Below are 62,556 nucleotides of genomic sequence, written 5' to 3'. Positions count from 1 at the left end.
GCCCCCTGTCCGCTCCTGTCTTGCAAGAGGAGATTGCTGTCCTCCTGGTGAGGGATGTAATCAAGCCGGTCCCTCCAGCCTTACTTTACATTTTACAGCCCGTACTTTATTGTACCCAAAAGAGCGGTGGGTCACCGCCAATCCTAGATCTGCGCGTTTTGAACCTCTGTTTGCACAAGCTGCCGTTCAGAAGGCTCACGCAGAGGCGCATCCTCCGGTGCGTTCGTCCTCGGGATTGGTTTGCAGCAATAGACATGAAGGACGCGTATTTCCATATCTCCATTCTTCCTCGCCACCGTCAACTTCTGCGGTTTGCGTTCGAAGGTTGAGCGTGGCAATACAAAGTCCTCCCCTTCAGGCTCTCTCAGTCTCTGCGGGTCTTCACCAAGCTCGCGGAGGGTGCCCTAGCGCCCCTTCGGCTCGCAGGCATCCGCATACTTAATTATCTCGATGACTGGCTGATTTTAGCTCACTCTCGGGAGCAATTGATTATGCACAGAGACAAGGTGCTCCGGCACCTCCACCTGTTGGGGCTTCAGGTCAACCGGGAAAAAGAGCAAACTCACCCCCGTGCAGAGGATCTCTTTTCTCGGGTTGGAGCTGGACTCAGTCACCATGACAGCATGCCTCTCTGAGTGTGCTGAGTGTAATTGCACTGAGTGTGCTCCGCTGATGCTGAACTGTCTGAGAGAACCCGACAGCAAAAAACCTTTACGTCCTTAAGAATGGAGACTCCACGCAGAGTCTGTTCAGCTGATACGGGCGCGATTCGGGGAAGCCCAGATCGATCTGTTTGCTTCTCCCGAGAACGCTCATTGCTAGTTGTTTTTTTTCCCTGACCGAGGGCTCTCTCGGCACGGACGCACTGGCCCACAGCTGTCCTAGGGGCATGCGCAAATATGCGTTTCCCCTAGTGAGCCTGCTCACGCAGTTACTGTGCAAGGTCAGGGAGGACGAGGAACAGGTTTTGCTGGTTGTGCCCCTCTGGCCCAACCGGACCTGGATGTCAGAGCTCTCCCTCCTCGCGATGGCCCTCCCCTGGCAGATCCCTTTGAGAGAGGACCTACTCTCTCAGGAACAGGGCACCATCTGGCACCCTCGCCCCGATCTTTGCAACCTCCACGTGTGGTCCTTGGATGCGAGGAAGACTTAGCTAACCTACCGATCGCGGTGGTTATTATCATCACTCAGGCTAGAGCCCCCTTCATGAGGCACGCCTACGCCCTGAAGTGGAGTCTATTCACTGAATGGTGCGTCTCTCACAGAGAAGACCCCCGAAATTGCCAGATCAGCGTTGTGCTTTATTTCCTTCAGGAGAAGCTGGAGAGCAGGCTGTCGCCCACCACACTCAAGGTTTACGTGGCTGCCATCTCCATCATGAAGCGGTGGCTGGCAGCATCGTGGGAAGGCATAACCTCATCATCCGGTTCCTCAGAGGCACTAGGCAAATTAATTCAACCCGCCCCCCTCTCATACCCTCTTGGGATCTCGCCCTCATTCTCACAAGCCTGCGTACAGATCTCTTTGAGCCACTTGACTCAGTAACTTCAAGATTTCTCTCCCTGAAGACAGCTCTGCTGGTCACGTTGGCATCTATTAAGAGGGTCAGGGACCTGGAGGCATTTTCGGTCAGTGACTCGTGCCTGGAATTCGGGCCGGATTACTCTCACGTTATCCTGAGACCCAGCCTTAGAGTTATCCTGAGACCCACCTTATTTTATAGACCAGGTAGTGAGCCTGCAAGCGGTGCCCCCAGAGGAGGCAGACCCAGCCCTTTTGTTACTTTGTCCAGTTCGCGCTTTGTGTATTTATCTGGACCGCACTCAGAGCTTTAGATCATCTGAGCAGCTCTTCAACTGTTATGGTGGTCGGCAGCAGGGAAGTGCCGTATCAAAACAGAGGTTGGCCCACTGGATAGTGGATGCCATCTCTCTCGCTTATCAGAGCCAGGGAGAGCCGTGTCCCCCGAGAGTGCGTGCGTACTCCACTCGGAGCATCGCATCCTCTTTGGCGCGTGCACGTGGGGCCTAACAGACATCTGTAGAGCTGCGGGCTTGGCGACACCTAATACATTTGCACGGTTTTACAATTTGCTTTGAGTGTTTTTAAAATTGCATTTTAAAATATTCTACATCATTTAAGGCCTCTGGGATTTAAATGGCACCAATTAATACGAATAATCTAGCTAGTGTTTTTCCGCTACCAATAAACTTCTGGCAAATGGTTAATGTGACTTTTTTTCCTCTGTTAAACCGTTCCTTTTACAGCATTGATGCTTTAATGAAATTAAAATACAATTAGTTCAATAGACTTCAGCATTAGTTTAATTGTTCAAGTTTAAAATGAGATAAAAAGCCATTTACATGCATCAGGTTCAGCAGGCAATGCAGAAACTCCGTTGAAAAAACTGGGGTAAAATATTTTTTATATTTTAAAGACATGGAGCAGAAAATGGGATATAATGCACTGCTTCTTGCATATTCTGAGACCCACTTTATATCGTATATCAATCAGGCAGTGGAGATCGTTGATTTTTAAAGAAAACAGACTATTTTGGTAATTATATAACTCCATACAGTTCACCAGAAGAGCTTTAACTGGGTTACTTAAAATTAAAAGTCCTGCATATACCCTAAATGTTAACATTTCACAAAGGTACATTTTTTCTTCTTTAGATTATTACCATTTTGGGGAACCAAAAAAGTTTCTTCTAAGGCAGCAGAATGAAAAACACTTTTTTTTGTTCTTCCCTGCAGTTTTATCTTACACTCAGTTGCAACACACTGTTTAAGATAAACGATTTCATAAGTTTATCACACTCACTTTCCTTTAGCTTCATTACAAGGCGTTGCGAAAAGATGTGATGGAATAGATATCAATTTTATTTAAATGCTTTTGCAAACGTTCTTTAGCAATAGCGAATTGAATGTGGACGAGAAAACAGCAATACGGTACGAAATAATGAAAAGGATATTATACAGCTTCATAATAGTCACATACTTATTTTTTTTATCTTTAAATAATATAATACTGTTGTATAGTATATATAAAATAACAGGGCCTGAATTGAGTGTGGGATAGATGGTTCCCAAATTTTTTTATGTTAAACAAACCACTGCAATACCTGCAGTGCAGGTACTAACAAAATATAATGCAACAAGTTTCATCAATTTCCAAAATTGAGTTTTTATTTTCAATATTTTTAAAAACTGCTTTTAATTTACAGTGTGAGAGAGTTACATACAGTAAGTAGCCATTGTTAAATCATTTCCAGTATAATTCTGGCCCTAAATAATTCCTGCACAACTCATAGATCCCTTACAGTATAGTACATAGCCCTTAATGCAGCTAAACAACTAATTTATGAAAAATAGTTATAAAAAAAACAAGGTAGATTTGTTTTCTTGCAGGTAACAAAGGCAACGAGGTAGTCGATGGACACTGTACTTTTCCTTTTGAATAAAAGTAAATAGCTAAATTTGGATTGTGTGATACTATGTTAAGCTGTTTTTGCAAAGAGTTTTAAATAAAATGTAAGAAAAAAAAGATTTGATATGATGATTTGATATCATGACTTTCAACAATGAAAACAGAACATTACAGTATTGACACTAAATAATATACAGTAAGTTCTGTATGAGATGCTAGATAGTGAAAGTCATAGCTGGGATGCTTAATATGCAAAAAATGATAGAATGTTACTTCATTTGCAGACCCTGAATTGTGCTGTCCTCAGTATTTTCTGAGGTCCAATTGATGTTCTTGGGTTTGAGTCCACAGTAAAGAGATGTGAAGAGCTTCCTGTACTCTTGCCTGATCTGGAAAATAATTAAAGATTATTTAAATCTCTAGCTAAACATATACACATATTATTTCCCAACTGATTACTTTCTGAAGATTAATACTGTAGATGAAAATGGCAAAATCCCTGATAGTACGTAGAACACGGAAATGTCTATTTGTTATTATATCTAGAATATTTATTTACCAGAGCATTTGCCTATCTGCAAAATGTCTATTTGATATTTATTTTTGGAAATTAAATAGATGGTTAAAATGTCTTTAAAAATGTTTAATATTCATACAGCAGAGTTTTTACAGAGGATTTTTAGCCCTATGATCCCAGCAAATGTCATTCAGATCAAAGAGCGATGACTTTATGTTAGAGTGTGATATCTGACCCCTTTATTGAGGACGCAGTAGATGAGGAAGATGAAGGTTCCCTGCTGGGAGTTCAAGATCAGGAAGAGGATCTCCAGCACTTTACTGCTATTAGTGAAGAAACCCAGAATCCAGGAGCAACCGAGAACCACAAACTGAGCCAGGGTTTTAAACATTATAATCCTACAGAGGAATCAAGAGTTAATTTTTATCATCCACATCATATTTAGTATAGATTGATCAAATCATAATGTCTGTTACTTGGTTTGATTCAGCTGTGAAACGTCAGAGTTCAGTTTTTTGAAGGCTGACTTCAAACTGACCCCGATGCCAATGAAGAGAATTACGTTTAACTGCAGAGTAAAACAAAACTGTATTAATCACATTGTTTTCCTTATAAATAAAAGCCCTGTTAAAAAGATAAACACGTTTACAGCTAGTATGACGGTAACAGGTCCCAAAAAACTCCAGATGAAGCCTTTATCCATTTTAATCCAGCATCTGTTTGGAGAAGGATGCAGACAAATGAACACTGAACACAAACTGCACAATGAAGGTGGTAAGAACTGAATCATTTGAAGTAAACTCACTTTTCACTTCCATAGCCTTTGGGAACCACTGCCGCAGAAATGCCCACCACAACCAGAGCAACAGCATATCCTATCACACACAGGAATATATTGCGAAGCACATTCCTCTTTTGGGAGCTGATCTGGGAGAGGTTCTTCACACAGATGAAGAGCAGCACAGCTTCAATGAACATCCACACAAACCCGGAGAGAAAGAGGAAGTGCAGAAGGCCTGATATCACCTCACACAACATCTAGGGAGCATGAGAGATGTTTATGATGATTCTCTATAAAGTTAAATCAAACATTACAGCGTTTATTTTGCTAGCTCACACTGTTATACTTAAGGCAAATAATTAATCCTTGCAAGTTAATTCACTTTAAAAAAAACAAACAGTTTGAATTGTTTCCGCATTCAGAGTGTAGGGATGGGCGATACCAATATTTTAATTTCCAATCTGATACCAAGTGCTTTAAGTCAAGTATCATCGATACCAATAAATAACCAATGCTTAAATGAAATATTTTGTTGTTATTTATAATAAAAATGTCCATCACCTTTATTATTTTCATTATTATTAAATAAAACAAGACACATGGTTCCTTTTTACATTTATTAAAACTACATAATTATAATTGGCTAAATAGCACTATAACGAAAAATAACATAATGCAAAAATCATGCTTCATTAAATGAAAAATCGTCCTTTTATTGTTTTATTTAATTAAACAAATGATTGTTGACACTCTCCTTTCGAGTGTGCTTTTTTACTGATCAAAATCTTTTGTTTTTGAAAAGCAAAATATAATAAAACAAATAGTTACCTAACAAAAAATCCTTGACAGTCAATAGACTGGAATGAAAAAAAAATAAACAAATTAAACGAGAGATGTCTTTGGGGCTAGAATTTCTTCACCTTATTTAAAGGTCAAGGCAGCAGAACTTTGGATTGAATCCTAAATTTAAGCTGCAACATTCATTTGTGCTTTCTGATTTTAATCAGTTTCTAGAATTTTGTGAAGGACAACAGAATGTTGACATTTTTCTCCTTTAGACGATTTCTTCTTTGACTGATCAAAAAAAAAAAGGGGGACAAATTATGCATATAATATAATATTACAAAAGAATCATATATGATTCCCCCTTAGCATATAATATTTATACTTTGTGTGTGTGTGTGTGTGTGTGTGTGTGTGTGTGTGTGTGTGTGTATGTGTGTTCATATGGACATTTATCAAATTTAACCTTCATATAAACTGGCTGGCTGTATTAAACTCGACTCTACTTTTTGTATTAAAATAATTCCCATTTGGTACCTGGATAATGACCGGATTTCTTAATAGATTCTGCCAAAGAACTTTGTCTTTAACAGGAAGATTGGGGGCTGTGCTGCTGAAACCTCCTCTGCACGCCTCTTGATGAAATGCAAGAGCTGCATTTCATCATGCTCTTGGGGATGCTTTGCTTTTAGATGCTTTGTTATATTGGTGGTATTGCCACTGTGGGGAACAGTTTTGTGACAAGTATCACACAAAGCCTCTTCATTATTTACTGGAGTAAAATAACTCCTGATTATACTTTGTTTACGTTCATTGATGATAACCACAGCTCTTGAGTTTTACAACCTGCACTGGGTGTGTGTGGTGTCTGTACTACTGTGCAGTGAGCTAACAATGACCTATTAGCAGAGATACAGCAGAAGAATAATATAGTACCCATTTCTGTTCCTATTTAAGGTAATATTTAAATACTATGTGCCACTATAATTATTAATATATTCTAAAATCTCTTATCACTGAGTAAGAAAAACCCCAGAAAAGATTGATACTTTTATATAAGAATCGATCCTTTTGGTACATTCCCAGTATTGTAAATATCGATACTGGGAATGTATCAAAATATTGATAATATATTTCAGGATTGATCCGCCCATCCCTATTGGAGTGTTGGTCCTTCTCTGTTTACATCAACTTGAAGGCTTCCATAATAACTGACAGGTTTTCCTCAGGAATGTGTCCTTTTTATATTATATAGTAATTATAGTAGAAGTATATTCATCTTCTAATATATTATGTAAATGAGAAGATATCTTAGACCTTTGGTGGAGGACTTTGTTTCTTGCTGTGCAAATTCTAAATTTAAATATTGCAAAGACCAAAGACATGTTGATAGATTTTTTTGAAAAGACTGCCATTACTATTTTACCTACTGTCATTAATTATTCAATAATCATTAAATATTTGGGCACAGTAATTTATAGTAAAATAAATTTTGAAGTTATCAATGAGGCTATTTGCAAAAAGGTGAAAAAAACAGCTTGCTTTTCCTTAAGGAACACAAATTCTTTTAAAGTATGCTTAGTGTTCTTTCTTATTCTATTATTGTTTTGTTTGATTATATCAGGTTGTCTAGTGGGAACAGACTAACCAGTCTAATTAAAACTGCATCCAATGCTATTGGAGTTCAACACACATTGCTCCAAAATATTTTTAGAGAAGGGTGGCATGGTGCCTCAATGGTTAGCACTGCCACCTCCCAGCAAAATTGTTGCTGGTTCGAGTCCTGGCTCGGCCAGTCGTCATTTCTGTGTGGAGTTTGCATGTTCTCTCCGCTTTCCTTTCTCGGTCCAAAGACATGAAGTATACAGTAAATGAATGGGATGAACTAACCCGAACTGACTGTAGTGTATGAGTGTGTGTGTGAATGTGAGAGTGTATGGATGTTTGCTAGTACTGGGTTGTAGCTGGAACGGCATCCGCTGGGTAAAACATATGCCGGAATAGTTGACGGTTTATTTTCCTGATAAATATGGGGCTAAGCCAAAGGAAAATTAATCGATGAATGAATTTTAGAGAACAGAAGGCTAAAAAAAGCTTGTACAATAATTACATTTTCCATCTCATCCATTGCACAAGGATTTTGTTGTACTCCCATCAGGCCATAGGTTTAGAGCAATATAGGGAAGGACAAGTAGAGTAGATTTAAGAATCTTTTTATAACAGCTGTTATTTCCACTTAAAATCACGTGTAAAGATGCTGGAATATAAATAAATTTAAAGGATGGATATGGATTTTAATTTACCTTAGACCCTTTTTTCAAGGTTTTTAAATGTTTGCGTAAAATGGTGGAGCAAAAAAAGCAGTTTCCATCGAAGGAGCAGATTTCCTAAGAGAGCAACATTGTCCAAGATGTTTTTCCAACCGTGAGTTGATGTTGTGGTGTCCTTGCCCCAGAGGACAGAAACAAACACTGTATCACATGTCTGTGGGTCCAGCATATTGAGCAGATGCTTGTGAACAGCTCTTGCCCTCACTGCGAGGGCTTGAGTATTGCGCAACTGAGGTCGCAGCGCACTCTAGCATTAGGGTGTGTCACCCCTGCTGCTCCTCGCCAGTCGGTTAGCACATGAGCTGACCTGAGGATCACAGTGGTGGCTTATCCCATGGACTCCTCTTCTGTGCACTCTGTAAAAGCTCTGAGTGAGAGTGCCGGTCTATCCACTGAGATGACCACGTTCTCATTACATGGCACCAGGGACGTGATGTCCTTTGCTGCATCGGAGGGTGGGCTGGCATGCTTCAATGAATATCCAGATCTGCCGCCACCCTCCGGGGTTGTCATTGTGGCCTTGGTTTTAGAACTGGTCATGTTGGGCATGTTATCTTGAGCTGCTTTGGCCATGGCACTGTAGATGGCTTGTTCCCCAGCACTGCGGCCGGACTAAGAAGAAGGCCAAGCCCCCGGTCCCTTTCTTACCGGAAGCACACAGTGAGGAAACGCAAGCATGGAGGACACCTTTTTCTGCCTCATGCACCCCCACTCTCACCACCCTTGATGGTGGAGCAGCCAGGGGTTCTGAGGCAATTCCTTAAGTGGAGCGCACTATTGTGGTCAATCTTTGCCTGCAAGGAGTCTCCAGCTGGAGAGGTCCACCCAAGCTCCCTTCCAAAGGTTGCAGGTTATCTGAATCTCTTACGGCCAGGGTATACACTGCTACAGGCTAGGCTGTGTCTGCTCAGCATGTTATGGCCACCTATCACTACAACCAAGCGGAGAAGATGTCTGAGCTGCAGGATGACGGTTCTTCCCCGGGCTTGATGCATGAGCTCTGCACAGCAACTGATTATGCTCTCATGACCACCAAATCGGCTGCCCGTGCCCTGGAGAAGACAATAGTCACACTAGTGGTCCAGGAAAACCACCTCTGGCTGATCCTGGCAGATATGAGGGACATGGATAAAGCTCACTTTCTAATAAAAGAGCAGTTTCCTTATATGGGTGTGCATACCTGAGCTCAGCCAGTCTAGGATGCTCCGCCTTCCAGCTCAAAGCGATCGTCTATATTGCTACTGGCTCCCAGAGTGCAAGAGAACGGTCTCCTTTCTCTCAGTCCAGGTTTATCGTGGGATCCAGGGAGGAAGGCTTATTTTCAGCTCTTCCTTGGGCGGTTTTGCATCCCGGGATGAGCACTCCTCTCCCGAGCTGCCCCTCCACTGGCATTTCAGTGATTGCTCTGATGGTGCCATTAGCTCAGGCTCTGTCAGCCTGGTTAGCACTGCCCAGCCCAAGAAAGGAAGTGCCGTATCAAAACTGAGATAGTTGATGCCATCACCTTCCCTTATCAAGGCCAGGGTGAGCTGTGTCCGCCCGGGGGTGAGAGCACACTCAACCAGAAGTGTCGCCAGTCTTGGGGGGTTAGCCCGCGGAACCTCTCTCACAGATATCTGTCGAGCTGCGGGCTGGGCGACACCTAATACATCGACTCCCTGGTTTATCGGGAGGAAATTAAGCTTAGTGTAAAAACTGCTTGCTGAGCCATGCTCCTTTACTTAGAGATACGTTCATTTTTTCCGTGGTGCTAGTAAGTTTCCTGTTTGACGAATCCTAAAGAACTCCTCCGATGCCCCAGCACCCGACTCAGTGGAGGAGCCAGGTTCCTTGCCTAATGTGATATGCCCACTTGGTCTACCCACATGCTGGGGTTTGGTGCCAGCTATGCATGGTCCCCATTGGCAATCCCATATGCTTATTTCATCCACGGAGTGTTCCTTCTTTTCAAGTGGACACATGTCTTCCCCTCCCTCTAACCAGCTTATCATATGTAGCACCCCCCCCCCCCCCAACCTCACTCCCCCTCGATAGAGCTAATAGTAGTTGTTACTACCATCAAGTCTCCCCTTTTTGAGCTCCACAGCACCCTCCCTCTTCGGAGACTGCAACACTTTCCCAACGTATTGTTGTAATTTCAATATCCCTAGTCCATATTGCTAAATAAAAGCACATTTACGAATGCCAATCTAAATTCTTTTAAATTATTCCCATGTAATGGTAATTAAGGGCTTAGGGCACTTAAGAAGATTGTGCCTAACATTGTGCACTCATGCTATGCATTGCAAACTTCAAATTAGAGGTGTAACAGGCTTAGCTGCTGGGATGTTTTCCATACACTCTTCCATACACTCTTTCTCAAGACACACGTCAGAGTTCCCATGAAGGGGAACGTCTTGGTTACGAAGGTAACCCTCGTTCCCTGAATAGGGAACAGAGACCGAATAAGGTACAGAGAGATGTACTCTGTTAATGATTAATTGCTGGGACCCGCGAAGCCAAGCTCTGCCAATTCATTTGGCATTCATTGACCCGTTTTCTTACTCCTCAGAGGGACTGGTCATCTAGCGATCTCCCATATTGTCTTTTTCAAGACAGTTGTTGTCGTTCGTAACAGAGACATTTTCTGTTGTCTGTTTTTGAATGATATATGTGTGACTGTGTCAATCAATTGTGTCATCTGTGCAAATAAAAATTTCTAAGGGATTAATAACCTAACCTAACTGTATAAACATCTCCTTTACCATATACCCCTTCCTTTTAGTTTGCTATGAGAGAATGGTGTACAAATTGTTTTCTTCATTCTCACCTGCTGACGGCGAATGAGGCTGAGGAACTGTTGTGTGAGCAGAAACAGAAGGTGAGCCAACAGCAGACTGATGCAGATGTTGATTCGGGCCACATTATTCACTCCAGGACCCCACTGACAAAAAGCAAAGGTCAACAAGGCCAAACTGAAGAACAGCAGCCCCACGATCACACACACCACATTCAGCACATTCAGCAGAGAGTCGTTCTAAGAAAATAAGAGAAACAAGAGGGAACAAACAAGAGTGTCAAATTCAATTAACTTCAGTTTCAAAACCATCTTCCTTTACTTGGCACTTTTAACTAATTTATATATTATATCAGATAAAACTAACTGTAAGGAACAATGTAGCAGAGTCTTCTGCAATAATGGAGGCTTTTTCAACAATATCAATGTCAGAGAGAGAGAGAGAGAGAGAGAGAGAAAGAGAGAGAGAGAGAGAGAGCGTTCCATACTATAAAAAATAGCATCTTTGAGAACAACCAGACTTAAATAATCCGCTTCAAGGCCCAGAGAAGTGTGCTGTTATGTGGAGATCTCAATGCTAGAAAAGGGTTCTTAACTCAATGGGAATAAGTACATATCTCGACAGAGTTATCAACAAAACAGTGTAAATGTCTCTAGGAATAACTCTGATGCCCATAAATAATAACGGAAAGCTCCTTCTTGAGCTCTGTCAAAGTCTCGGCTTGTATCTGGTCAATAACAGGTTGATAAGAGACTCTCTGGAGAGATACACCTGCATTTCATTTTTCAGTAGCTCAATAGTTGACTACACGATCACAAATTTAGATCTGTTCTCTTTCAGTGCATTCACTGTTAAACCATTAACAACTCTATGGCTATGTTCACACTGCAGGCAAATGTGGCACGAATCAGATTTTTTCCCCCTCATGTGACTCAGGTGATGACAGTGTGAACAGCCCAAACCACATGGAATCTGATATTTTCAAGTCAGATCTGTGCCACTTTCATATATAGTCTTCAAACAGACACAGATCTGGGGCCTCATATACGAAGACTTGCGTGGAAATCATACTAAAACATTGCGTACGCAGAAAAAAATTCAGATGTATGAAACACTGTGTACGCCAAATCTCACGCATATTCTTTTGTACATCCGAATGAACGTGAAACTGAGCGCAACATGCACGAGCACAAAACCCCTCCCTGCCTCCTCCCCCGTATGAATATGCTAATGACTCTACTTTGGCAGCTCGTAAGATGCAGGTCAACATGTTTTGACATGTTCGAGCATGAACTCGGTTCGAATCCAGCATCCGATTAACTCTTTCTTCTTTTTTCCCCCGATACATATCAGATTTTGCCAACTATTTATCACGAGAAAGACAAGTAGGAATCATTAATAAGTTTGTGCATCATATTTTATTTGCACATTTATTGAATGGAAATGTTTCTGATTCACGCATGAAAATTCATCTTCAGATAGTGTCTTTATAGCAATGTGCGTGCAGTAGATAGCTAAGATTACACTGGGAAAAAAAGCGACCACTCCAAATTGTGCTTTAATGTTTAGCTTTTCAACTGTATGGTATGGAAACCTTATATACCTGCTAGATGAACCCGTCTCATACAGCTGCCATTGCAAGGCTCAGACACTAGAGAGGAATTTAACACAACTGCCTCTAGGAGTCGCCAATGGACATAAAACAGACTCGCACAAAAAATGTGCGTACGCCAGCCATAAAGCTGGCATGGAGCTGCGCACATTCCCACGTTCAGTTCATCGTTAGTAAATCCAACTGGATAGTTGTGGATAGGGGATCTGTGTGCAAAGGATGAAGAACTTTCTCTCAGAGAGAAAAAAGGGCAGGTGCTTGAGCACACAAACCCCCCTTCTGCACGTGTCTGCTGTTTATAACAAAGTAAAATTAAATAACTCTGCAAACTGAGATAAACCAACTCCACCTTCACAGCTCAGTCTGCAGCTGCTCTTTAACCCTTGATGAGTTCACTACACTGGTGATCACAGCGCCACACACCGCGGTTGTCATGAATCACACACGATCAGTGTTTTTTTTTTAATCATATGAGACTTATTTTAGGTCTCAAATGCCGAAATACACATTTGTAGTAGCAAAACAATCATTTACAGTTTATGAATTACAGCACGGTTGTCTGTGAAAAGGGTAATAAACATATAAGCATTATCTGACAATGTGCTTACCCATGCAGCACACACGTGTGCATAATTAGACATTTTGTGCTCTCTGTAATGCACTTTTGCAAATGCAGGTCAGTTTAGGACCATGATCAGCTATGTGAACAATTATGCAAAAAAATCAGGTCTGAGAAAAAAAAAATCAGATTTGAGCACTAAGCCTTGCGGTGTAAACGTAGACTATCAGATCACAGCCAAATTACACTTTATATAAAAAGGACCAAAAATAGTAATCTATTTTCACAATCTAGGAAATTGTATAACAATAAAAATAATTATAGATGGGTAAAAGACAGCTCTGAAAAATACAGGAACGCAATTGAAGACTGTAGGTTTCTTTTGAATAAATTTATGGAAAATAGTTATCCTGATAATGGAGATGTTGTTAATCTAGCTGTAGAAAACATAAACTACATAATTCATAATTTTAACAATATCTAATATTAACACTATTAAGAAAACTTATAAACAAAACAATAGAATGAAAAAGGATCACTTTGATAGTAAAACACTAAGAAAAATATTAAGACAACTATCAAATCAAAAACACAGACAACCAGAGAATACAGATTTACGTCTTTAGTACTGTGATAAGAAAAGAACACAATAAGAAAAGAAGAGTACACCCACAAACAGCAATAAAAACTATTTCTGAAACCTCCTTAATAAAAAGAAATGTGAACATCTAACAATACCAAATGGAGACACCTGGGAAAACCACTTTGAAAAACTGTTCAGTAAAATAAAATGAATACTGAGCAATCATATATATATATATATATATATATATATATATATATATATATATATATATACACACACACACACACACACACACACACACACACACACATATATATATATATATATATATATATATATGATTGCTCAGTATTTATTTTATTTTACTGAGCAAGTACTTGGCAAATATCAAAATCTGACTACCTAATCACAGAAAAAGCGCTAACAGATAAAATACAAGTCCTATGAACAAAAAAAAGGCAAGAGATCCAGATGGTATCCTTAATTAATTTATAAAAACATATCACAAATTCCAATTGGCTATAATGAAACTGTTCAATTTGGTTCTGAGTGTTGGTCATTTTCCTGGAAAATGGAATGGAAATGGAATAAAGGATTAATAATGCTCATATTCAAAAGTAGAGACAAATCAGATCCTAACAACTACAGATGAATCTGTGTAAGCAGTAATCTGGGTAAGCTGTTCTGCTGCATCATCAACACCAAACTCATAGGCTTCCTTACAGAGTACAATGTCCTCAGCAAAAGTCAGATTGTGTTTCTGCCAAATTACAGAATATCAGACCATGTCTTCACCCTTCAGACTCAGATTCACCCTTTAGATTAACAAATACGTAAATCAAACCAAAAAACTAAATATTAGCTTGCTATGTAGATTTTCAGAAAGTGTTTGATTCAATTTGGCATGAAGATCTGCTGTCTAAACTTCTAGAATCAGGTATTGGTGGTAAAATATACAACATTATAAAAACAATATATTTGAACAATCAGTGCGCAATGAAAATTGAAAATAAGCAAACAGAATTCTTCACTGTCACCAACCTCTTCAATATTTACATCAATCAATTGGCAATGCTCCTGGAGCAAGCAGATATGTCTAGTCCTAACAGTTCCTGCTGTTTGCAGATGATCTGGTGCTGCTGTCACCAACAGAAGAGGGTCTACAGCAGGAGCTAGATATCCTGCACAGCTTCTGTCAGACCTTGGCCCTGATCGTTAACTTAAAGAAAACCAAAACCTTAATATTCCAGAAAAAACCCAGATGTCAGGGAAAGAAACACAGCTTCTCCCTTGGTATGACAAAAGTTAAAACCTGCCAAAAGCTACACATATACCTTGGGTAAAAAATAAGAACTAATGTAAAACTAAATTTAGCTGAATGAAAAAGCAAGAAGGGCCTTTTACGCCATTAAAAAAATTAACACAAATAAAAATTCCAGTTTGAATCTGGCTCAAAAATGTCCAGTAAGTGATTTAACCTATAGTACTAAGGAAGCTATTGAGTGAAGTGTGGGGTCTTCTCCTCAAACATAAGTTTGGTAAGTGAGAAAAATAATCCAATTGAAACCCTTCATGGAGAGTTCTGTAGGGGCATCCTCAGGGTACAGAGGAACAAACCCAGTAATGCATGCATGGCAGAACTAGTGCAGTATCCTCAATTCATGCATATTAAGAAACAAATTATCATATTTTGGAAACAAAAATAAGTGACCCCAAATCTTATCACTTCAGAGCCCTCAAAAACCAAGAAATGGACATAAAAAGAACCTTATTCAGATGGTCCTGAAGCTACAAATCCAAACCACCACAACAAATATGACTAACAGCAGGCTACATCAGAACACATGCTCATGCACAGAATTAAGCCCATTCAAATAATAAATACATGAAAAGAAGAGTGTCTGATTTACTGGAATGAAGCAGCACGAAAACAAAGTAAACTTAAATGTTATTTAGACCTAAACAGAGATTTTACACCAGCAACATATCTGAGTGCAGTAAAGGACAGTAAACTAAGAACAACAATGACCAAATACAGGCTCAGTGCTCACAGTCTGACTATAGAGATAAGCCGATACAGACAAAACTGCCAACCCAGTGAGAGCTGCATTTGCCAACACTGTGCCCAGGCAGAGGTGGAGACAGAGGAACACTTTCTCACCTTCTCAGTTAAATGTGGCTGCAACATTAAAGGTTTTAGTATTTTAATTAGTTTCTTTTCACAACAAGGGGCAGTGTACATTAACATTCCTCAAGAACATAAATGTACCATAAATTCGCTCAAAGGCTGGTTATATGGGTTGTCCCTTTGCCAGATGTTATAAGCCTATAAACCAATAAAAATGGATTTTCATATTATAAACAAAATTCAAAACCTAAATGTTGATGAGTCTTTTTAAAAACTGCTTTTCAGAGCTTATTGGAAATGTTCTCGTACCTCTGATGGATGGCTGCTGGTTTGCATGATGAGAGCGAATGTGGACAGATGAACACAGGAACACACCGTAAAGCTTCTGTTGGTGTTTAACACAGAACAACCATCTACAATCCACTCGCTGATTTTCCAGTAAACACAGTGCATCGAACCACTGGAGTCAAACCCCTGAAACAAGAACCAACAAGAAAATAATATGAGTGAATATTAGATGTTTTCAGATGCTACAAAACACATTTCAGTTTCTCACTCTGATGTGTCTGAAGGTGAAGTTGACTGGTTTGCTGAGTGCAGTGTTGGTCGTTTTGGGAAGAGTCACTGAGATCACAGAGGACATCATGGTGTTAACTGTATCATTTGTTGAATAGAAGAAGTCGGCCTTTAGTAGATTCTCCATTGTGTTGTAGCCCAAAAAAACCACAGCAGCTGATCACATGGGACAGAAACATATGCATAAATGCAAACAACAATAAAAAAAGCTGTAAAGCAGGGGTGTTCAATCCTGTTCATGGAGATCTTTCTTCCTACTTTTTCAATCAGGTCGACATAGATATGGGTATTTTCAATGCAGTTTTGGAGTTTGTCCACACAAAAGCACAAACTTATGAAAACTCTGGCCAGGATGAACATTTTCAGAAACTCCGGGTACAGTGTCTTGTGGTTTCGCCTCATGACTTCATGACCTTTTTCCTTTCTGATTGCCCAACATACTGAGGGTGGTGCGGCACACGATTTTGATGGATGAATATAGATGCGGGCAATAAGGTTCTTGTGTATGTGTGGGTTGTAGAAGAATATAATTACTCGAGGGACTCTCATAGAAATATCTTAAAATAAATTTACTAAATACAATTGACCTGTTTTTTGCCTACTGCATAAAAGCAAGAAGAACGGCTAAAAACAGAAATTACTTACAGATGATTTTAAGGCCTACATTTTTAACTAGTTAATTCAGTTTATATTTATTTTTAAGCTAAATATTAAAAATCGCCTTATTTTCATTTATTGAGAAATAAGGATAATTTATGTTCAATGTTTGGAATGAGTGTCCATTATTTCTAACTGCTCTAGCTGTAGTTCTATGCTGTGAATTGTCATTGTTCGTTAATCCATTTAATTAAACCCAAATAAAACAAAACCTTTTTGTTTATTATTTTGTTTCAATTAATATCCAAAAAGGAAGCATGTGAAACAAATAATTGAGTAGCTGAAAAAAGCTGTAAAAATAAAACTATTATATGGATACCTGCAGGTTTTTGTGTGTGGGAGCAGAATAATATATAATAATTAATAATAATAATATGAAATAATAGTGGATAATATATAATAATAAATAATACAATTAAATATATCATATATTTTTGTGGGAATGAGACTGAATCTTGCAGGAGTGGGATTGAAAAACTATGTCCCGTTCACACCAAATGCAGAAGAATGTTAATGAGCGAAAATTCTGTGCATTTGCTGCAAACACATTGTGCATTCAGCATTGCTTGCACAGTAGGGTGGTAATCATCCTTTTGCACTGATTTGTGTGAAATTCATTCATTAATTTTTTTTTTGGCTTAGCCCCCTTATTAATCTGGGGTCGCCACAGCACCAACTTATCCAGCATATGTGAACATAGGGAGAACATGCACACAGAAATGCCAACTGACCTAGCCGGGGCTTGAACCAGCGACCTTCTTGCTACAAGGCGATTGTGATACCCACTGCACCGCCATGCTGCCCTTGTGTGAATTTTTCTTGCGAAAATACTTAATTGCCTGTTTGATGTAAACCCAGCATAAAAGTGTCACAATCTCCGACTGTTGGTTCGGTGTGCCCTTAACATGCATCACAGTGCATTTTCATGTGGACGGAAAAAAAGGAAAGCAGAGAAAACACTTTTAAAGTTTATAAAATTACCCATGTAAGTGCGGACATGACCTTGGTTGGTTTAGTTGTGTTTAATTAGGGTTGGAGCTGAATTCTACAGGAAGGCAGATCTCCAGGAATCGGATTGGGCATCTGCTGTAAAGTGTATTTGATACATATTTATTTACTTTTTAATACACACAGAACTTCACATACTTGTTTCATTGTTGTTCTTGGCAATTCCAATGAGATCGATGTCAATAGAGCAATTTGTTGTGTGTAGTCGAGGGATTTGCCCTAAAGTGACATGTGGTCCAACCATAAAGACTCGTCCCTCTGATTATAAACAAACAAGAAGTCATGAGCCACTTTACTTTAATTCTAGTATTCATTTAGATATTTATCTTGTCAATCAATCAATAAAATGTCTATTTTCTATAGGTAAGCATTTTACATTATATAGTAAAATAACCTTTTTTAGGTCTCAGAATCTCAAAAGACCAAGGGTTTACATTGGACGTTGGACATGTGTGGCACTGCGACAACAAATATTTCTAAGGATAAATATAATGCTGACTCCAATTATAACAGTAACAAATATTTTTAAAGAAGCCTGAGTCATGTTTTTTAGTTGTCCACCTTTGATTTACCACTGCTCAGGATACAATATAACATATATAATATGTGTACAATATGTCTCCACTTACCTACATCATCAAGAGTAAAACTGACATTGGCACTTGTGTTTGTTGGCTTCACTAATGTGGACACAAGTTCCTCATTGTTTTTTAACACACGGTTTCCATATGAAGCTAGTTCATTTGGTTTGGCTGATGATGATGACTCTGAAATATTTACTGCAGCATCGAGGACCATATTTAAAAGACTGGTCACCGTCTAAATTATTAATCAAATAAATAAAGTTACATTTAAATTTCACAAGAGCAAATAAGGCAAAAATATGTAAGTCAATATGTAACTGACACAGATTTGATTGTTTTTTGAAGACTTACATCTAAAGGAAGCTCTTTATCTTTAATGTTCTCAGTCTGCTCAAGAAGACTTTCAAGACATACTTTAGAAGTATGATTCTGAAATAAAAATAGCAAATGCAGAATTCAACGTTTGTAATTTGGCTCATACTTTAACTAAAGTGTTACTTTAAATACATAAAATGAAAATTGTATAAAATTTTCTGACCTAAACCTAAATCTAAAACTGTTGTAGGGGACTCCAACAAAATATTAGGACACTTTAAGGTACCATATGAACTGCTGGTTAATAACTAACAGAGACTTGTTCAAAAACAATTAAAGAATAATTAGAAAAGTACAGTCATATTTCACATTTATAATGAACATCTTTTGCACTGCTCTTGCACTAATTAAACTTACTGTGCATCCTTCCTGCGATGCTATTTTTGAATCTGCAATTAGAGAAATCAACATGATGACAATAACAAAATAAAACGATAAAGCCGCTACTGGCTGTCAACACAGAAACACAGCTCTTTGCATAATTGGTGTTGAAAATAAATCAATATTGACATTAAAAACTGGTGTAAATGTGCCAATCAAACTGATATTAAAATCTTGCAAAATGAAAATTAAATGTTAAACATTTGGCCTTAACAACAATTGTCAGTGTGGGATTAATATTTTATTTTCACTCAATTATCAATGAAATTGCTGTGCAAATAATGACAACAAAAAATCTGAACCAATACAGTAGTCATGCAACTTTGGTGCTTGCACCCCTAAAATGTTAACTACAAGAATGTTAAGTTCACTTAAAGAAAATATTTACAGGTAGCAAAAAAGTTATGAATAAAGTAGTTTACTGAGAGTATACTTCCAAGTGCACTTTCACAAACTACAAAATGTGGCACAAGAAAAAAAAAACCTATCAGCAAACCCTTATGTTCCTTTATAGTAAAGTTGAAGTGCAAATAAAAATGTAGTTGTGAACAAGCGAAGTATGTAAAGTTTACAACTTTTCCACTTAAACTACTCATAAAATGTATAAATTATAAAGGTAAATATGAGGCAGAATCTTTATTTTTTATGTGTTAAAGTCCCTCAAACTCTTGTCTTAATAACATTTCATCACCTTAAAATTATAATGTTCTATCTGACATTTTTGTCAAAATCGAGTTATTCACATTCTTATAAAATGACAACTTATTTACATTATGTGATGTGTTTTTATAAGTTGTTTACATTTTAAGACTTTCTATTTAAAAAAACAAAAAAGGTTTTATCTACAAAGTCGAACTCTAGCTTGGCTCTATAAGCTTCTTTCTGTAAGCCAATCAGCATTTTTAATGCACGCACAAGGACCAATCAGGATCAGCTTTCTTTGTCATTTCGCCGGACTGCTCCATTGACAGCGGGAAACACCAGGAAGACAAAATCACACAAAATCAGAGTCAGCTAAATAATGCCACACCACACAGAATTGAGACGTGTGAAAAGGTGATGATTTAGAAGCATTTCTTGACATTGAGATTCATTTATTTTCTTTTTTCAGGTTAGTCTCTTTATTAATTTGGGGTCACCACAGCGGAATGAACCACCAAATTATCCAGCATATATTTTACGCAGCGGATGCCCTTCCAGCTTCAACCCATCACTGGAAAACACTCATACACACCACATCACACACATACACTATGACCAATTTTAGCTTACCCAATTCACCTGTATTGCATGTCTTTGGACTTGTGGGGGAAACCTGAGCACTCGGAGGAAACCCACAGCAAAACGGAAAGAACATGCAAACTCCACACAGTACTTTTGTGAATTAAATCAATTCAAACTTACATTACTGTTGGGGTTTTGTGCTGTGAATTATGCTCCAGAATGTTAAGGAGGTGCCCACGGACAGCTCATCTCCTCACTGCAACTGAGGTCTAGCCTTAGTACTCTAGCCTTAGGGTGCATCACTCCTGCTACTCCCAGCAAGTTGGTCAGCACACAAGCAGGCCTGAGGATTACACTGGATGTTTATCCATTGCCTTTTGCTTGCAGACCCCTCACTCCTTCACAGTACGCTCCTTCCAAGCTTTGCGTGAGTTTGGCGGTGCATCCCCCAGGATGGCCACACATTCATTAGATGACACTGCGTACCAGATGTCCATCACTGCATCAGAGGGTGGGCTAACATGTTCCAATGATGGTTCGGACCCACTGCCACTTTCTGGGGTTGCCAGTGAAGTCTTGGACTTGGAATTGGACATGTTGGACCCGGGCTGCTACAGAGGTGGGGCTGGAGATAGCTTCTCCCCCAGCTCGACCTCCGAACTGAATAGACGAGTGTTAAGTGGGGCCAAGAAGAAGGTCAAACCTTCCAAGCTGCAGTCCCCTTCATCCTGGAAGTGCACAGTGAGCTCATGCAGGCATGGAGGGCACCTTTTTATGCCTAGTCCTCGTGCGTTCCTGCACTCACCATTCTTAACAATAGAGCAGCTAGGGGTATAAAGTGATTCCCCAGGTGAAGCATGCTAAAGCGGTCAACCTTTGTCTTCTGTCAAGTCCCTTGTGGCCAGAGCCTATACAGCCATCAATATACAGAGTCTATACAGCAAGCTATAGCCACTTATCAACATTAGTAGAATATATAATCAGTACATGAGAAATTTCACTGGGAGTTCCACATCTCGTGAACCACTGGCAAAGTGCACTGATTCTGCAAGCTGGAAGGTTTAGCGCCCAAGACTGGCAGTGTTCAGACAGTCACATCCGGGGAAGGAGAAAATGCTCTTTCTTTGAGGTTTGATGGCGGTATTTAAGCACTGTTGGATGAAGAGCCTGGCCCCCCTCCAGGAAAAGAGCAAGTTTCCTCTTGTCTGAGAGGCGCTGGTTGCTACCAGATGAGCCCCCAACCGCATGGAGAATCCGGGCCACCCAGAGAAGAGGGGTCCTGCTCTTTCTTTAATGGAGGGCTGAGAACTACAGTCAACAAGATAGACTTAAAAAAAGACTGACATTACTGATGGCGGTTTTGTGCGGTGAATTAAAAAAATTAGCAGCATATTGAATTCAAGATATATTAAGAGTCTAGCAACTGCTCATAATTAAAAAAATGTCATAATTATCCAATGTATAGTGTCCTTCAGTGGGAACTTCGACGTGTCTTCAGAAGATCACTGGAAGATCACTAGACGACTAATCACTCTGAAGTGTGAGAAAACGGGCTAATGAATTCCAATGAGTTGGCAGTGCTCTGCTCCGCAGGTGCTGGTGATTATCATTAGTAGAATATATAACCAGTGCATGAGGAGTGAGCGGTTACACTCCATTCACACGGGGCTTCAGCGTTAACGCTTGACTGAAGGCGTGTCTGAAGTTGGGGCTGAAGTGATCATCATAGAAGCGTCAGCAAATGAAATTCAGTCAGCAATAGGCCACTGTCTAGCTGGTGTATTTGCATACAGTGATCTGATTGGCTGACGCTTCTGTCGGTGCTTGAAAAGTTGAGCTAGTCCCAACTTTTGCAGCAAGCAAAAGCGGCGCCAATGGATTCACAATGCAGTTCGGCAAAGCCTGACGTCACCCATTCAAAGTGAATGGGAAGCGTTGACGGTGACGCCCCGTGTGAATGGGGTGTTACAGTCTGGCTTCAGAGACTCTCACATAAGACTTAGCGCGCATGAGCCCTGCTGCTCCCCACAAGTCGGTTAACACACATTCAGGCCTGATGGTTACAGTGGATGCTTATCTGTTGCCTTGGCCTTGCAGACTCCTCACTCCTCCACAGTGCGCTCTTTCCAAGCTTCGCTCGAGTGTGGCCGTGCTCTCATTAGATGACACCAGGTACAATAATCCGTTATGCCATTAAGTCCAGTAAATGGACCACCCTGAGACTAGCTGTCTAGAGAAGAGGGGACCTGCTTTTTCCTCAGAGGGCCGAGAACTACAGTCAACAAGGTTGACTTTAAAAACACCACTGCTGGCTTCCAGGCTGGCAGAACCCAAATTTTCAATAAAAGAGGTTGATATACGCGGTTGATATATGCCAACATCGTTGTGCTGTCCGTCCTGACCAGCATTTGTTTCCCCTCTAGCACCGGTAAAAACAGCGCAGCGTACGATACACTACCAACAGCTATAGGCCATTAAAATGCCAATGCAACCAGGCTCCTACCACAGACCCACAGTTGCATGCTCACACCATTCATCCTCCCAGTACAACTGGAAGCATCTGTCAAAATGATGACATGCCTGGACACTTGTTCTAGGGGCACACAAGCCTGTAGATATGTAGGGTCCATCCAGAGACTGAGGGCACGGCAACACAGCAGAGTGACAGTCACCTGGAGCGCGCTTATGTGCCATGCGCGTCTTGGGACCCAATCGTGAAGCTAATGCTGAATCAGTTTCATATAGAGCACCTGAGCAGCGAGACAGCAGCTGCGGATGCCATATGCTCTAAAAGCCTTTGAAATAATATGAGTGGGACCACAGCTTCTCTGTCGAACTCTCTCAGACAGGTCAGCATCAGCTGGGGGCGCTCTTGGGGGAGGCATGTCGTCATGGTGATCCAGCTCCAACCTTAGAAAAGAGATGCTCTGCACAGGGGCGAGCTTGCTCAAAGCCCCAATAGGTCGAGGTGCCGAAACACTCTGTCTCTGTGCATGATCAATTGATCCCGTGAGTGCTAAATCAGCCAGACAAGATAATTGAGTATGTGGATGCCCGCGGAGACAGAGAGAGCAAAAGGGGAGAACTTACTGCCAGTCTCGACCTTCAAACGCAGACCGCAGAAACTGACGGTAACATGGAAGTATGGAGACATAAAGTATGCGTCCTTCAGGTCTATTGATGCAGACCAATCTCGAGGACGAACTCAACGGAGGGTGTCCTTCTGCGTAAGCATTCTGATTGGCAGCTTGTAAAGACAGCAGTTTAAAACACGCAGATCTAGGATTGACCATAGCCCACCGCTCGTTTTTGGGTATGATGAAATACGGGCTGTAAAACCCGCTCTCCATCTCGGCTGGAGGGACCAGCTAGATTGCATCCTTCTCAAGGAGGACAGCAATCTTCTCTCACGAGACAAGGCACAGGGCTGACCCTGATGAGATACACACCCGTAAACTTGGAAGGCCGTTTCGTGAATTGAAATTGCAGTCTCTCTACCATTGCAAAGAGGGTATGAGCAGTATTTATGTTGCTGTTTATAAGGATTGAAAAGAAAGTTTGCCTAGCAGTGTTTAGTTCCACATAAAAGCATGGATACTGTCTTTATAGATATTATAATAGACTACTAGTTTCGTCTTCCTCCACATATGCATAGTCTTTTCATCATTTGAACTGCTGTTGATTTTTTCCAATGTCCTTTTTGCATCCCAGTCCTCTACCTGACTTTAACAGGAGCAATGTCATCTATGACATTCTTAACTTTAGAGTTAAATAAACCAAGGAGAGAATCAACAGAGTCTGCAAATAAACTTGGTGCTAGCAATAAGCCAGTGTTCTTATTTATGCATCTCTTTCTGATAGAGACAGATCTGTCTTCGATGACTGGAGTGATTAATATATCAAAGAAAATACAGAAATGATCAGGTGCAACATCCTTAACAACAGTGGATGAAATGTGTAAACCCTTAGTTATAAGTAGATCAAGAGTGTGTTCATCTTTGTGTGTGGGTCCTTGAACATGCTGAGTCAGAATAAAAGTGTTAAATACAGTCATAAGTTCTTTTGCAGCATTGATTTTTGGATTATTAATGTGAGTATTAAAATCCCTAGCAATAGTAAAATAGTTAAATTCAGAGGTTGCTATTGATAACAGCTCTGTAAAATCATCAAAAAAAGTTGGTGAATATTTTGGAGGTCTGTAGATAATGATCAGTAAAATGCGTGGAGCACCTTTCAGTGCTATTCTCAGATATTCAATAGACAAATAGTCACCAAATGAAACTTGTTTACACTCATAGACATCTAAACAGGGCAGTGATGCCTCCACCTCTCCCATTAGCTCTGCAAACACTGAAAAAGTCAAAGTTTAAAGGAGCTGTTTCATTCAGAACTGCTGCGCTACAATTGTCATCTAGTCAAGTTTCATTTAAAAGCATAAAATCAAGGCAATTTGTGTTGATAAAATCATTGACCAAATGTAATGTAATGTAAATGTAATGTAATGTGTATTTATATAGTGCATTTATTGTGTATGGCCATACACCCAAAGCGCTTAACAATCATGAGGGGGGTCTCTCCACACCACCACCAGTGTGCAGCATCCACTTGGATGATGCGACGGCTGCCACAGGACAACGGCGCCTGTGCGCTCACCACACACCAGCTATTGGTGGAGTGGAGAGACAGGGATCGAGCCAATTCAGTGGAAGGGAATGATTGGGAGGCCATGATAGAGGGCCGATAGAGGGACTTTGGCCAGGACACCGGGGTTACACCCCTGCTCTTTCACGAGAAGTGCCATGGGATTTTTAATGACCACAGAGAGTCAGGACCTCGGTTTAACGTCTCATCCAAAAGACGGCGCCCACTGACAGTGTAGCGTCCCCTTCACTTTTACTGGGGCATTAGGACTCACACAGACCACAGGTTGAGCGCCCCCTGCTGTCCTCACTAACACCACTTCCAACAGCAACCTAGTGTTCCCTAGTGGTCTCCCATCCGGGTACTGACCAGGCTCAGCCCTGATTAGCTTCAGTGAGTATCTGGTCTTGGGCTGCAGGGTGACATGGCTGTGGCTTATTGTTGAGTGATCGGATGTTTAAAAGAGTTACCTTAACAGTTTTCCCTACAGTAGTCTTAGATTTACTTTTCATAGACACCAGATTTAAATGATTTGCTATACGGCCTGAAGATGTCTTTGGTTTTCTGTCACATAATACAACACATATCTGAATAGAGAAAGCTACAGAAATGCTGGGTTCCTCCTTGTTCTGTAAACATCTGATAAAGATACTTTTATCCAAGGAGGCCCCCGACACACATCACTGTGAGCTGTTGTGTTCACCAGCTGAGGATAGGGCATTGTTTGGGCCCTGGCGGTGTAGCAAAAGTCTGAGGGTTCTTCCAGGTGGGCTCAGAGGTGGTTGTGATGCGTCACAGTCTTTCTGTGTTGAGCAGAGGTCAAGCGACAGTGTAATTATCAATGAGAGGTCTGCAAGCCTGAGGGGAGCGGATTTACTCCCACTATAACCCTCAGATTTGTCCGAGTGCCAACCGCGGAGAGGGGGACAACTGCTGTGGGTGGCCCTTTTGCAAGAGCAAGCAGCGATTTTAACTGCACAACAGACATGCCAATGCAGTCAGGGCATGCACTACCCACAAGCACCACATTAACATTCTGGATCCCCAGACATGAAAAGCAGTGCTCGTGCCCATCATCCAAGGACAGAAAACCACTGCATCCAGAAATGCACAGTCGGAACGACGCACTGCATGACCATGTTACTCTTTTAGAAAATTCAAAACAATACATACCGCTCTGCAGGACTGGACCTAAAAAAACGGCAGGCAAGGAAGAAACCCAGTTCGACTATCTGCCACCGCGTATCACACACTCTGTACTGGGAGAAGCAGCCCGCTTTCTCATTCTCTCTGTCATAACAGCTGGAAAAAAAACCCTCATTGACTCTCTCAGAAGCTTCATGAAAGAATCTGAAGTGAAAAGGATGCCTCTGGCTTGGCACGCACTGCACTTTTATTCCAAATTGATTGTAAGTAGCAACAGCTGTGCATGCTGACACTGAAAACCTATCGACATTTCATTGGCCCATTTATATACTCTTTCAGATGATTGGATTCTAATGAAATCTCCATAGTGGAAGTTTCCACATAGCATTGACGTTGCCCTCCCGAAGAGGAATGGACGTTTTTAAAATTTTTGTATCAATTGTTATTGAATTTCAGTATCATAACAACCCTGGGCTAAGAGCTAAGAGACCTACCCTCATGAGCACAAACAGCTCTTTTCACCTTTTAATCAAAAGAAATATAGTCATAATTGACATTTACACTGCCATGTCCAGATGCCAAAACATATGTGTTCTTTTGCAAAAATAAACATTTAAACACTGTAACCATTGAAACGTCAATTAAAATATCGCCATGGGCTCTGAGGGTACAAGTGGATGCTCTTACTCCTTAAGCATTATTACAGGATCCAGGGAGGTAAGAAACATCTCTTATTTTCAACTCATCCCCAGGATGCTCTGCTTTCCATGGGTGTGCACTCCTCTCCATTATATTTAACCAGTGCAGGCAGAGCAAGCGGTTAGACTTTAACCACTGAAGAGCTGATCTCTTATATCATCTCTATATATACTCTAATGCATCTCTCCTCAGGATATAGACCTGATGGACGCATACTTTTATGTCCCCATTCTTCCACGTCACCGTCCTTTTGTCCAGTTCCAGTACAAAGTCCTGCACTTCAGGCTTTTTGTCTCTGCAGGTTTTTACCAAGCTCACAGAGGGTGCCCTAATGCCTCATCAACTCACAGGCATACGCATACTCAATTATCTCTTTCGGGATCAATCGATTATGCAGAGAAACATGGCGTTCCTGCATCTTGACCAATTGGGGCTTCAGGTTAACCAAGAGAAGAGTCAGCTTTCCCCTGTGAGGAGCATTTTCTATTTCGGGTTGGAGCTAGACTCGATCTATATGACAGGCTAATGCTGTCCTGCATGAGTATCCTCGACAGAAATAAAGTGTTCCCACTGAAAATATTTCAGAGGCTCCTGGGGCACATGGCATCTGCAGCCACTATCATGCACAAAGGACGCAGACCCGGCCCTTTCACTGCTTTGTCCTGTTCGGGCTTTGTACCTTTACGTATACAATCTGTATGCAGAATATAAGATTATCTGAGCAGCTCCTTATCTGTTATTATCTCATATCTTATCTGTTATCTGTCAGAGGTTGGCCCACTGGATAGTAGATACCATTGCCCTCGCCAGTCAGTGCCAGGGTGAGCCGTGTCCCCTGGGGTGAGGGCACACTCAAGAAGAAGTGTCACCTCCACTTGGATGTTAGCATGTAGTACCTCTCTCACAGATATCTGTAGAGCTGCGGGCTGGGCGACACCTAACACATTCGCGAGATTTTATAATCTTCAAGTGGAGGCGGTTTCTTCTCAATTACTGGGTAACCCTGGTCAATTGAGAGTAAAACTATGCTCGGTGTCAAAGAAATGCTTGCTGCGCCATGCTCCTAACCCAGAGATACGTGCACTTATTCTGCTCTGCAAAGAGAATTCCCCACTTGGTGAACCCTAGAGAGGTCCTGCAAGGCTCCCAGCGCCCAACTCAGCAGAGGAGCTGGTTGCCAGGCCCAGAACGATGTCTAGTATGCCAGCTTGGTCTACCCATGTGCTAGGGGGATAGGGCTAGCCCATACGTCCATAGTCCCTAGACTACTATTAGCTAGGTAAAAGCACTTTTACCACCCCGATCTAAATTTTTCCCAAATAATAGAAAATAAAGGGCTCAGGAGACATTGAAAGGTTGTGCCCTTGGTGATGCTTGTGCGCTCACGCTATGCTTTGCAAACTTCACATTAGGGTTGTGACAGGCTTAGCTGCAGTGGCTTTTTCCATACACTCCCCTATTAGTGTCTGAAGACACACGTCGGAGTTTCCGCTGAAGGGGAACGTCTCAGTTACCAGCATAGCCCACATGCCACAGCAGCTGGGTTTCCAGCTGATAGCTGAGTGATTGGCTCTTCAGCAGCTAAAGTGTAACCACACGCTTGACGTGCACTGGTTATATACTATACTAATGATTAATCACCAGCACCTGCCAACACACTGTACTTCATGTTCTGCTAAAAGTGTTTTGTTTCCACTTCTGGAAATGAAGCGAGATTCACATGTGCATTAACAAACTCTTATAACCTTACCACATTTTGTATTAAAGTCACAATCAGTGTTTTTCACTGCACATTCATGGAAGTTTGAAATGAGAAAAACAGATTCAGATGCTGTTTTTGCTGCTGGTCAATGAAAATATTTTTAAGTGATGACAATCATCCTGAATTAGTATTTTTTTTTATTAATTTGTATTATTTTATATTAATTTAAAACTCTGAAGAGAGTTTTGTGCTGTGAATTATTGGAAAAAACATGAAAGTTTAATAAACATAATAAATTCAAGAGATATTTAGTGTCCAGCAACTGCTCATAGTTAAAAATGGTCATGGTTTAATTCATGGTTGAATGTAAAGTCATTAAGCAAAACTTTCTTACTTACCAACACACTGAATATCTAGTCCTGCTAAAAATGTCCTGTTTCCACTGCTGGAAATGAAGCCAGATTCACATGTGCAATAATAACCTCCTTCAGTATTCACACATATTGCATCAGAGCCACAATCAATATTTCCATCCACACAATCATTGATGTCTGAAATGAGACAAACAGATTCAGATGTTGTTTCTGCTGCTGGTCATGTAAAATGTATTATATCAGGTTTTCTTTACATATGCACTAAATCCAATTATTTTGTGTAAAATTAACAGTGGTGAAAAGAGTACTGAAAAATCATACTCAAGTAAAAGTACCATTACTTGCATAAAAATGTAGTGTGAGTAGAGTAAAAGTATCTTTTGTAAATATGACTCAAAGTATGTGTAAAAAGTAGCCCTTTTAAAAGTGCTCATGAGTAGTGAGTAGTGAGTATTACGCTGTAAAATGCTGATTCATTTACATGTAATTTGCGAATGTGTGTAAATGTAACATTCTGTATTGCATTTAGTTATTGCCCAGCAGGCACACAACGTCATCAGATGTTAATATTAGGTTAGATTTAGGTTGTGATGTCAAGTGACCAAAATTCAATGTCTAGCCAGCGTCTAAGGATAACGTTATTTTGATGTCTAATAACAACAATAAATGACGTTGATATTTGGTCGATTTTAGGTTGTGTTAGAAAGTGACCAAAATCCAATGTCAAGCCAACATCGTAAACCAACATCATATTGACGTCAAATACTGATATTTATTCATCAGACGTCATAGTTGTAACGTTCACACAACTTCAAGCTGTGACATCATTAGATATTTGGTTGGTTTTCCGTTGGACATTGACGTTGGTCTGACATTGAGTTCTGACGATTTTTATTTAATTTCATTCACCTTTATTTGTATAGCGTTTTTACAATGTAAATTGTGTCAAAGCAGCTTTACATAGAAGATCATAGTAAATACCAAACAAAATGCAACGTCCCCACAACATTGGGGTACATCATCAATCTGACATCATGTTGATGTGTAGTGCTTGCTGGGTGTTTAAGGCCAGTTCAGTCCCCATACAGTAAACATCTGTCATCTACTCATCAGTCACATGCATCTAAACAGTCTCTGGGTCAATGCGTGTAAAGATTTTGGACATCTTCTTGGACCCTTTTAATGCTTCCAAACAGTTTATACTGCATTTATAAACCGCCCATGTCTTGAGGTAGTTCATTATGAGGCGATTTACCTTCTCTGTGTGATTCGATTGGACTCGCAGGACAGATTTTTCTAATCCCCATAGACAAGAAAAAATAAAGTGGTGACTGCAGGTTGAAGGAAAGTAGAGTAAAAGTACAGATACTGCACTAAAAATGTACTTAAGTGAGAGTAAAAGTACACATTTTTAAAACTACTCAGTAAATTACAATACCTGAGAAAAAGTAAATAATTACAGTAATTTGAGTATTTGAAATTAGTTACTTTACACCACTAAAAATTAACCGTTGGTATTAATACTGCTGCTGCTGCGACTACTACTAATATTAAAATGATAATGCCTCCTACAACTTTGGTACTTTGGGACCTCAAAAGTGTACTACAAGAATGATGTTAAATTCACTTAAATAAATCTTAAGCTAAAAAGTTATAAACAAAATAGTTCATCTAATATTATACTTCAAAGTGTACTTTCATGAACTATAAAAGAAGAAATCTTAAGCAGTATAAGAGTTATTGATAAAATAGTTTACTGTGATTAGTGCACTTTCACAAACTACAAAATGTGTTTAAAACAGTTACCTATCAGCAAACCATTATGATCAACTGTAGTAAAGTTGCAGTGCAAATGAAGATGTAGTTGTGAACAAGTATCCAAGTTCCATAAAAGTTATTCAATTATAAAGATAAATATGAGGCAGAATATTTATTTTGCATGTGTTAAAGGCCCTCTAACTTTTGTCTTAATAATTTTTTAATCGTTGTTCTGTAAGTTCAATGTGGTAACTTTTTTCTACATAATCAAACATAATTTCATAGTGTGCTTGCTGTATAACATATATGAACTTGGATTTAATTAAGTAATAAAATAGACAATAGGTACTTTCTTACCAACACACTGAACTCCTTGTCTCACAACAAAAATCAGCATTCCATTGTTGGCAGTGAAGCCAGATCTACACTTGCAGGCAAAATCTCCTTCATTATTGATGCATTCTGCATTTGGACCACAAATATTGCTGCCACCCACACATTCATCAATGTCTAAAATGAGACAAACAGAGATTCAGATGCTGTTTCTGCAGCACAGCTGTCACATGAAATACATCACACTTATTACATTTGCCTTCTTGAAATTGCTATGTTGTTTTTGACTGTGGAAGACCTTAGGCCATTTCATTATTATTTGCAAATATTGCATAAGAGCCACAATTAGTTTTTCATCATCTGTCATCATTCAGTCATCACATTCATTGATATTTGAAATCAGATAAACAGATTCAGATTCTGTTTCTGCTGTTAATGATGAGAAATCATATCAAGCTCTATTTACCTTTGCACTGAATCCCATCTGCTTGTGTGAAATTAAAAGGTGGTTTGTTACCCTCAGCTCTGAACCCTCCATGACACTGACAGTAGTAGCTGCCTGCAGTGTTGAAGCAGTTTGCATTTTCTCCACAAACGAGGAGTTCCCGCTCACACTCATCTATTTCTACATCGAAAGCAGAAAATGAGTGAACAATCATTATACCAGCAAGTACTTCTGTTTAAAGTAGAGTGTAATTGTTAAAATAATAATAATGAAGATATTCATTCACTTATAAAATGCATATAATGCCTTTATTCTTACCTACACACTTTCCTTTTTGTTTATTATAACCAGCTAAGCAGTCTTGCATGATGATTTCTTCAATTACTACAAACAGAAGACCTGTAAGCACAAATAAAGAGTGTCACTTCTCATTTAGTGTCTTCGTATTTCCACATTAAAATCTAATATATGGCAATATATGCAAATCACATATTAAACATATAGTTGAAGTCAGAATTATTAGCCCCCCCTGAATTATTAGGCCCACTGTTAATTTATTTTTTTTCCCCCTAATTTCTGTTTAACGGATTTTTTTCAACACATAATATTTTTCAGAAATATTTTATCTTTGCCGTGATGACAGTAAATGAAATTTGACTATATATTTTTCAAGACACTTCTAAACAGCTTAAAGTGACATTTAAAGGCTTAACTAGGTTAATTAGGTTAACTAGGCAGGTTAGGGTAATTAGGCAAGTTATTGTATAACAACGGTTTGTTCTGTAGACTATCATAAAAAATATTAGCTTAAAGGGGCTAATAATTTTGTACTTAAAATGGTGTTTAAAAAGTTAAAACTTTTACTCTAGCCGAAATAAAGCAAATAAGACTTTCTCCAGAAGAAAAAACATTATCAATGAATTTCCTTGCCCTGTTAAACTTAATTTGGGAAATATAAAAAAAAAGAAAAAAATTCAAAGGGGGCCTAATAATTCTGAATTCAACTGTATATGTTCATATTAGGATTCCACAGATATAAAATATACATATACCACACATATATACATTTAACATATACTTTAGAATATTGCAGAAACATCAGCGTTAATATATGTAACATATTTTCCCAAATGCACATACATTATATGAAATTTGAAAGAGAGAGAGAGAGAGAGAGAGAGAGAGAGAGAGAGAGAGAGAGAGAGAGAGAGAGAGAGATAAAAACATGCTGAATCAAAACTTTTTAAAAACATGAATCAATATTGGAGTGAGTTTTGCACACTGGAGAAAGGACGACACCATGGCTGAAAGATTTCTTTCAGACAGGTATTCTGTTCTGTTTTAAAACTTTTTTGGCTTCACGCAAAGCTGATGTAGATGTTGTTGTTACAAATAGGTTATATGCACAGAAGTGTTGTTCAGCCACTGAAATTTTCCGGTTATAGATTGATGTGACTATTTTCAATTTCATAAGGGTCCTTTTTATTTAGTTTAACAACAAAACATCAGTAAATTACACTATTCCACCTAGCCTGCTTTACTGAGGTAAAGTTGGTTTTATATTCACATCACATTGGTTCACTTTTGAACAATGGCAACCTGTCATGTGCTCCCTATATTGTTTACCATGCTACTCTGAATATTCGGTCAGAAATAGCATGAAAGTATGGCTTAGTAATGAGTGTAATTCCTGTATGCCATAGTGGCTTTAGCAAAACACATGAGAGAGGGTTCTGCTGTCATCTTAAAGGTGTGTGCTCTCGTGTTTTAGGAGCTGCGGCTTTGTATGGCAGGAGAGGGACTGTGCTAGAGAACTATGCTAACAGGATAGCATTGTGGCAGATCACCTACTGCACTTTTAAATACTGAATTTGTTAACTTTAAATGTTCTCAGAGCTGTGTGTTATTTGCTTTTGGGTAGGTTATGCAGCATCATTCAGCTACAGTCTGAGGTTCAAATAGTGTAGTATCAACAATAAAGAGGAAACGAGATAACAGAGTCAGTGTAAAGTAACTTAAAATGATGGGGTTGTTTCAGACCAAATTTAGGTAACAGACAAAACCAACCACTGGGTAAAATTTGAAATTATTTCTTTAACCTAACAGCTGTGTTTCTTTATGTTAGCCAAACTTGTGCACATCTCAGAATTTGAAGGATTAAATTATGTAAACTAGTGCTTGTGTTGTGTACTTTACAGAAGTTAAAAATATTCACAAGAACAAACATAAAAAAATGTAAAAAAAAAAAAAAAATGGAATTTTGATAAAAATGTAATTGGTCAAATCAACCCACTATTCTGGCTTATTAACAACTCAACCTTATGGATCAGGTCAGTGCTTTGTCCTACTTTTACCCAGCTGTTGGGCTAAAAACAACCAGTGCTGTCATACAAGTGTCAGTATAAAAAATCAGTATAAGAAAAACAGTATAAAATCAGTATAAAAAAACGCACGGCAGTCCAACTCTCAGTCAAAAAACAGGAAATGGGTAACTCAGGTGAAGGGCAATATTAAGTGCTTCCAGCAGGGGGCGCACGGTGGTCCAACTCTCCAGTCAAACGGGAAATACAGCAGTATCAGCAGCCGAAGTGAAAGCGCCCGGGCGGGATACAAGGCGGCCAGAGAGGGAGAAGGTCGCTGGTGGGTGGGATAGAAAAGGCTGAAGCAGGAAGTGGAGAGGGAAGCGTCTGCCACAACTGATAGCAGCGAGGGCGATCTGATAAAAGGGGAAAAAACAGGAAACAGTCCAAACCACGAAATCGAAATCAAAAAACTGGCATTGGAGTCAAAAATGGATACAAGACAGGACACGATCTAAGAGACCACCGCGTGAGGTAAACACACTAACGACCCGGTACAAGACAATGACAGAGAGGAGAATAAATAGGGAGACTCATAAGGCTAAGACTAGAGACAGGTGCGAATAATGAAATAATGATCTAATGAGTAACCTGATAAGTGGGTGGAGTGAGGCAGTGGAGCACATGGCGAGCTGTCAAAACAATGCCATGTGCTACGAGAAAACAAACATGAATGACTGTGACAACATGCAGGTGACAGACCATGACAGTACCCCCCCCCCTACGAACGCCACCTGGCGTCTCAGGGGAGGGGCTTACCCAGTCGCCGGTGAAGGTCCACGACCAACGCCCGATCCAGAACATGCCGAGCTGGAATCCAACTCCTCTCCTCAGGACCATAACCCTCCCAGTCCACCAAATACTGGAAACCCCGGCCCCGGCGTCTGACATCCAACAACCTCCTGACAGTGTATGCAGGAGAGCCATCCACTAGGCGGGGGGGAGGAGGGGCAGGGGAGGAGATAATGGGGTTAAGATTGGATCTGAACACAGGTTTAACCCTGGATACATGAAAAACAGGGTGTACCCGACCAAGTGTGGGAGGTAACTTGAGCTTAACCGCCACCGGACTCAAGACCTTGGTGATGCAGTATGGACCAATGAACCTGGGTGCCAACTTGCGTGAGGCCACCCTGAGAGGCAAGTCCTTGGTTGATAACCATACCTTCTGACCACAAACATATTGAGGTGGGGAGGTCCGATGACGGTCAGCTGCTGCTTTGATTCGTCTAGAGGTCCGGGCCAAGACCTCCTCAGCCCTCATCCAGGTGCGGCGGCACCGTCGGACAAAGGCCAAGGCAGACGGAACTGCAGCATCGGGCTCCTGTGAAGGAAACAAAGGCGGTTGATAACCCATAGAGCAGAGGAATGGGGACATACCTGTAGACGTTACCGGCAGTGAATTGTGGGCATACTCCACCCACGAGAGCTGTTGGCTCCAGGAACTAGGATTCTGGGAGGTCAGGCAGCGGAGGGCTCTTTCGAGATCCTGGTTGGCTCGTTCACATTGCCCGTTGGTCTGAGGATGAAAACCTGAGGACAGACTCGTAGAGGCCCCGATCTGCCGACAGAATTCCTTCCAAAACCGGGAAACAAACTGTGGTCCCCTATCAGAAACCACATCAACCGGAAGACCATGAATCCGGAAGACATGATCAACCATAGCTTGGGCTGTTTCCCTTGCTGAGGGGAGCTTGGGCAAGGGGATAAAATGGGCTGCTTTAGAAAAACGGTCCACTACAGTCATTATGACTGTGTTTCCTCTTGAGGAAGGGAGGCCAGAAACGAAGTCCAGGGCCAGGTGTGACCAAGGACGAGAAGGGATGGGCAAGGGCTGGAGCAGACCAACAGGAGCCTTGTTAGAGGTCTTGTTCTGGGCACATGTCGAGCAAGCCAACACAAACTGCCTGACGTCCGACCCTAGAGAGGGCCACCAAAATCGCTGGCGGATGGCAGCCAGTGATCTCCAAATTCCTGGGTGGCAAACCAACCTGGACTCATGGCCCCACCGGAGAACCTCGGAACGCAGCGCAACCGGCACAAACAACCGACCGAGGAGGTCAATGGCACAGTCATATGGTCGATGAGGAGGGAGAGACCCAGCCCGAGACCTGCTGAAGACCTGACGAAGACCATGGTACTCAACCGGGACCTTGGTTAAATCGGCTGTCTCCTCCTGCAACACAGAACACAAAGAACCAGGAGACAAGGCAGAACCCAAACAAGATACATGACAAGACTGACTCCAGGCCAACACAGAATCTCCAGACCAATCAACGTGAGGATTGTGCTGTGCCAGCCAGGGATGCCCCAAGACTACAGGGGAACCCGGCGAGTCAAAAAGGTACAGCTCAATGGCCTCACGGTGATTGCCGGAAACGACAAGACTTACACAGGGAGTGATGTGGGTGATGGTGGAGAGAAGCTGACCAGCTAATGACCAGACAGAAATGGGGGAAGGTAGAGGAACGGCAGGAATGCCCCAAGACTACAGGGGAACCCGGCGAGTCAAAAAGGTACAGCTCAATGGCCTCACGGTGATTGCCGGAAACGACAAGACTTACACAGGGAGTGATGTGGGTGATGGTGGAGAGAAGCTGACCAGCTAATGACCAGACAGAAATGGGGGAAGGTAGAGGAACGGCAGGAATGCCCCACTGTTTGGCAATGGCACGGTCTAGAAAGTTACCCTCAGCCCCTGAATCAAGCAAGGCAGAGGCCGAATTAGTGGATCCTTCATACTGGATGGTGATGGGCAACAGGGTGCGAGAGCGGGGGGAGTCTAGACAGGGAAAGGCGCCCACCAGGATCCCCCGGTTCACTGATGGGCCTTGGCTTTTAAAGGACACTTGACGGCAAAATGCCCTGGTTTTCCGCAGTAGAGGCATAGACCACGGGCAAGACGGTCCCTCTTTTCTTGAGGTGTAAGGCGCATACGACCCATTTGCATGGGCTCAGGTTCAGGTGAGGGAGGAGTAGAAGAGCTAGATTGTTGGAGGGGAAGGTCATTAACCCTCCAGGAGGAGTGAATGGATCGCCAGTGGCGGCGGCGGCGGAGGCGCCCCTCCACACGGAGTGCCAGGTTAATAAGGGTCTCAAGGTTATGGGGGAGCTCATGAGAAGAAATCTCATCTTGGATCTCTTCGTTCAGGCCCTCAAAAAATCTGGAACGTAGAGCCCCCTCGTTCCAATCACAGGAGGCAGCTAGAGTTCTGAACTGGATTGCAAAGTCTGTGACGGAGTGGCCCTCCTGGGATAGTCGTGCCAAGCGGGCAGCTGCCTCATCACCCTGTGCAGACCGGTCAAAAAGTTTGATCATTTCCTCCCTGAAGTCCTCGAAAAAGTGGCAAAAGGGTGCCCTGGCATCCCAAACAGCGGTGCCCCACTCACGTGCTCTCCCAGTGAGCAGGGTCAAGACGTATGCCACCCTGGATGCCTCAGAGGCATATCGGCGGGGCTGTAGGGCAAAAACTAAAGCACACTGTGATAAAAAGGCCCGGCAGGAGTTGGGGTCCCCATCGTAGGGTGGAGGGTTGTTTGCATGGGGCTCTGGGTCATGATGGGGTGTGGTGGGGGAAGAGGAAGCTTGCCTGGGTACTGTGACGTTGTGCTGGAGCTCCTCAATTCGGGCATTGAGCTCGACCACTTGGGCAGTGAGCATCTCGACCTCTCTGGAGGTGGCGTTGAGCTGGGTGGCGTGCTGGCCCAAAAGTGCACCTTGTTGGGCGAGTGCATTTCGCATCTGGTCAGAACCTGCTGATTCCATCTTCTGACCGGGTCGTTCTGTCATACAAGTGTCAGTATAAAAAATCAGGAGGAATCAAATGCAGGGAAAAACAGGTATTATTTATTACTAAATTGGTCTGTAGAGGGGATAATACACAACAAAAAATTCCCAGCACAGGGTGCTGTAAATGCCACAGAAAAAAGCACAAAATACTGGCAAAAAATAAATAAATAAAGTTCAACAGAGGGCGCTCAGCGGTCCAAAGTCGCCAGTCAAAAAGGGGCAAAAAACAGAAGGTATAATTACAGGCAATACTAAGTGCTTCCAGCAGGAGGCGCACGGCGGTCCAACTCTCCAGTCAAAAAACAGGAAATGGGTAAACTCAGGTGAAGGGCAATATTAAGTGCTTCCAGCAGGAGACGCACGGCAGTCCAACTCTCAGTCAAAAAACAGGAAATGGGTAACTCAGGTGAAGGGCAATATTAAGTGCTTCCAGCAGGGGGCGCACGGTGGTCCAACTCTCCAAACGGGAAATACAGCAGTATCAGCAGCCGAAGTGAAAGCGCCCGGGCGGGATACAAGGCGGCCAGAGAGGGAGAAGATCGCTGGTGGGTGGGATAGAAAAGGCTGAAGCAGGAAGTGGAGAGGGAAGCGTCTGCCACAACTGATAGCAGCGAGGGCGATCTGATAAAAGGGGAAAAAACAGGAAACAGTCCAAACCACGAAATCGAAATCAAAAAACTGGCACTGGAGTCAAAAATGGATACAAGACAGGACACGATCTAAGAGACCACCGCGTGAGGTAAACACACTAACGACCCGGTACAAGACAATGACAGAGAGGAGAATAAATAGGGAGACTCATAAGGCTAAGACTAGAGACAGGTGCGAATAATGAAATAATGATCTAATGAGTAACCTGATAAGTGTGTGGAGTGAGGCAGTGGAGCACATGGCGAGCTGTCAAAACAATGCCATGTGCTACGAGAAAACAAACATGAATGACTGTGACAACATGCAGGTGACAGACCATGACAAGTGCTGCTTAATGTCTTGTGCTAAAACTTGCCATCAAAATGAACTTGATTTGTTCAACACAATTGCTGAAGTGACTATAAAAGGAATGACAGTTTTGAAAAATACTTTCAGTAAACCCTCCTTGGTCTTGAACTTTAAAAGTTTAATTATTTGTATGGGAAAAATACAGAAAACCCAGAAAGCCCACACAAAAATGAGTCCATATTTTGAATCTGTCCATATTCTACCCAAATTTCTGTTGAAACAACCGAGCAATTTTCAAGTGTCTACAGTGTTCACTTGTCACAGGTGGTGAATATGAACTATTTTTAAAAAAAAAAAAATGTGGTACCAGGAGCTTAGCCTCAGCCATAAGCACCAGCAAGTATTATCAAGCTCCAAAGAAGGCTGTCTACTTTATTAAAGCTGGAGAGAAAGCCCAGGCAGGCCCACAATGATTAACAGGCCTCCTTCACAAAGCCTAAGTCTGGCAGCTGCAGGTTGACCTGGGTAATAAGCTGAGGTTCATATTGCAACAACAAGTGTCCACACAGATATGATAGTTATGTCTGAAGCTTCAAAACAGCTCATCATTCTGGTGCTTTAGGTGCCTTGAGAAGAGTGTATTGAGGAACTCAATAAGAGGAAACGCACTAAGTACCAGGAACGGGTGGAGGAGCGCAGGGAGAGAGGCTGAAGAACTTTCTATGAACCCATAGAAGTTGGTTGTAGAGGCTTTGCAGGGCGTTCACTTTGTAAAGTCCTCAGTGATTTGGGCAATATAGTGGTGACAGAAAATAGAGCCATTTGATCCACAAGTGAAGCCGCAGTGAAGACCACAAGGTGGGATCAGAGAGCTGATCTGTGGACTGCAACTGTGACGCAAGTCAGGACTCAATCAACCCCAGCTGGGTCACCTGGGTGAGAGTGTATGATGTTAATAGACCTAAAACACCCAATAATCACATGATGTGTCCCAGTGAATCCATGAGATATTCTTGCATAAGTTATAAGTCGCCTAATAACTATGCATATATTGCCCATACATGAATTGCTCATGTCACAGATAGCATGCGAATGTGGGCCACTGGTGGTATTCCTTCGGCCCAGAAAAAAAAAGGTGAGCCTGAAGTGGCCTACCTATACAATGGTCAAAGATACAAATTCATATATGGGCCATTTGAGGCAAAGATTTGGCACTTGTGGCAAAATGTAATCTAAATGTGAGCCATATGGAAAATGGTAAATTTGGCCCAAATGATGGAGGACAAATGTGGGCCACAGTTGGCAAACATGTGGCATAGTCATTTAAGGGTAATCTGGGTCTAAACCTCAAGTGGCTCACTCGTGCAAATGCGCCCCAGTTATCTTAAGACATATGTGTGCCACTTTTGGCAAATATTTGGCACAGTAAGCTCTGGCTAATGTGGATTTGAGCCTATAGTGGCCCAGAGAAGATATGGCAAATGTGGCCCAGTTATCCTAAAACAATTGTGGGCCACTTTTGGCGAATATTTGGCACAGTTAACTCTGGCTAATGTGGCTATGAGCCTAAAGCGGCCCAGTGAAGACATGACAAATGTGGCTTAGTTATCTTAAAACATATGTGGACCACATAAACTAAGGTCACCATTGGGCTCTTAGCCCTGAACCTTTTAACATGAATTTTCTTTTTGGCTGTTGTAACTTTTAAGAACTTTGCTTGAAAAGTTTATTCATTACCTCAACAACAATGACAATTGACAAAATAAACAAAATTCACAAACATCACAAACAGGATTCTAAAAGTGATGAAATCAACAACGTCAGCATAAACAGTCAAAAAGCAAAGAGCAAAATAGCAAAGAGCAGATCAAAAGCAAATAATGAAAACTGTAGCATCACTAAGATATACAATGTATTCATATTGCAGTGCATGCTGTAATTTTTGTACTTTGCCACCATTAGCAAGTGTAAGGTGTAGGCCAGATCTGGGCCAGAATAAAAGCAAACTTTGGCCCAAAATAGTGTCAGTTCTGGTTCATTTGGTTGAATTCTAGCTGATTTGTGATATTGCTATGGCTTAATTGTGGCTCAGATCTGACAAACAGGAGCGGACCTCCCAAGTGCCATCATTTCATGTGGTATGTGGGCCGGATGTAAGTGTCTGGTGTGGTATTTGAGCCACATAAATTTTGCTTGCTGGGGTTAGCGAGTTGTAAAATCCCAACTGCCCATTTTTCCTGCATGCTGGGTGGAAGCTGTCAATACAAAACTATTTGACCAAATATTTGTACAAATTATTAAAGTTGGTTTCAGATATCACCTGAATGTTGTTCCAAACCTCTATTTTTCCTTCAAAACCAAAAAGCATTTACCTACTAGCATCTGTTTATTGATAAAAAGTGAGACTCACCCAGGCTCAGCAGATACACGCGCCTCATGCTTAGTGAAGCAGACCTGCAGATGAAGAAAAATAACCTGCTTATACAAACTGTATAACTGTCGTTTTATCTGATTTTGCATATTGAGGAAGCTTGAAGAAGTTTGTCAGTGCACTCCAGCCCCCACTTTAAATGTCATGAGTCATGTAAAAAAAAAAAAAAAAAAAAAAGGCTTCATGATGGCATGCAGTATGTGTTATAACACAAGGACATTTAACAAAAGGACATTTCTAACCTAATTTAGCACACTGATATTTACATGTACGGCTCTCTTTTATTACTTAAATACAAATGGCCACTATTGTGAATGTCCATTAAATATTTAAACAACAACAATTTATTTTTACATCATCATGACTATTACTATGAATATATATATATATATATATATATATATATATATATATATATATATATATATATATATATATATATATATATATATATATATATATATATATATATATATATAGCAGGAAATACACAACCATGCATATTGAAATAATATAATCTCTGGCTGGTCACTTTGAAAGGTACACCTTTTCAACTAGCTAATATGTTAGTTCTTTGCAATTGTATAGTACTTTTCTGGGTACTCAAAACACTTTACACATTTCTGCAGGGAATTTCCTTATCCACCACCAATGTGCAGCATCCACCTAAAGAAGTGACAACATCAATACTGTGCCAGACTGCACATAACAAACCTGTTTATTGGTAGAGAGGAGACAGAGAAATTGCATCAAATACACACACAAAAAAAAATCAGTTTACTGTTTGTTCAAACTATTTATTTAAAACGAATTAGAACAACACAACAAGATTTTTTTGGGGCGGGGAGGGGCTACTTTACACTTTAATGTTCAATCCACTTAAATGTATAAAAAATAATCAGTTAACTTAATTCCTTTATGTTGTCCCAACACAAATTGATTGTGTACAACCTAGAATTGTTTTTACAGTGTATGATATGGGATGGTTAGGGGGCCATGATGGACGAAGGATGCTGGGGACACACCCCTACTCTTTGAAGGACACCCTGGGGTTTTTAATGACCAGAGGACCTCAATTATGTGCATAATTATGAAAAAAATACGTTTACTGAAATCTACAAACAGTTTCAACAGGGTTAATTGACTTTAAGTAAATAAATGCTTTTAAAATGTGGTAAAAATGTCTTATCAATTGCTTATTGCATCTGAAGACTGTCTTCATCAGGACACCACACCACAACTGACAACTTACACTAACCCTATTCTGAAACTTGACAGTGAGCTCTCTAGACTCTAATGGACTCCACACTCAGCAGATCTCAATAGAGCATCTTTCTCTTGTCAAAATTGACTAGAATCTCAGAAAAAAATTTCCAGCACCTTTTTGGACCATTTGCCTCTTCACACATACTGATTAAAAGCAAATGCACCATGTTGCATTTCGTCTGATGCTTTTCTTGTGTTTCTTCCTGTAGAGGACGTTATCTTTCCTCTTTGCTTTTCTTCATGTTTTGATATTTTACTGCATTCTTCTGTTGCTTGTCACATAAGTTACTTTAGTTTTTCTAATAAGTTTGGCTTTATGAGGTTGTTATAATCTGATTCAGTGTTTACTCATCTTGTATGCGAATAGTATCAAACAAAGCAAATCTCCCTAAATTGGACTACAAATGGCCTAATAATTGAATAACTCACTAAACTGAACTCAAAATGACTTAAAATTATACTTTCATTTCAAGCTTCTTTCTCAAATTCAAAAAATCAATTAACTATTAACATGAACATGGGTACATACAGTGCATTCAGAAAGTATTCATAGCGCTTCACTTTTTACACATTTTTTATGTTACAGCCTTATTCTGAAATGGATAAAATTAATTTATTTCCTTCAAATTCCACACACAATACCCTATAATGATAATGTGAAAAGATTCATGATTGATGGAAACGCCAAGATTCACTTAACTTTTGAAAACACGCATAAAAAAACATATATGCATAACTGAGTAGGATAAACTTTTTATTCCATAAGAAAATATGTGCATAAACTACGATGGAAACACTTTCATCGAACAAATTCCAGTATGTGTATTAAAAAAGATTTGTTAAAAGAGTTCATGTGATGATGAAACAAACCAGCAGTGTCTATTCACCACATTCATGTGTGTGAATAGACAAACCAGCAGGTTGAGCACATTGTAAAACATCTTAAATGTTATTTTGGTCATTTTAAAACACCTTAACCATTTTAGAATTAATGTTATTGTATTATTAATGACCTCCAGAGCATCTAGAGTGTCTGTTCTCCGTGTCTCATGGCTTCAAATGCAACCATGAGTTCATTGTGTGTCGGCATTGTCCTCTGAGGTCAAAGTCATTTATTAAATAAAGAAAAGATTCATGCAGCTTCTTCTACCGCAGTAAATTCTGTTTTTACTGTTGATATTTGGTGCCAGGTAATCAGGAAACGACAATTTTGTTTTCTTTGACTGGTTGGATATAAACGCTGCTTTATTTGCACATCTTTTATGCGTTATTCCAGTTTTGCACATAAAATGAATTTAAATTTTTGAATTAAAACACAGCAATTACCTCCATTTCAGTGACACAAAGAACAAAGTCACCTACGAGAATGGCTTGTCCTTTTTTTAATAAATATATAGCTTAAATTCCCTGACCTGCGACAGGGACATGTACTGTAACTAGATTAATAGAATTATTACTCATTCTAAAAACAATTTTTTAGTACTGCTTACATTCTACATGTCATAACAAACTCGACCACTTAGTCACTAAAAGGCAGACACACAAGTGCATTTTTAAATTGATTAAAAACTCAACTTTAGAAATGGTCTCTTAAACTGATAAATGTGTGTAAAAGTGGGAACCCAAAATTAAACATTTCCACTAAACATTAAGCTAAGGTTATGAGCATTCTTGTTTTGTCAAATTTGTTGTAGTAATTATGCAGTAGCCTATTACATCTGAAATAACTTCAAAATTACAACCAATTCCCTATTTTTTTCACGTGAAAAGTCAATAAATGTCACACATTACATTACTTTATTATATTTAAATATTTTAAATATAAACTTACACATTACCTTGAGCAGCTGTTTTCCCACGCTAACTGTCTCTGTTTCACTGATGCAGTGGTGTTGCTTTTTTTTAAATATATGCTCATATTTGCTATAACTTTGCATGAGCACATCAAGTTCAGCTGGACAAAGAAAAGCTCATCTATTTTTTCAGATGTTGCTATGGTCACTTGTAATATCTACGCTCTATTGATAATGCTTTTTTATAGGTGCTGTGTGTGTGCACTTAACTCTGTGTTGGTCTACTCAAAGGTGATTCTCAGATCAGTTATTCTGAGACCGAAAACTGAGTTTTTAATCTTCTATGTAAAGCTGTTTAACACAATCTACATTGTAAAAGTGCTATAGAAATAAAGTTAAATTAAATTGAATTTAATCTTTTGGTACTGTAGGTCAATCAGAGTTCAAGTTTAAACTCCGAGTTGGTTGAACCTCCTCAATGAAACAGGTCCCAGATATTCAGCCAGGCTGTATTCCCTGTTTAGTCTTAAATAGCACTGAAGGCAACTCTGTTCTTTGGTTTGTTCTCTCCAGTGCTGTATGTATGAATCTTTCTCTGTCCATATTGGTTTAGGCTTATAGATTTTTCAGCATCTGTGAATTAGAATGATTGGTTAGTCAGTTCTGACACTATTACAAAAAGCAGAGTTTTTTTTTTTTTGGCAATTTTTTGTTTGTTTTTACAGATTTAAATTAAAGAGAATCTCCACACATGGAGTTTAAATAAATGTAGAACTGTAAATTTCTTGTCTTAATGGTTAACATAAGTGGGAGACTAGCAGGTTCTGCACCGCAAGTATTATTTGTATGTGTTCGTATTTGTTTCTGCAGAACTCCACATGCAGAGTTTCTGTAGGGTGTTTGTGCCAGTGCTGGCCGCTGCTGAACCCCACACCTTACTGCCATACAGAGCTATAGGCAGGACCACTGTCAAAGATCTTAGTCCAGGGGCCTGTTTCAGTAAGAAGGTTCAACCAACTCAAAGTTTAAACTTGAACTCTGAGGTGATTTACCGAAACTCAGAGTTTCCGGTATCAGAATAGCTTATCTGAGTCAAATGTTGTCAATCAATTTTGAGTAGACCCACTCAGAGTTAAGCTTGTGCACCGTAACAACAAAAAGGTATTATCAATGGAGTGAAGATATTACAAGTCACCATGCAAGAACTGAAAAAAAGAGATTAGCATTTCTTTCTACAGCTGAATTTGATGTGCTCATGCAAAGTTATAGCAAATATGAGCATATATTTAAATAGCAACACCACTGCATCAGTAAAACAGAGACAGTAGGCATGAGAAAACAGCCGCCCAAGTTAATGCATAATTTTACATTTAAATTATTTAAATATTAAGTACAATAAATTAAGTAATGTAATGTGTAAAGTTAATCAAATTTTTACTTGAAAAGTAGACAATTGGCTGTAATTTTAAAGTTGTCTCAGATGTAATTGCATTAAATTACGTAGAATCGGCTACTCCATAGTTTCTACAACAATTTTGACAAAACAAGAATCCACATAACCTTAATGTTCAGTGGAAATGTTTAATTTAAGGTTCCCACTTTTACACACATTGATCAATTTAAGATAACATTTCTAAAGTTGAGTTTTAAATAGATTTAAAAGTGCACTTGTGTGTCTGCCTTTTTAGTGACCAAGTGGTCAAGGTTGATATGACATTTAGAATGTAAGCAGTACTAAAAAATATTTTTTAGAACGAGTAATAATTCCATTAATCTTGTACATGTCAATGTCGAGGGTCATTGAATTTAAGCTAATTTTTAACTAAAAAAAGACAAGCCATTCTTGTACGTTATTTTGTTCATTGTGTGACTGAAATGTAATCAGTTGCTATTAGGGATGTAACGGTATCAGAATTTCACGGTACAATAATACCTCGGTATGAATTGCACGGTACGGCATTTATTGAATAATTTACAGGAAAAACAAAACTAATGAAAAGACCCGAAAAAAGTGCCAGAAGTGTTTATTTACCTTAGCACCTTCATGTCCCCTGCAACTGAAAAAAAAACCCTCTCATTTGGGACTGAGGTTTCTGGGACAGAGAGATATGATTTAGCCAAGGTTGACAGCAGTGGGTAACATTGTGCATTGTCTTTCCACCACTTGAGAGGACAAGCCATGAGTGAGATAGAGGTATCTTTGTAGTACAAGTCAATGTCTGCATTAATCTAACAAATGTGCTGTGTTCTGCAGTCCCCATGACTGTTTTTAGTCGTATTGCCAGACTTATATTTCACCACAGTCTGGCAGTGCCTGCATATTGTTTTTTTTTCTTCATCTGTCACCTTTTCTCCTTTTTCGAATCTTTTTAGAAAGAAACCGAAATTCTTCCACACATCCGATTTAAAACCCGATTTAGGTTCGATCATTTCCAGCTCTTTTTCTTCCCCGCTTCTAGCAACACACTCCATTTCCGCATTACTGGATCTGTAGTGACAAAAAACTGCAAAGGATGATGGCCACGTCTAGGCTGATAGGAATTGTAGTTCCCGCTACCTCCCGTTCGCTTGATTCGCCTAAGCAAACTTTTCTTAGAAATATAGTTTTATTGAGTCATGCGCCTACGGTAATATTGAAAAAAAATTACTATTGCGGTATAATGGTATTTACAATATTGTACCATCCCTAATAGCTATGTTTCCATCAAAAAAAATTAATTAAATTTATCCGCAAAACTGGATTATTGCATAACAGAAGGGCAAATAAAGCAGCGTTTCAATCCAACGAATCAAAGAGAACAAAATCATCACTTCCCGATTAACTGGCACCAAATATCAACAGGAAATACAGAATTTACTGTGGTAGAAGAAGCTGCATGAATATTTTCTTTATTTAATAAATGACTTGCGCCTCAGAAGACAATGCTGACATACAATGAATGCGTGGTGGTGTTTGAAGCCATGAGATGCTCTTGATATGCTCTAGACGCTCAACAGATCATTAATAATACAATAACATTAATACTAAAATGGTTAAGGCATTTTAGAATGACTAAAATAACAATGCAGATGTTTTACAATGTGCTCAGCCTGCTGGTTTGTCCATTCACACACATTTTCATTAACACATGAACTCTTATAACCAACCTTTTTAAATACACATACTGAAATTTGTTCAGTAAAAGTGTTTTCATCAACAGTTTATGGACATTATTTTATTGAATAAAAGTTTATCCTACTCAGTTATGCACATATGTTTTTATGCCTATTTTCAAAAGTTATGCATATCTCGTCGTTTCCATGAATCATTTTTTATGCTCATATACAAAATGCTTAAAAAATAGGTGGGTGGAAATGTAAGGCTAAGGCGAAAAAATACAGATTCGTCCTTAAAAAAGGTGAGGAGACCGACAGACACTCTTAGTTCAGAGAATAAAACCTGCTCCTTCTGACCAGGTTAGGTTCACAGAGAAAGTTACCACGGTAACTGACTCTGAGTAAAAGTTACTTTTATTTTAGAAACAGACATGCTGAAGTTTGGTGTTGCTTACAGCAAATATAAGCCTACAATCTAGAATATTGTGTGTGTGTGTGTGTGTGTGTCTGCATCATCCTTCCTTTTTCTTAGCAGCTTATCGTGTACTTATATTTTAACCAGAAATTGCACAAGAATGTCTCTCACCTTCACACTTTCTGAAAGTGTGATGGACAAACTAAACATGATGTGATCCCACAATCTGATGTTTAAATGAATCTTTTTAAAAATGTAACTATGGGGATTCTCACAATTACTGATATATACACAGACTGCATTTTATTTGTTTGTTTGTTAAAAATCCCAAGAAAATAGTAATGCCATAACCAGAAGCACGCAATACAGGGCACAATAAAGACTTCAGAAACCATCCAAAAAACAGCCACACTATTGATCCAGCAGGAGACATGCACTTATATTTCTCCTGCTGGATTAATAGTGTGGCTGTTTTTTGGATGGTTTCTGAAGTCTTTATTGTCTGGTGTCAACTGAGCATTGAATTGTGTGCTTCTGGTTATGGCATTATTATTTTCTTGAGATTTCACAAGAGGTGCAACTAATATACAGTTACAGTATGTGCATCAACTATAATTAGACAGCAAGTCAGCTTTTAAAGGTTCTTTACAGTAGAAAAGGTTTCTTCACATTATTAAAGTGTAAACAGGTCATCAAATGGATATTTGAAAATCAGAAATAGCTATTTAATATTTTTTTTTGAAGAGCTTTGCTAATAGAAGTGTGTATACATTTATTTAAGATCATGTTTTGCATTAGTTATAATACATTATCATAAATATTAATTATCATAAAATAGCCACAATTAGAGTTTCAAATGAGAAAAAACTTTAATCAAAAATATAAATAGACATTAAAAAAATGCTGAAAAAACTGTCCAGTTTATCCAAAGTAAAAAGATTGCAGTCCGAAAACGGAACATAATTTACAACATTTTAACATTTAACTAGCATTTTATAGTTTTCAGACCTTTAACTAATAAAATAATAAAAACAAATGATTCCCTATGCAAAAAGTTCAAAATCAGTTGATTGAGTGTAAAAGTCAGCCAAAGTCAACCAAAGTCAGTTGGTGATTGAATTTACTCAATTTCATTTACTGAAATGTATGTTTTTCACAGAATGTTGTTCCACTTTGGAAGTGACAGTGATTAAATTACCAATGTAATCTCTAAAACTAAATTGTGCCTCCATCCTCTTAAGGTCCAAGGTATTTTTTTTTACATGCAATTTTCTCTTTGCTATTTGGGCTTATAGAAACCTAATTAGAATAAAAATCTAATTATCATCTTTTCAGTGTTGGGCAAGCTACTTGAAAAATGTAGTGAGCTAAGCTATTAGCTACTCTACTTAAAATGTAGCTTAACTACACTAAAAGCTACCCCTGGGTTGTGTAGTGAACTAAGCTAAAACCTACAAGGCAAAAGTAGCGTAGCTACATCCAAGCTTTTTTGATAAGTTTTGTTTTTTAATCGAAGCAACTTAAATGCAAGTCAATCATATCTTAGTGATCAATAAAACTGTCAATGAAACATATGAGGCAAATTAGTACAGTTCAGTTATTTACTGTAAATAATACGCTGTACTAATCAGAAACAAATTATAGTAGCCTATAACAGCTAAAACAAAAAATCCAATAAAACCAGGTGTAACACATTTAAAATACTATAGTAACAGGAAATATTTTGCAATAATATAAATAAATAAGTTATTGCATCTTAACATGTACTTCTCAAGGTATGGTCACGAGGAATCCTGCTTCAGAAATAACTCATCTCCCTCTGTCATCTTTCCATCAAAATAAATTTACTTTCACCAGCTACACACCGGCCTCACAGCTCCATGAATGTTGGTGTTTTCACTTATTGATCCGCGATCTGTAAATGTAGCTTGTGTGGACACTACTGTGCTACTTGGCTAATAAAATAGCTTCGCTACTAAAAAGATATTTGATTTAGAAAGTAGCGACGCTACCGCCACGCTACTGAGAAATGTAGTTAAGCTATTAGCGTCACTACCTGTAGCGAGGCTACTGCCCAACACAGCATCTTTTGATAACATGTACTTTTAGAAAAAAAGTGATGTCTATATATGTAGACTGGTGGTCTAAATTTACATAAAACACTTTTTTCTAAACGTTTTGAATGCATATATAACTGTATGTCTGTAATCTAAAACATTTAAAGTATTTAAAATATCCACTTAAGAGCTAAAATGTGCTGTCCATGTATGTAGACACTTAGGGCCCTATCATACACCTGGTGCAATGTGGCGCAAGGAGTGATGCAATTGTTGTTTGCTAGTTTCAGCTTGGCGCAAGAGTCGTTTTGATGTTTTGCGCCACGCTGTTTAAATAGCAAATGCATTTGCACTCATATGTGCACCCATAGGCATTCTGGTCTAAAAAAGAAGGCGTATTGAGGCACATTGTTGGGGCGTTGCTATTTTGAGGAACTTAAATAGAAGGTTCAATTAGATCAGATCAAAGCTGGTCTTTTGTCCAGCGCAGAATGCCTTAGTTGTGCTCCTCGCTTACACATTGCTTAATACAGACAGAATGTACAGTAATACGCAAATATCTTTACAAATTAAAAATAATTAAAACATTAAGAACATCTATACATGATGTAATAAGGATATATGGCCTATAGGAAATAAATATAAAGGATTAAAATAGTGCAAAACATAGTATTTTCTAGCCTACATATATATCAAAAACAAACTTTGATGCCTTCTTCATCTCGGGGGACTTTTTTAATTTATTCATAACAATTTGCTTTTGTATAATGTTATCATTATTAGCAGTATTATTTATTATATGCATATTTATATTTGTTTTATTAAAAACAAGCTTAGATTTGCCCACCTGTCAGGTTTCAGACCATATGGGGCACAGCATGTGTATTTGGATATAACTTTTTGAACACACTTCCTTATTTTTGTTCATTTATTCGTTTGCTGGAAATTAGAACTGAATTTAGAAATAGTTTTGAAACAAATCTTTGCGCTTAACAAACGAAATTAATTATAGGCTAATTGATGTCTGTGTGTAGAAGTTTTCCCTATTCACAAGAGTGAAAGTGAAAATAAATAATGAGAAGGCCTTATCTCGCATTCTCGCGCTGCAGATGCTGGGTTTAACTGTTTTCTTGCTACAGTTGCTTGTGAAATGCTCAGTTTTTCCACTTACAAAGTCGTCATGTAAATAGCAAATGCGCTATGGCGCAACGCAACTGACTCTTAAAGGGAATGGGAGATGAGACTCTGATTGGTTATTCTCAAAACACACCTATAACTCATTAAGAAAATAAGCTCAGCCTTATGCCATGCGTCGCGCCGTAAAGCGGATTGTTCCGTCCTTAAATTAGCATCCTACATTTCACTGCTGGTCATACTTTGTATTATTATGTATGTGACAAATAAACCTCTTGACACTTAGCAAAAGTGGATTCTGACACGCCCTAATTGCTTTTGTGCTGTGTGCTTTGCACTTTGCGCATGGATCGTCAAAACAGAGCCCTAAAGCCCTAGGAGGCTATTAACAGTCCAATCTGTTAAGAAAATATTTTGAGACCACCAGTTTAGATTTGTGACCAGTGAAATAATCACAAAATGCTAAAATTAAACTGTAAATAACTGAAGCATTGCAGTTTATGTCTAGCCAGAAGGCCACTGCATATTTCGTTTGCATTGTCATTTAACAACATATGCAATATTAAGCATAAATACATGACATGTTAGTCATGATATAAAGTTCACAGATGTACTAGAAGTCGAAAAGCTAATAAACTGGCAGCGGTTTACTGCGAGAAAACTTTAAAGTAATCTCATGGCAAAATGTGGTATAAGTATTTAATTCTAGTAGCATTACAGGCCAATTAGTTCCCTTGTAAAATAGCTGCAGTAAATGAATATTATTTACAAACTAGATGTTTTCTCGAAGTTTACCACTGTTCCACTTAAAGTATTCAATAGTATATATATATATATATATATATATATATATATATATATATATATATATATATATATATATATATATATATATATATATGTTATAAAGGTAAAAGTGTGCCAGTTTAGTTACAAACAAAATCCTTTTTTTTTTTTGTGTGTAAGTGTAAAGTGGTGGTTGAATAATAGAGGGCGCTGTACTTCAGGCCACACACAAAAATGCTTTTGTTTCCACAACCGGTTGATATTTACATGACATTCTTTGATAGAAAATAATACGTGCAATTTATAGGCTTTCCCTAAATGTCCTCTCTATGTTTTTCTGGGTTGACAAAGTAAAGGTTGGTTTGGAGAACTTTTCCTATTTCTAAAGTAAAAGTCTTTGCAGGAAAACAATGTGAGTAACCAGATGAAACTGAACCAGAGGGACACTTTTGGCCATGCTGTCTGACTGGTTTATGTCATAGTATGGGTTGGGTTTAGGAGCGGGCTTGGGTTAGGGGGGTCATTTTCATTGCTTGATTTAAAAACAACCACCAGTTCGAAAACACCTGAAACCCCATTTTTACTCTACTGTCCTCATTCTTTCTCTGTATGGTACTGTGTGTATCTTATCACACATTGAGGACAAATTGTTAAAAGCTTTAAATTGTAAATTGTTTATTCATGTTTTTTAATCATATTTTATTGTCTAAAAATTCCCATTCATGTTTTTGCCATTTACTACCATTTGTGATCTGCCAATAAAAAAAAGTGCTGACAAAAAATATCTTCATTGAATTAATGTATTTGTATGAAATGTTGAATGAACAATTTATTTACTAAATATCACATTGCTTAGTATCAGTATCAGTACACATTTTGCATTAGAGCCACAATTGGTTTTCCTCTACAAATTCATTGATGTCTGAAACAGCTACTACAACAACAACAACTACTAGTATTACTACTACTACTACTACTAATAATAATATTAATAATAATAATAATGTTTCTGACAACTTTGATGCTTGGACCACAAAAGTAAACTAAAATAATGGTGTTAAGTTTACTCAGAAATTCTAAGTATTTAAAAAGTTATAAATAAAGGAGTTTTCTGAGATTGTGCTTCAAAGTGTACAAAAGAAGAAATAAGCAGTATAAAGGTTATTGACAAAGTAGTTTACTTAGTGTGCTACAAAATGTCACAAGAATAAAAATCAGTTACCTATCAACAAACTATTATGTTCACTTGCAATAATCTTGCAGTGTACTTGTGAACAATTTCCACAAGAACTAGACATAAACAGAATTAATTTATATAGGTAAATATGAGCCAGTTTACTTATTTATAAGTCCCTTAAACTCTTGTCTTAAAGGGCACCTAGGATAAAAATCATCTTTTGTAAGCTGTTTGGATAGAACTGTGTAGGTGTAGTGTGTCTACAGTCCTATTGGTGTAACAAAGACAATCAGTCTTTTTTTTTTTTAAATATCTTGACGTTATCCTGACCGTTTTGAGGCCGACGACCACAACTTGACGTATGAGTGCAGTTTTCCCTACACACTAAAATGATTGACAGCTGCCTATTAACGTGTCTCAGTAGTGAAGGAATATGTATTTGTACTGTCTGTATTTTGCACTGTCGTTGTATTTGCACTTTTGCACTGTCGTTGTATTTGCACTGTCAGTTTTTTGCACTGTTGTTGTATTTGCATTGTCTGTATTTTGTACTATCGTTGTATTTGCACTGTCTGCAGTTTGCACTGTTGTTGTATTTGCACTGTCTGTAGTTTGCACTGTCGTTGTATTTGCACTGTCTGTAGTTTGCACTGTCGTTGTATTTGCACTGTCTGTAGTTTGCACTGTTGTTGTATTTGCACTGTTGTTGTATTTGCACTGTCTGGAGCCAGCACCTAAGCTTTTCACTCATCATAGCACATGTGCTGCTGATGATGTGACAATAAAAGTGGTTTGATTTGATTTAGTAACGCGTATTATCATAATAACAAGACAGGGTATGCGCAAAACAGCTGAAATAAAAAGATCTGTTCGGCTCATTGTGATCATTAATCATCATCAAATGTGATCAAGAATGAGTTTTGCAAGTTTAAAAGGTTTGTGAATGAATTGCAGCGATTTACTTTAGCTTTACTTATCACAGCTGCATGTCAGTACAATAATAAAAAAGACCCTTCAATCTTAATTCATTGTTGTTAAATCAGGTTTATGTTGTACATTAAACATTAGTAGTGATAGTAACATTATTAGTGATAGACGGCAATAACTCAAAAACCTCTTACCCTAAAAAGATCTAAAGCGTGTTTCCGACAAAAAGACAAAGCTGGTTATGTTTCACAGCTGTCTTTTTCTTTTTTTTTTTTTTTTTTGCTCGACGTTACAACCAGTGCTCTGTTTGAGCCCTCGCAATCTGCGTTTAGCCAGGAGAGCTCGCGCTGAGCCGAGCTCTTAGTAGGGCACCATCAGAAAAGTGCTTCTTTTTCTTCATTTTTTTTTTTGTTTGTATTTTGCTAGGTCCTGCATGTTTTATTTTAAACACAACTAACTTTCTCTTAAATAAGCACAAAAAGCTACTAAAGTAGTAAATTGCTTAATTATAGGTCTGTGCATTCGTATACTAACACCACTGTTATCAAACAAAACACAACAAGAGATTCATTTGCTGCTCTTCAATAAATAACTATAGTAACTTTAATCAATATGCAAATACAATTAAACGTGAAGGAGATTTTATAGCTTTATTTAATTTCTGTATAGGCCATTGATTTGAATAAGCTAAACCTTCCATTTTATTGTCAATATTTTCTAATGCTTGCTATGTATTCTATTATTTGAAGCTATTTGTTGTCCAATATTTGTTATATCCCAACGTTGACAGATTGCTAATCAATAAATAGCTATAGTGCTATCTGTTAGTTTTAACATCAGCTAATGCTGTGGAAGGGCATAGATGTTATGGAAAATAGTAATAGTAATGTAACTCCCCCATCATTCCTTCCTCAAGCAAATGTGTAAATATTAGATCTATTCAGCAATTAATTGCATTGGCATATTTATCTGATGTTTTTCCAACTTGTAGTTGCCAATCAAAAAGCTATTTAAGTTATCAAGACTATACACTAGCAGTGGAATTTACTGCGATGTGGGCGCCACCTGAAATCTTGCCTAGGGTGCCAAACTGGTTAGGGCCAGGTCTGTGACTGAGTCAGATCCATTTGTTTTGAACTGTCACGTGTCTACATCAGTAGCGTGCGGCACTCATGACTGCAGCCGCAAAGTGTCTGGTAAAATTAAAAAGTTTTTAAAACTAAAGGCATCACAGGCTTCTGATACGTCTTCAGATCAAACCAAATCTAAAAAGGAGCCACACAGAAATATGATCAGGCCTACCTCAATCTCAGTTTTATTGCTTGTAGAGGTCCAGTGGGTGAGGAAGTCATGTAATGTCTTTTATGCTTAGAAAAGCTTGCAAGTGCTAGCATGAAACCTTTAAAACTTAAATGACACCTGACAACAAAACATTCTGAATATGTTAGCAAAGGTTGATCTTATTCCCTGCTGAAAAAAGCAGTGTCTTTGTCAACAAAAAATGATCACAGTTACAGCCAGCATCCCACAGAAAGCACTTCAGCCTTATTTTGTGAATATCAAATCGAAAAATCCAAAAAGCCACACACCATATATTTTTGACTGCTTTGAATGGATTCATTTTTTATCCATTTTTCCATATTAAAATATTATGGTGGGTCTTGAGATTGAATTACTTGTCCAGGTAGGTCCCGGAATAAAAAAGTTTGGGAATCCCTGCATTACATAATGGATAGCCATAGAAGTGCATATTAACGCGTATCCTGTCACATAGGGACGGACGGCGGGGCATTAAAGGCACAGGTCACCAAAACAGCTAAATAGCTTTAAAAGCAAAACAAACAAACAAACAAACAAACAAACAAACAAACAAATAAATAAATAAATAAATAAATAAATAAATAAATAAATAAATAAATAAATAAATAAATAAATAAATAAAATAAAAATCCAACATTTTAAAAGGTATAATAAATAATTTGATGGGTGTTTTGAGCTGAAACTTTACATACTCATTCTAGAGATGCAAAAACTTTGATAAAGAGGTAAAATAGGTGCCCTTTAATAATATTTTTCTTTATTTAGCTTTGTTCTGTAAATCAGATGTTGTAACTTTGTTCTATAGTAAATACATTTATATTTAATAAAGTATTAAAAGAAAACTGAGAAAAATGACAGTTCCTTACCATCACCATCTGAATTCCTTGTCCTCCAATGAACGTTTCCTTTCCATTGTTGGGACTGTAGCCAGACATAACCTCCTTGATTATTGACACATTCTGCATTTGTACCACACTTAATGCTGGTATTCACACATTTATTGATGTCTGAAATGAAATAAAAAGAGATTCAGATTCGTTTTTTTTTTTTTTTTTTTTTTTTTTTTTTGCAGCACATCACATTCAATACATTTGCCTGCTTAAAATTTGTAGTCATGTTAAATAGCACAACAACAATTTTGAAAAATGTTTGGGATGTTTTTTAAAACACAATAAAATCAAGAAAATGTAATTTGCTGATTCTCTTTAACTTTTACATGTTTGACAAATGTTTTTTATAACCAAATAAGCACAATGATGTCCTTTTTAGTGCAAGCAGAATACCTGTAAGCCCAAACAAAGAGTGTTACTTCTGTGGTAAGTACTTCTCTCTGATGTGGCCAGAGAGCAATATCCCCATCACCTGGACTCATCCAATCACCACTCACCACGGGTACCTGCAGCCAATCAGAGAAAGAGGAAATATAATATACAAACTCGCGACATACCCAGATGCTTATAACTGTCTCTCTCCAGATTCTAGCACTTGAAACATTACCCACAACTCCCACCAGGCTGCACTCAGCACATCATGGAGAACAACCTAACTCATCCTCCAGAAGCCTTCCCCGAGCATTACTTACCTTTCCATTTATTACACTCACTTTCTGGATTTGCAAATAAATCGCCCTCCAGGGCTATTGCTTGATAATTCACAGTTTTGTTTCGTGTTTTACTCCTCTTCCTGCTACTACTGGTGGAGAATGAGGGTAGAAAAGAGGAATTAAACGAACAAACAAACTTTGTGATTCACTGAAAATAACATCTGTCATCTGTGTGTGTGTATCAGCGGGCCGGTTGCTCTTCTCACCTCTCCCCTCGGCTTCTTCACTACGAAGACTAGAGCAGTCACAGACATGGAGGAGGTCTTGAGCTATCTGGTGGAAATATCTAAACGACAACAGGCATTTACTGAGCAGCTTGCAGCTAAATAAGAAAGAATGGAGGTGAGACTGCTAGAGCTGGTGGAAAAAGTTTTGCTACTGGAGCTGAGCACCACATCTCGTCATCTAACCCTGTTAGCCCGCTTGTGGCTCCTCGGTGATAACCTTAGCGCTATCCAGGTCACTGAGAAGATTGTCATCGAAAAAACTGCTATGGTTACCGCCTCGGAGGCGGTGGAACTGGCAGAAATGACCCTAGCCCACGACACAGGGGAGAGAGCGACCTTGCAGCCTCAGAGGGTGCACCACTCCTGGCTACTGACAGAGGGTACTTCTCAACCAGACAGCAGACCGCCAGTCCCAGGCCTGGTGGACGAGCCTATGCCCATTGAACCACTGATACACGCGCCTGGCTGGCTGGATGCATCATACATCATATAGTTTCCCCTGACGCCCTGGAGTGAAAAGTGATAGTAAATGGAAAACCACTATTGGGTGCACTTGACACCGGGAGTTCAATCACCCTAATGCAGCCTGGTATGGTACTAGCCAACCCACAAGGTAAAGCAAAGATACTTATTACCTGTGTTCATGGTGATACAAGATATGTTTCAACACAACAGGTCCCAATAGCAGCTAGCCCAGCCGCATGGTCACTCACAGTGGGGGTGGTTACTGACCTCCCCGTACCCTTCTTCCTGGGAAGAGAGTGGCCAGGTTTTGAAGCACTACTTACCAGGTCAAACACCTCAAAGAAGGGAAAACCACCCCGCCGCCCCGGGCTCAACAACCTCAGGACAACAGATAACAGCAGGAAGCTCTTTTGGCAAAGCACAGAGAGATGACGACACCCTAAGGAACTTGGACTCAAGTTAGAGTAGCAGATAAGGACAGATTACAAGTGCCTATTGTGCATTACCTCAATGTACATGTACTATTACGCTACGTGCTACCCTGAGCCTCACAGAAAAGCAACATCTAAGTTGATCGCTAATGCCTAGTTCACACTAAAGGATTTTAAGCCTGATTTGAGCCCGATTTGGAAGTTAACGAGCTCGCCGACAGATCGGGCTGTGATCGGGAAGAAATCTGCGGGTGCTCGGCGCTCGCCGCTCTTTATGTGTGAACTACTGAGCAACGCATCAACGAGGCTCGCTGACGCGTCGCCGACACCTCGCAGACGGAAATCCAACATTCAGCATGCTAAATATTCCAGAGCAGTCGGCCGACTCAACCCCACGTGTGGTCAGATGTAGTGACGAGCTGCAGCCAATGAGAGAGCATATCAGCATGAGCCGCGTGCCTGTGTGTTCAGGAGCTCAGCAGAAGCATCTGTGATTGGTCAGAATGGGCATCGGTGCACTGGCTTCATTCTGCGTTAGCACAGACATGAGAGGAGGATATATTAACAGTGGAACTAGAATTCTGTAACTATTAGAATTACCATACTGCTCATTCTGACGGTTCTTATATAAAACGCCATATTGTCACAACATATTTACATTCAAAGCTATTATTGAGATATTAAAATTAAGCTTTTAATGTCTGGCATCATATTTAATAACACCATTACCATAAAAATACAATCTTTTTTTTTTGTAATACAGCCTATAAATATGTAGTTAAGATACTAAAACACTTAAAGGTCTTGGCTTTCATTTTCACTTTCAAACAGGAGCTATTTCACAGCACATAATATGCTGTTTTGAAAGATATCTAAAGTAAATTGATGTTTTTGCCATCAGAAAGTTTTGTTTATGTTAGCAGGAAGTTGCCAGGCAAGAAAATGCACACATATTTAAAGTCACAGCGAAAAGTATCAGACATGCATGCAGTCATTTTGACCAATATGGTAATTTAAGGCAGAATTGCTCAGTTCTTTACTGTTTTGTAATAAAAAAATAACAATGTCAGAAAGAAATACACTGATAGTTAGAAAACGGCAGGGTATTATAAATATGTAAGTTTTATTTCAAAGAGTTATAAAATTACAAAAATTAAAAACTCTCTGTGTATCTATCCACTGGAACCTGCAGATGATTGATTACTCCGCTGATAAATTAGCTGATTTGACGATGTTTTTAAATGCTTTCTCCAAAGCTTAAAACGCTGTCAGTGATGTAATCAGCACACAAGCAGCCAATAGTGTTCAGCTTTTTCTGACCACTCCTCCCTCAAAATTTCATTGGCTGTGGATTGGTAGCTTGAATGAACTGATGGGGAATGAGTTGTTGTCAGATCATGTAGTGTGTGACCCCCCTCTTGTGGATCGTTCACGGAGTGTTGCGTAGTGTGAACACCACAGAGATTAAAAGACACAAAGTCAGGTCATGTAGTGTGAACGGCACAGCGATCTGCTGATGTTTAAAATCCTGTAGTGTGAACTAGGCTTTAGGAGCTATTTCTTCTATGTAGCCGTATGAGCATACTCTCGGTGATCCTGACTGACCAGGGATCTCTATTTATGTCCCAGCTGATGGTGGACCTCTGCAACATCCTCAACGTGAAATAGCTCCATATATCAGTGAACCATCCTTAAACGGATGGGTTGGCGGAAAAGTTTGATCAGAAAAAGATGCTCCGAAGAGTAGTGGCAGAGGATGGGCACAACTGGAACTTTATGATCCTGTACCTGTTGTTTGGCATCCGTGAGGTTCCTCAAGCCTCCAATGGCTTCACCCCATTCGAACTACTGTTTGGCCACCAGTCCTGGATTCCCCTGGGTGCAGGCTGACAGGGCTGAGAACAGGACTCACCCCCACACAGATCAGTAATAGAGCATGTATGTTACATGAGGGAGAAGATAGACTGAGTGATGCTTCTGGTCTGCCAACACCTCTCTGAAGGCCAGCACACCCATAAAAGACTTTGACTGGATCACCCAACCCCTTGAGTTTTATCCCAGCGACAAGGCCATGGTACTGGTCCATCTGATACTGGAAACATCCATGATACTGGACGCATTCAGCTGCGATGGGCACCCAATGCTTCAGGTGGATGAACTCCTGGACAGAATCGGCAGTGCCAGATTCATCTCAACACTCAACCTCACAAAAGGACACTAGCAGGTCACACAACAAGCAAAATAGAAGACTGCGTTTACCACTCCTAGAGGCCACTGGCACTACCGGGTCCTTCCCATCTGTCTCCAGCCATGTTCCAGAGGATAATGGACATTTTGTTGAAACCTCACCAAACATACGCAGCCACCTACTTGTAATGTGTTGGGAGGAACGCCTTAACAATCTGTGGAGGGTGCTCCTGGAACTCTGATGGACTCACAGCCAACCCCAAGAAATGTCATCTTGGGCTCGCAGAGGCAAAGTACCCGGTATACCACAATGGTCAGGGGCTGATCCAACCACAACAGTCTGAAGTTAAAGCCATCCAGAAGCCCCCTGACCCACCAAAAAATACCAGGTATGTTCCTTTTGGGGTTTGACAGGCTACTATTGATGTTTTATCCCCAATTTCTCATCCATAGCCAGCCTGCTGACAGACCTGACAAAGAAGAGGCAGCCAAAGAATATTCCATGGAGCCCAGCAGCAGAACAGGCATACCTGAGACTGAAAGAGGCCCTGACTTTTTCCCCCAGTACTGTATGCACCTGTTTTTGGTTACCCCTATATCCTTCAGACCGATGCTTCCAACTCCAGACTGGGTAAGGTGTTATCACAAGTCCGCGAGGAGAGGAGCGCCCAGTCTGTATGTGAGTCGGAAGCTGGTCCCTGCACAGACAAGATATGCAGCCATAGAGATTATATAGCTAAAAAGTGGGCAGTCCTGGAACTAAAAATCTACCTCCTCGGACGATCCTTCACCTTGGTGATGGACCATGCTCCCATGGAGTGGAAGGCACTGACAAAGAAACCAACGTCCTCATCACCTAGTGGTTCCTATCTTTTCAGGACTTCCACTTTAAAGTCAATCATTGAGTCAGGGCCACCTATGGAAACACAGACGGACTGTCAAGGATATGGTCTGAATGGGCAGGTCTGTCTAGTGGATCTCCCTCCCACCTTCCTATAACATCTCCTCTCTCATAACAGGATGGTGGTTCCATCTAGGACGAAGCCAAGGGTGGGGGTGGGGGCTGGTGGTGCTGTGTCCAAGTACACCTCTCTGATGTCAACAAAAAACAATATCCCCATCGCCTGGACTCACTCCATCAGCACTCATCACCAGCACCTGCAGCTTCAGTGAGCAACAAACTCCCTACTTACCCAGAGGCTAATATCTCTCTCCCTCTCTCTCCAGATTTGAGCACTTGAAACAGCATCCACAACTCTTACCAGACTGCACCCAGCACACTACGGACCACCATCCAGAAGCCTTCCCTGACCACTACTTATCTTTTCATTTGCACTCACCTTCTGGATTTGTAAATAAATCACCCCCCAGGCTATAGCTTGATAACCTGCTGTATTGTGTTGTGTTTGATTCTTCCTGCCACACTCAGTTAGTGTCTTTGTATTTACACATAGAAACCTAATATATTGCAATATATACAAACCACATATTAAACATATATGTTTATATTTGGATTTCACATATATTTTTAAAAAATCATGTCCCTATATGCTACATAAATTTTAAAATGTTGCAAAATGGTAGCGTTCATATATGTAACATTTTCCAAAAAATGCATATACAGGTCTGTACAATGCATTCAAATACAAATTTAGTTTATTCAATTTACTTAAACTTATAATCATGTTGAACAACATACAACACCTATGCTAAAAGAAATGTGGACAGTTAGGAAACTAGAGAACCCTGAGGAAACCCATGCAGACACAGGGAAACATGCAATTTCCTGACAGATATGCCTCTCGGTCTAGCCAGGACTCAAACCAGAAGGTCCTTCTTGTGAAGCTAACATGCTAACCACTTTACACGTTACTTTTACTAAGTAACATTTTGGTTAAGTCCGCAACCCACATTCGCTGAAGAAGGGAACAGAGACCTGTATCTAGGAAACACTGATGGCAGTACACTAAAAGACCAATCACTCTTAAGAGTAAAAGACATTGGCCAATGAATACCTATGAGTTGGCAGAACACAGCTCCCCAGGTGATGGTGATTAGTAGAGTATATAACCAGCCTTTGCTGGAGAGAGCTTGGACTTTTATCCATTGAAGATGCTGTACATTCAGCTATCAGCTCTCTAAAAATCTGTTAGAGAGGTGACGCATATTAACGGCCACCAAAAGGAGGCAACAGTCTTTAAGTGTGCTCTCATTCCCTGGGGATATGGCTCACCCTGGCACTGATCTGTGAGGGTGATGGCATCAACTATCCAGTGGGCTAACCTCTGCTTTGATACAGCACTTTCCTTCTGCCTGTCATCAATTGCTCTAAATGCAGTCACGTCAAAGTGCAGTATGCAAACAGGATACAGCAGTGAAAGGGCTGGGTCTGCTTTCTCTGCAAGCAGCAATTACAGGTTCACTATCTGTTCAAGGGATGTGATAGGAACCTTGGGCACATGGCCATGGACCTTTGAACAACTGACTGATGAGGTTATGCTTTCCCAGTGCATTGGCACCTGCCATTGTGTTAACCACAAAACCGGTAGGCAACCCAAGTCTTCCGAGCATTGTCTAGAAACCACCCTTAGAGGTTCCAGTAACCTGCGCAGGTGCCAGAGGGTGCCTTGTTATTGAGAAAGGAAGTGCTTCCTCAGGGGAATCAGTCATAAAGTGTAGTTGCAAGGGCCATGAAGGCACAACCAGCAAGACCCACACCTCGTCCACTGTGACCTCTGCGAGCATTG

The 62,556-nt window shown here is 39.7% G+C and overlaps 1 protein-coding gene across 3 annotated transcripts; it reads right to left on the bottom strand.

Annotated features, from left to right (window-relative positions):
• Positions 1-3,161: 3,161 nt before the first annotated feature.
• Positions 3,162-44,137, bottom strand: adgre13 (adhesion G protein-coupled receptor E13). 3 transcript variants are annotated; one of them, XM_087245193.1, is made up of 18 exons: positions 44,030-44,066; positions 40,905-40,948; positions 31,724-31,804; positions 31,427-31,585; positions 30,985-31,137; positions 28,894-29,046; positions 19,060-19,091; positions 18,679-18,756; positions 18,373-18,562; positions 17,882-18,001; positions 16,059-16,234; positions 15,812-15,976; positions 10,650-10,856; positions 4,752-4,984; positions 4,596-4,662; positions 4,423-4,514; positions 4,182-4,344; positions 3,162-3,818 (listed from the first exon to the last, which is right to left on the bottom strand). In XM_087245193.1, the coding sequence occupies exons 2-18, from the start codon at positions 40,930-40,932 to the stop codon at positions 3,699-3,701; spliced, it is 2,217 nt and encodes a 738-aa protein (XP_087101319.1). In that variant the 5' UTR covers positions 40,933-40,948; positions 44,030-44,066; the 3' UTR covers positions 3,162-3,698. The 3 variants fall into 3 exon arrangements, with proteins under 3 accessions (XP_087101319.1, XP_087101321.1, XP_087101320.1); XM_087245195.1 differs by lacking the exons at positions 30,985-31,137; positions 31,427-31,585 and having other exon boundaries at positions 44,030-44,137; XM_087245194.1 differs by lacking the exons at positions 30,985-31,137; positions 44,030-44,066 and having other exon boundaries at positions 40,905-41,229.
• Between the last annotated feature and the right edge of the window lie 18,419 nt (positions 44,138-62,556).

This window comes from Danio rerio, chromosome 3 (assembly GCF_052040795.2).
Source record: "Danio rerio strain M-AB ecotype USA chromosome 3, GRCz13ab, whole genome shotgun sequence".
Classification (NCBI taxonomy): Eukaryota; Metazoa; Chordata; class Actinopteri; order Cypriniformes; family Danionidae; genus Danio; species Danio rerio.
Note: the sequence above shows the minus strand (reverse complement) of the source record. Positions and strands in the feature narration are given on the sequence as shown.

What these genes read in the sequence shown, in the direction of transcription:
- adgre13 (XM_087245193.1), bottom strand. Translation starts at nt 40,932, where the DNA reads ATGAGGCGCGTGTATCTGCTGAGCCTGG. An exon ending in CATCGCAGGAAGGATGCACA is followed by an intron (nt 18,757 to 19,059) that starts GTAAGTTTAATT and finishes TTTTTATTTCAG; the next exon opens with AATCATACTTCTAAAGTATG. An exon ending in ATAAAGAGCTTCCTTTAGAT is followed by an intron (nt 18,563 to 18,678) that starts GTAAGTCTTCAA and finishes TTAATAATTTAG; the next exon opens with ACGGTGACCAGTCTTTTAAA.